The 69561-nt window shown below is 51.5% G+C and overlaps 2 protein-coding genes across 4 annotated transcripts; one reads left to right on the top strand and one right to left on the bottom strand.

Moving 5' to 3' along the window:
* Nucleotides 1-910: 910 nt before the first annotated feature.
* Nucleotides 911-31148, top strand: COL2A1 (collagen type II alpha 1 chain; the record flags this gene model as incomplete). 2 transcript variants are annotated; one of them, XM_084255917.1, is made up of 53 exons in its annotated part: nucleotides 911-995; nucleotides 5024-5233; nucleotides 6873-6922; nucleotides 7029-7061; nucleotides 7160-7213; nucleotides 7375-7476; nucleotides 8411-8488; nucleotides 9114-9158; nucleotides 9260-9313; nucleotides 9997-10050; nucleotides 10754-10807; nucleotides 11170-11223; nucleotides 11377-11430; nucleotides 11710-11754; nucleotides 12241-12294; nucleotides 14805-14849; nucleotides 15290-15343; nucleotides 17001-17099; nucleotides 17396-17440; nucleotides 17530-17628; nucleotides 17793-17846; nucleotides 18137-18244; nucleotides 18592-18645; nucleotides 18726-18824; nucleotides 18978-19031; nucleotides 19444-19542; nucleotides 19877-19930; nucleotides 20271-20324; nucleotides 20656-20709; nucleotides 20917-20970; nucleotides 21131-21175; nucleotides 21367-21465; nucleotides 21659-21766; nucleotides 22213-22266; nucleotides 22577-22630; nucleotides 22974-23027; nucleotides 23413-23466; nucleotides 23779-23886; nucleotides 24420-24473; nucleotides 24921-24974; nucleotides 25643-25804; nucleotides 26016-26123; nucleotides 26367-26474; nucleotides 26801-26854; nucleotides 27009-27116; nucleotides 27617-27670; nucleotides 27822-27929; nucleotides 28207-28260; nucleotides 28634-28741; nucleotides 29099-29387; nucleotides 29792-29979; nucleotides 30284-30526; nucleotides 31002-31148. In XM_084255917.1, 53 exons carry the CDS (start codon nucleotides 911-913, stop codon nucleotides 31146-31148), a joined length of 4467 nt encoding a protein of 1488 aa, XP_084112043.1. The 2 variants fall into 2 exon arrangements, with proteins under 2 accessions (XP_084112043.1, XP_084112044.1); XM_084255918.1 differs by lacking the exon at nucleotides 5024-5233.
* A 4899-nt stretch (nucleotides 31149-36047) lies between these two features.
* Nucleotides 36048-39970, bottom strand: TMEM106C (transmembrane protein 106C; the record flags this gene model as incomplete). Of its 2 annotated transcripts, none has more annotated exons than XM_084256278.1 (7): nucleotides 36048-36144; nucleotides 36955-37008; nucleotides 37471-37520; nucleotides 38037-38120; nucleotides 38205-38364; nucleotides 38834-38897; nucleotides 39784-39970. In XM_084256278.1, the coding sequence occupies 7 exons, from the start codon at nucleotides 39968-39970 to the stop codon at nucleotides 36048-36050; spliced, it is 696 nt and encodes a 231-aa protein (XP_084112404.1). The 2 variants fall into 2 exon arrangements, with proteins under 2 accessions (XP_084112404.1, XP_084112403.1); XM_084256277.1 differs by having other exon boundaries at nucleotides 37980-38120.
* Between the last annotated feature and the right edge of the window lie 29591 nt (nucleotides 39971-69561).

Below are 69561 nucleotides of genomic sequence, written 5' to 3' on the forward strand. Positions count from 1 at the left end.
TATCTGTGCAGCACCACCCTGCTCCTTGTCGTGGCTTTAGGCTCAGGTCAAGGACTGTCTGGGCTCCAGAGGACCCTCTTTCACCGCCTAGCTGAGTGGGGGAGGGTTGGGAGGCTGTCATTCCGAACTTCCAGGTGGGAACTCAGGCGCCAGGTACTCTGGGAAGGGACTAGATGATGGGTCTAGCGGCAAACCAGGTCCTGCTTGCCAGTCTCCAAGATTTGGGGACTCCAGGTACCTTAGTGGACTGCCCTTTAGTCCCCCACCGGCACGCACACAAGGTCCCAAGGCAGGGACCCTTCTCCCAACGCTTTGCTTTTCCTTTCTCAAGCTTTCCCTCTTCCCTCTCAAGTCTTTTCCGTCCACGGTCTAGGGCTCGCGTCCTGCGCCTAGGCAAACACCCCCGCCTCTCCAGCCCCGGCAAAACTCCGGAGGGGAGGGGCCATAGGCCCCCCCCTTCCCGCTGTGGTCGGAGGGGGCAGCGCCGCATCCCCGAGTGGGGGAGGCCAGGGGCCGTCTCTGCGCCCCGCCCGATCAGACCACTTGGCACTCTAGGAGGGGGGGCGGGACGCCCGGCTAGCCGAGAGGGGGGTTCGGCCCAGGCAGGTGCGGGCTCCAGCGGAGCCCGGGCGAGCTCCGGGGGCGGGGTCTCAGGTTACAGCCCGGCTGGGGGCCAGCGGCGGCCGGCGGTTTGGGAGAGTTCGCCAGCCTCGAGAGGGGCCGGGCGCATATAACGGGCGCCGCGGCCGGGAGAAGACGCAGAGAGTTGCTGGGTTGCCGGGTCTCCTGCCTGCTCCTCTTGCTGCAAGAGCCTCCTGCATGAGGACGCGGTAGAGACCCGAACCCACGCAGTGCTCCTGCCGCCTCGCTGCGCTCCGCCGCCCGGCTCTGCCCGGCCCCGCGGTGAGCCATGATCCGCCTCGGGGCTCCCCAGACGCTGGTGCTGCTGACGTTGCTGGTCGCTGCTGTCCTCCGGTGTCAGGGCCAGGATGTCCGTAAGTAGCCGGCCGCCCCTGCCTACCGCCCGCCTCGCCCTGCCTCCGCGCCCCCCTCCCGGCCTTCTCCCCCTCTGGAGCAGGCGGGCTGGGGTTCGAGCGGCTCCCCGGGTGATAGCACGCCGAGACTTGGGTGCAGGAGGTGCGGGAGCGCACCTAGTCGAGTTCTGCAAGTCAAGTGTTCTGCTCGAGAGTCTTCTGGCCCGGTCAGTGTTGGAGGCATTTGCGACCCCTCACTTGTCGCAGAAATATTTACTACGCAAAGGGTCGTGCAGGAATGGTTTGCATGCAGATTTAGGAGTGCTCTTCCCACTAGGTTGGGGACTTAGGCGCGCACACACCCAACTCGCTGGCCGGAGCACTCGGCGTTCAGCAAGGCAGGTCGTGGCGCATAGATCCTAGAAGGAGGAAAGAGAAGGCGAGAGGAGAGAGCAAACGCCTGGGTCTTGACCTCGCGGGGGTATCATCTGGGGAGGGTTGGTGGCGGGGATGGGGGGGCGGTGGAAAGGAGTTTGAGGGGGAGGGAGGTGAAAGGGGAATAACACAAAAGAGATGCTACGAAATGGTGGGCTAAAATCCGAGGTCACAAAGAAAGGCTTCGGAAAGGTACCGAGGCTTCAGCGTCCCTGGTGGGTTCCCTCACCCTCCGAGCCAGATGCAACCTTGCACTTTCGCAGCTCGGCACTCCCCCTGCCTCCAAAGCGCACAGAAACGTCCCTTGGAGAGGCCATCTAAGAGGCGATAACATTCCAGCCAGACCATGCTTTTTTCAAACGCCCTGGAAAATAGCGCCCTCTCCCTGGCGTCCTACCCCCTAAACCTCCTGGCTATTACAATGACATACTCTTCTAAATTTCTGAAACTCAGTCGGTGGCGGGGCTGCGTGTGTGTGTGTGTGTGTGTGTGTGTGTGTGTGCGCGCGCGCGCGGAGCGGCGTGGGGTACGGAGGGCCGCACGGTTGATGGCTATAACTATTGCAACCAAGTATCGAGATGACAGTTTCACAGTCTGGTCCAAAGGCGGTTCGGACCGCACCTTTCCATCGTCTCCTTTGGTACAGTCCTACTGTCTGGGATTATATTCAGGGCAAACGAAGCCTGGAAAGTGTATTAGGTAGAGAGGATTTTTTTCCACGAGTTTGGGCACGTTTCCGATGGCTGGGATTCCAGCCCTGTCTTTGTATGGTACAGATTGTAAATCAATCGCAGGGGAAACTGTGGTGGTGATGGTGTGGGGAAAAAGGGAGGGAGCGGGAATCGGAGTCCCTCTGCCAAGGGGTTTCTGTGCGCTCTCGTCTGCCACCCGGCTATCTCCAGAGACAGCTTGGCTGACTGAGCTCCGAGAGGACTTTGCGTTCTTGAGAGCGGCTGACTCTGGCCGGGCCAGGGGTGAGGGCCCGGAGCGCCGGGCCGGAGAGTCTGGCTGGGTTGCGGGACGGTGAGCTAAGCTGGCGGTCCGCTCCCGGACACTTGGAAAACGGTGTGTTTGTGTGTGTGTTGGCTCAAACCGACTTTTATTTTTGTCCCAAATTTGTATGGACACACCCACAAAGCTGTTCTCTTGATAGGCATCTGCCTTAGTGAGCAATGGAATTAGGTGTCTAAAATCATTCCCCAATTCTCCATCTGGTATTAGAAAAGCTCACTTAAGTGGCAGAGCGCTTTTGCCTTCTTAGCTTTCCTGGGAGGGAGTGAATTCCACAATTTTTTGGGCTCAAACCTCCCAGTCGCTCCTCCTTTGCCCAGCGGGACGCCTCCGAGCCGCTGACTTTGCGCCCCGGAGTGTCCTAGCTCGGTAACCCCCTCCCCCGGGTCAGCGGACCCAAAGACGTGACATGGGGAAAGAGGCCGCCTGCGTGGACCTCAGGAATGTCAGAAACCTGGAGCTCGGGCACGCCCCTCCTCCCCATCTTTCCAAGAGTTTGAAAAACGTTTTGGCGGCGCCGTCTTTGACCCACATCTGCATTTCACAGCCCTTGCTTCCGTAGGTGCCCCCGGCTCCGGGGAGAGACCTGAATCCTCCTTTGTGAGGCTTGTTTGCGTTGGGAGATTGGCAGCGATGGTTTCCAGATGGGGCTGAAAAGCTGCCCGTATTTATTTAAACTGTTTCCTTGCGGAGACCCGTGAATCGTGCTCTGTGTGCGCACGAGAAAAACCCCATTCATGAGCGGCGAGGTCCGGTGGGTCCCCCGACTCCCCGACCCCTCTCCCACAATGCCCCCCCTGTGCCAGTCCGCCTCCAGCGGGCCCCACCCCTGCGCGGAGCGGCGGCGAGGCACAACAGTTCCCCGAAAGAGGTAACTTTTAATTGGTCTGCCACAAAGAATCACTTATGCCGCGCGGCGGTAATGAGCGGAACCCGACCCCGCGCGCCGGGACGCTATCGGCGGCCGTCACGAGCTGCAATTATGGTGGTGTCGGGCTCCTCGGTCCACACCTCGGGGATCCGGTTACGGGGCTGGCTCCTTTCTGGGGCAGTCATTCAATCCCGCTTTTCACCTTCCCGGGTCCGCGGGCCAGCCCCGTCCAGGGCCTCGGCGCCTCCCGCGCGCAGCGTGGCGGGGCCCCGCCCCTGCGCCCCCGCGTCCTGCCGCCGCCCTGCCCCGGGCAACCAGATCCACTTTCGGGGTACGCCCCTGTCGTTCCACCGTGGGGCCCACTGGCATGAGGGTGGGCTCTTCCCTAGTCTGGGCGGCAGGCCGTTGACCTCGCCTTCCCTTCCCCCCGCTGCTGCCCGCGGCACCAGGTGGGCAGCGGGGGGTGGGACCCCGCAGCTTCTGCGTAAAACTGTCCCCCCACCCCCCACCCCCACCCCGTCATTCTGGGGATAAGACTGATTGCCTAAAGACGGAGCGAATCTCTTGTAGTGCAAAAGGAGAAGGAGGGGGGTGTTTATGTTTTCAGTCTCCTTAAAGAGAGCACGGGGCAAGCCCCATTCTTTTCCCGCCCACCTGGTCTGGGAGTTTTGTTGCCGCAGCCATTGCTTTGGGGATCCTGATGAGAAAAACAGCGCCCGGCACTCCGAAGCATGTGGTGCGTGGTCTTCAGCCCCTGCAGCCGCGAGCAGCGTCCGTGCTCGCAGTTCCCGTTTGCGGGGTGAATTCCAGATGACTGGACGCTGGTGAAGAGAGATCAGCCGCTGTCGTTCTTGGTTTGCATTCTTGGAGTCCAGACCGGACTAGCTAATCTTAGCAAAGCCCAGGCGTTCAAAGCCTCCTCCCTCCCACCCCTCAAAGTTGGGATGCGGTCATCTGATGGATCAGAAATAGCCTAAGGAGGGCTACAGTGGAGGTCAACATTGGAGTCCATTTGCCGCTCCTTGAGCCCCAAGGCACATTAATAGCAGGCTTGGGTTCCAAGTGTATTGTCTGAATGGATTTATCCTCCCGTCCCAGATTGGTGCTAATCCTAACATGTTTTAAAGAATGGAAGGAGATCCTAATTCTAATTCTTCCTCCTTTTGCTCCTCCCCCACAGCTGCATTTTGGGAGCCTTGCTGTTTGTAGATTGTAATTTATGTGGGTAGAATTTTCTGCATATTTCCTGGATTTTAGCCATTAGCTGTATTTAACAAATCCCAGGACTCCTAGAGGAAGGCAGAAAAAAGACCTCTGTTCCCTTTGCTGGAGGGAGACCCTCCTAGTCCTCACCCCTCTGTCTTTACAGACCTGGAATTTCACTGCTTCCTATTCCCACTCCAATGTGCCCCATTCCCCATCAACAGGACTTCACTTTCCTAGATAAGTGAAAAAAATATAGTGTTGTAGCTTGCCCCCACCTTCATTGCTGGGTCAGGGTTTCCACCAGGGAACAGACAGCACAGTGCAAGGCACGCGGTTGGTGTTGAGTACATGGACTAATGAATGATGTTTTAGAAAATAATTTTTAAGTTCTCTATGTTCAGTCATCGGAGCCCATATTCTTCAGCATTTGAATGATGTCAAGTTGACTGCCACCTCTTTCTCTCTTTTCTTGCTCCCTACCCGCTCCCTCACTGCGCCCTCTGCTTCTGCCCTGCCCTGGGCCCAGAGGAGGCTGGCAGCTGCGAGCAGCATGGGCGCAGGTATAATGATAAGGATGTGTGGAAACCCGAGCCCTGCCGGATCTGTGTCTGTGACACTGGGACTGTCCTCTGCGACGACATAATCTGTGAAGACACGAAAGACTGCCTCAGCCCCGAGATCCCCTTCGGAGAGTGCTGCCCCATCTGCCCAACTGACCTCTCCACTGCCAGTGGTCGTAATTTATTTATTTCCTGTTCCACATAAATAAATTACTTGCAGGTGCGGCGAATGCCATCTCATGGATGCTGGTCACCGCTGCAAAGTGGAGGGGCTGGCTATCCATGAGACCCTTGCAGCTGAGGGAAAGGAAAGGCCACTTCTCGATTATGGGTTGAAACTGCCTGAACCTGAGATATTAGAGGGTTCTTTCTCACCTCCAAATAAATAAATAAACAAAATGCTTCCAAGGCATATGGAAGGACAGCTGTGATTCCATGAAAGTACCCTCTTTGGAATCCTCCTTGCCAGTGACTGCAGCCTCAGTGGAGATCAGATGCTCTGTCTGGCCAAACCACAGGTTAATTCCTCTTGTGTTACCCACACCTTGTCTTTTGTGTAGAGGAACTCCAACTATGTGGCCATCAGTCATCAGTGTAGTGAAATCTCTGCCCAACAGCAGCCAGGAAGAGAGCAGGCTTCTTGTTTGAGATGTGGGACAGAAGTGGCAGTTTTTTTTGTCCTTACCTCTGTTGGAGTTGACTGCCAATGAAGAAGCCAGTAACCTGGAGAAGGGGGAGCAGGTGCTGGGAGTTCTAATGGTGAAGGGTGGAGATGGCACTGGCACAGAGCACTGTGCCTGCACTCTGAGGGGAGGAGGGGTTACTATTAATTCCCAGCTAGAACCAGGCTGGTGGGTGATATGTATGCAGGTGACATCTCCCCAGCACTCAGACACTGGCCCTGTCTTCCAAAGAGTGGGCGCTAGTGCTTGTCAGGGCCTCTTGGGTGGCCCTCACTATTCCCTCGTGCTCAGCAGAGGACAGATGAAAGGGAAACGAGAAGTTGCCTTTCCTTAACACTTCACCAAAACAGAAGCTGCTTTGGGAAGCTGCTTTTATGGTCCAAATTCCCAGATCATTTCTGAGGGGGCCTACGTGAGTGAAGTGTTGATTACCTTTATGATTTTGCTGCCACAGAGGGGGGAGGGGTTACTGATTTGGGATGGCACTGACTGCAATGCCCTCTGTAACTCCTGTGCCCTGCTGTGGTCTTTTGTTTTCTCTTTTGTGCTTACTTCAAGGAGAGCCAGCTCAAACGTAAGATCTTTCTAACTAACTCTTCTTCTGGGAGGGCTTGGGATGTGGGAAGGTCTTCCTATCTAGCGGGGGAAAGAAGAGACAGAAACTTCTTTCTGTCAACTTGCTCCTTTTTTCTTGTTGACTGATTCAATCTTGGGCTCTTCATTTTCTCTTCGCACCACCCTGCTCCGTTCTTTTGCATGCCAGCTGCCTTTGGAATAGTAAAGGCCGGGTCAGCTCCATTTCTCATGGGACCTCAGCAACCCCAGGACCCCAGTAACCCTAACACCCCAACAGATGTTCAGTGGAGTAATAGGAAGCTGCCTTCTTCCTTGGCTGTGTCCCTTTCTTTGTTTGATCCTTTAAACAATGTTTGAGTGACAAGAGTACATTCTTATCCACCACATGAATCTTACATTCTCTGTTTTTTATCTATTTTCAGGGCAACCAGGACCAAAGGTGAGGGGCTTTTTGGTTTGTTGCTTTTGCTTTTATATTCCCTTTTTTAGAGCAGGGCTGTGCTTCAGAGGGCACCTGCATGCTGGGACCTGGTGTACTGCTGGGCTCAATCTTGAGAATATCTTATGTTTCAGGGACAGAAAGGAGAACCTGGAGACATCAAGGATGTAAGTACAAGTCCTCACGTCGCATCTGCCCCTCTAACTGGGTTGTTTTCTTGGATTCCCCTCTGAGTTGCCAACCTGTGGATTCCTCTCTTCCTTTCTCTTGCAGATTGTAGGACCCAAAGGACCCCCTGGGCCACAGGTAAGAAAGAGAGCGTGCCATCCCTTCATCCCTTTCTTGAAGTACTGATGCGCAGACCCTGGGCTTTGCTGTCATCTCAACATTTTCTTCACCTTCAGGGACCTGCAGGTGAACAAGGACCCAGAGGTGACCGTGGTGATAAGGGTGAAAAAGTGAGTAGAGAAACAGTGCTTTCTGGCTCTTGGGGACTCTTAGGTTGTCAACCCCGACCCCTCCCCAGTGCATGTGACCATCTCCTCAAGGGCAACCTACGGACAAATGGTTTTTGCATAAACACTGCTTCACATCAGTGCCTTTTCCCCTTTTTGCCCAGGGTGCCCCTGGACCTCGTGGCAGAGATGGAGAGCCTGGGACCCCTGGAAATCCTGGCCCTCCTGGTCCTCCTGGTCCTCCCGGTCCCCCTGGTCTCGGTGGAGTAAGTATCCTTATGTCCCCTTCTTTCGGGCTGTCCCCGGGATTGTGGCTTCTAAATTGCTATTCACACCACCTGGCTGGAGTCCACAGCCTCCTGCGGTGTGTACACAGGCTGTCCATGGGCTTCTCCGCCGGGCCTGTAATTTAGTGGAATCACATACTAGCATGAGGCTATGTAAAGAAGGTCTTCAGTTACCTGGCTCCCTGGCGTCTGTACTGTGTGGTTGGTTCTTGGGAGTGGGCGTGGGGGTGGGGGAGAGGATGACTGGGCATTTGTAGTTCTCTGGAAGGAGAGTGACCACTGTCCTTGGGAAGACATTTCTTCTCGGTCCTTGCCAAGTACATTCCGAGCAACTATTCATTCCCATGAAAGAGTCCCACTGAGTGAAGGTGTGTGGCTGGAGTTGTTTTTTGGACTCCAACCAATCAGAAAATTATATTATTGCTGTGTTTTCACAGGTTTGCCATTTTGATGTGTGCTCTGTTTCAAATTTTTAAACTTAAATGGCTCACAGATGCCCAATACATCCCTCGCTAAAATATTTCAAGACTGTTGATTTTAATCTTTAGCTAGGTATTAAGTTTTAGAAAATAAAAGAAAGTCACCTTTAAAAAGTGGTATTTTAGTTGTACTTATCAATATATGTTACAGGTATTTAATCCTTTAGAATTAAAAACCAGATGAAAAGCGAGTAAATGATACTCCTCCAAATAACACTTCATCCTCCAGGGAAATGATTGTGCCTCTGTTCACCCAGTAACATATTTCTAAATATATTTTTCAGGTATCGTTGGTAACTCTGATTAGTGCTTGGTTAATTTCCAGCAGTTAGAGCTTAACTAAATTGAGTTTTTAATCCAGATATAGTTTCCCTAACCAAGTAGGCAGAACCTTGGACCTCTCAAACTCCTAATGTCGTTGGGCTTGTTTGCAGAACTTTGCTGCCCAGATGGCTGGAGGATTTGATGAGAAGGCTGGTGGTGCCCAGATGGGAGTAATGCAAGGACCCATGGTAAGAAAAGACCAGTTCTTCGCAGCCAGAATGGCAGGAATGGCCTTTAGTGGAGCCAGCTAGTCTGACAGCCTCACTCTATAGATAATTACTTAAAGCAGTTTTTCGCCATTGGTGCGTAGTCTCCCATTTAGTTTGCCCAGATCATTTGGCTTTGCAGGGCAATGGATGCCAGTGTTAATGATGCATAGGAGTTACTAAGAAGAATGGGAGTGGAAAGATGCATCTAGGCTCGTCTATTGGAAGGCCAGTTGTTATTGCTCTTGGAATGAGAACTGAAGAATGCAGACAGCAGTCACTGTTCTCCAGCATCCACAAAACTTCCAGCAGGAAACCTCAGCCCTGTAGCCCCAACTTGGCACATGCTAAATGAAATTCAGACTTTAGTAAACATGGCTGCTGGCCAGGAGAAAGCCAGGCCAGCTTCTCTGTCCAAATGGTGTCTATAAATAAAAATAGATTATTGTATGGGGAGTGGGCAGTGAGAGGGAGCAGCCTCAGTAGGCCCCCTACCCACAGTCCCTCCTTGACCTTTGTCTGGCTTTTAGCTGGAGAAGGTGGCTTATTGGAGGCTGTGGGTGTAGCATTTCCAGTCAACCCTTTTTCCTTTTCTGTTCCAATGCAGGGCCCCATGGGACCCCGAGGACCTCCAGGCCCTGCTGGTGCTCCCGTAAGTACTGGCTCTGTCCTCTTGGTGGTAGTACAGATGTACCCAAGCTCTCTGATGTCAGCTCGTGGGGGTCAACCTGGTGTCCTTGCTTTACTTTTTAGGGACCTCAAGGATTTCAAGGCAACCCTGGTGAACCAGGGGAACCCGGTGTCTCTGTGAGTATCCTGAGGGCTTTGCCCTCCACCTGGGGTACCTTCATTGATGTGCCACTCACACCCTAGTACTGTCGCCTTCCTGCTTCTCCCCAGTACTATCCTGTGGTGGAGGGCCCAAAGCAAATCAGGATGTCACCTGACTGAGAAGCAGATATGGCAAGGAGGCCAGGAACCCTGTTGTAGCAGTTCTCTTTCTGGGTCCCCCTGGCTGTGCTATCTCTGCCTCCACTATGATCTGCTCATACCTTTGTTCTCTCACCTCAAAGTGGGTCTTTCCAGTCTTTCTTCTTTACATGGAGCACTCTTCTAAAAACTACACTTCCAAAGTTTTATCCACTGATTTGGTGTCCTTATTAGCCTCCAACAATCTCTTAAACTCTCTCTCTCTCTCTTTTTAAAAAGATTTATTTATTTATGCACACAAGAACTGGGGTATAGGCCAGAGGTGAGGGGGGTGAGAGGAGTCACCAGAGACAGAGTGGGGAACAGAACAGGCAGACTGACTGAAATCCACTGCTGAGGGGAGCAGCGGGTGAGTCAGGAGAGTTCTGCTGTGCCATGTGGGTAGCTCCCTGGGCGGGGATTGAACTTGTGCTGCAGTGGCTGCAGATAGTTTTATAGGTTGTGTCTTAACCCCTTGCACCACCAGGAAGCCCTCTTAAACTCTCTTACTTTGTCTGTAGGGTCCCATGGGTCCCCGTGGTCCTCCTGGCCCCCCTGGAAAACCTGGTGATGATGTGAGTATATATGAGTGGTCAAGTGAGTGGCCACCCATTTGAAATGGCCTGGAGAGGGTGCATGCTGGGAGATGCTGGGGGTTCTGGGGGCTGCCAGGGAGGGGTAAGCTTAGGCAGGCAGGCACAGACTGTCTACCAGTTATGTTCCCACTTGCAGTTTAGCTCATAACTGCTCTGGGAACTGATTTGAACCTAGTGGGAAAGAAAATAATTAAAATATCATTAGCTCCAGGAAGGGAAGTTGAAAAATGAGAGAAGGGAGAAGGAAAACACAGGGGGAAAGATGTAGAGAAGGAAAAACAAGGAAACACGCAGCAGCCCAACAGTATCTTAATTTCAAATGACTTGGGAAGCTTAGCCTGAGTCAGGATGTGTACAAGGATGAGGCAGAGTTGGCTCTTGAATTATCCTTGTGAATCACATTAGATGCTAAGGACTTTTGAGATTAGCGTGCTCGCCCAGGCAGCAGAGGCTAAGAGAGGGAGAGCAGGCCCAGCAGGAAGGCTGGAGGCAGCTGGGGAAAGAGAACTTGCAAATGCAACTGTGGTGACTCAGGGAAGTCTGGCATCTGAAGGAGAGGAGGTGGGTGGGTAGGCAGGTGGGCAAAGGCCTGGAGGTCTGCAAGGAGAGATGCTTTTCTGCAGTGTGCCACCCATGCTAACATGTCTTCTGAGGCAGCTGAAGTACATATTTCGCCCTTCAGGGTGAAGCTGGAAAACCTGGAAAGTCTGGTGAAAGAGGCCCTCCCGGCCCTCAGGTAAAGCCCACTATAGAGGTGCCCTCCTGGAGTCAAGGCAGCCGCTTCACAGCCAGCCCGTCCAGTTCTTAGCTCGCTCCTGAAACAAAATCCCAGCAGTCCTACAGATATCACACCTTGTCATGTTTGTGACCCTAGCACCTACCTCCGGGGAGACTGGCCATCATTACTTATGTCCACCTTGCTTAGGATGGGCCTGGCACAGTGGGGCACCTGGGAATTACTGACTGAGCTGGCCACAGGCTGGGCTTCCCGCTGAGGCCCTGGGACACTGGCTCCGAGGGCTCTGAGGGCTCCGAGCAGCCCAGGGCTGCCTTTGCCCACTTCTGCTCTGTGCCCTGAACCTCATCTTTGGATTTCAGGGTGCTCGAGGCTTCCCAGGAACTCCAGGTCTTCCTGGTGTCAAAGGTCACAGAGTAAGTACTACGGGTAAGGGCTTGGGTCTGGGGGGGAAGAATTGCCAGGGACTGGAGGGAGGAGGGTGGGGAGTAAAGCATTTTGGGACATGTATGTTCCTTCTTGTTCTGGCTCCCTGGAAGTGTGATTGAGTGTTTTCTCTTGTCCCCTAGGGTTACCCAGGCCTAGATGGCGCTAAGGGAGAAGCTGGTGCTCCGGGAGTGAAGGTGAGACCCTGGAAGCGAGGGAGGACCTCTTCTTTCCAGTCAGGGAGATGCTGTTGATCTTAGTAGAGTGAGGACATGAGAATGACCCTGGCTGGGAGCCCTGGGAAGACAGGCTGCCATCAGATGGGTGAAGGGAGATGGGGGAACTTCCCCTCACAGAACTGACATTTGGGGGTGTCAGTGCTAGTTAAGATGACCAGAACTTCAACTTCTTCCTTTGGAGTTTTCTGGGGTCTGGCAGTAGGGTGCCAGGCCCTGACCCTGTGCTCCTTTTTCCAGGGCGAGAGTGGTGCTCCTGGTGAGAATGGTGCTCCGGGCCCCATGGTGAGTATGGACACACCCCCATGCACCTCCAGAAACCCTTCAGACTTCTAAATCCTAATAGATGATTCTGATACAAAAGCAAGTAGCTCTTCACTGTTGTAGCTTTCATCTGTTATGAGCAAAAAGGAAAATTATTAAATATATGATTTGTTTGAGATTTTTACCAGCACTTCCTTGAAATAGACCTGTTGATACACTTAAAGTGTGCTTCCATTGAGAAAAATTCTATTGATTTTGGGGAGCTCATCTATGACAAGAAATAAAACATGCCTGTGGCAAAACCCCTGAGAGGTAGCACCAGGAGCATCTGTATGTTTCTGGACACAGAAACCTCTGGTGTGATATGAGGAGGCCTGGAAGGAGGGGCACCCCACCCATGCCTCCTGGGAGTGTGCAGGTCCCCTCCTCTCCATGTCTACGAGGAGAAGAGATGAATGGAATGGAGTGTCTTTAAGTCAACTCATTCCTGTGTTTTCTGGTGAACAGGGTCCCCGTGGCCTGCCTGGTGAGAGAGGACGGACTGGCCCTGCTGGTGCTGCAGTGAGTAATTGACAAGGCCAAAGGTCACCATTTGCCCAGCACTTTAGACTTCACAAGACACTTTCATGTTGAATTATTTTGCTTGACCCTCAAAACAGCCCCACAAGGGGTAGACCATCCCCTCAGGATTCATTCTGAGTGTGTCTGTCACAACTTCCCAGGAGTCTGCACTGTCCAAGAAGTGACAGGGAGGGTGGGCTAGTGAAGGCAGGACTCTAAACCAGGACAGATTATTCAGTTCACCCCCTCAATAACCCGCTCCTCAGTCAATCCAGTTTCATCTTATGGCCAGACTTGAATTGGCTGTCGTTCTGCACTGCTTTCTGGTCTTTCTGGTTTCTCAGATGAAGCCCTAGAAAAGTGTGAAACAGTCTAGCATTAACATGCAGAGCCTTTGTACTGACTCTGCTGCTGCTTCCAATGCTGGCAGCCCTTCCTGTGTTTAGTACCTTCCTGTGTTTAGTACCTTCAATGCTTGTCTCGTATTCCTCAAGTACTGTGAGGCAGATTCCATCATTCTCTCCATTTTAGAGAAGAAGAAACTGAGGCACAGAAAGGTTAACTAGCTTAAGACAGACAATGCTTTTGCAGCCTCACACTCAGGTAGCCTCTTATTCAAGTGGGAAATGAAGTACAGGAATTTGCAGCTGGTGTTCAGTTCCCATCCCTCTGCCATGGTGCCCAGGTAGAGCTTGGTCAGTGAGGGCAGTGGTGGTGCCGTGTATAAAAAGATGCTTTCTGTTGACCTTACACTCTAGCCAGGGGTACCCAAGCTAGCTCTGGGCCCTCTTCACAGGACCTTGCAGGGCTGGCCAAAGTGAATCGGCTTCACTAGTAACTGCTGTCAGATAATGTGTTTTTTTGGTAGAAATCTCCCTCAAAAACAGATCAGTGAAACCATAAGCAGGCTTGACCCCCATTTGTCAGCCAGAGCTGAAGTGGCTTTTCCCTGGATTTCTTTGTGTGAGTGGACTAGAGTGAGCCAGGCCCTCCAGGAACCCCCTACTTCTGCAGATTAGCAGGACCCTGGCCTGTGGCTGGGTGCCAGGGTGGCTGCACCCCATGAGGAGCAAAGATGAGCTGCATCCCCTGTCTGGTTCACCTTCCCACCTGGGCACAGCAGGCCCTGCGTCTTGCTTCCTTGTTTGTTCCTGCCCTCACGGCAGTCAGGCTGGCAGGGAGTTCATAGAATTGGCGTAGATGGTTGACAACGCCTCACAGTTCCCGGTATGGGCCTGGTGTCAAGGCTGGGCCAGGACGGGCCTGGCTGGCCTCTGCCTGCTGCAGTCACATGCCCCTTATGCAGACTGTGTCCCCTCCCCAGCCTTGCTGCAGGGAGAGCCTCCATGCCAGCCCAGCCCAGCCTCTCTGAGCATCACTGTCCCCTGTGATTAGCCTGGCCTCAGGCCTTTCCTCTGGCCAGTTCTGGTCGTAGGGTGCTCCAAAGCTACTAGAAGTTGCCAGGCCAGCCCAGAGGGGCTCTGGCCAGTGTTGAGGCTTTGTCTCATCTCTGACAATTTTTTTCTGTTTAAGTCTTCTTTTACTTTCCCTTTTAATGCCAATCTGAACAGTCTTCATCAGGAGAAATAGACCATAGGCAGAAAGAAAATTGGAATTTTACTTAAAACACAAACCCCCTGAAAGTGTCTCTCTTCTTCAGCTTCTGAGAGGCGGAGGCAGAGATGGGCAGGCAGGCTGGGCTCAGCTGGGGGAGGTCCCTTTTGGCTGCTCTGGTCCCTTGCCAAGGATCAGGTGCCAGGACCAGCTCCGCCTAGCTCAGTGGTGCCCAGTGTTTGGGTAAAAGTTCCCTGGGCCTTAATAGGCCTTGAGAGAGAAACAGGGTAATCCTCACCACAAACTCAAGGGGAAAAAATCCCTCGAGGAGCAAGTCCCGTAGATAATGAGGTGGCAGCCTGGCCTTCCTGTGTGAAGGAGTCCTAGGCACTCATGCTCAGACGTGGTCCTCAGGCGTGCCTAGTGCCCTGTCCCCATCAGAGTCCTTCCTAGGCCAGCAGTGAACATCCTGTGGGAATATTTGTTTTTCTTAGGTCTGGTTGTCCAGGGGTGGGGAGCTAGAGCACAGAGGCAGCCTGGACTTAAACAAGGGGTGGCCACCCAACCCATACTGAAGAGTAACCAGGTCTCGGGAGCCATCACTAAGCCGTGAGAGCTCCCCTCACCTGAGCAGGCAGGGAGAACTGAGTCAGGGTTGCTGCTTGATAATTTCATTTTCCTTTGTCCCAATTCGCTAAGTCTTTAAATGATAACTCAGCCTTGCAGTTGGGCATGTTTGAGATTTACTAAAACTGTTTAAGCCAAGAACAAGCCCACTGCCATACTTAGCCCTGTTCCTGCAGCCACTGTGGAGGGGCTCTGAGGCCACTCCCCCAGCCCCCGGGGCTGCCCCACAGCTCACCCCTCACCAGCCTCGTGCTCAGGTCCAGGGCATGTGGGCAGGTAGGGACTGAATTTGTGGGCACCTTAATAAAGCAGCTCGTTTCTCCTTACAGGGTGCCCGGGGCAATGACGGTCAACCAGGCCCTGCAGGGCCTCCGGTAAGTTCCTTCGCGCCCTGGCAGACTGTCTTTGAATCCCACTCGCAGGCAGCTCTGCAGTGGAACCTCAGCAGCACCGTGGCTTCTGCTGCAAATGAAGAATAATTCCTCTCACTTGAGCATGTTGATATCAAGTTTTGAAGCTAAAGCTCATTTTTCCCACTCGCCTTTTTGGCAGTATTTTTCAGGAGGGATGTGTAGGGAGGGAGGGTAAGGGTCCTCTGCTGTCACCATGAGTCGTGTCCCAAACTCACTCTGCTTATGAAGTTAGACCTGGGGACGCGGGCGACAAGTTCCATCCAGGGACTGACAGCCACAGTGGATGTGAGCAAAGTCAGTACTGATGTGGGAAGGAGTGTGAGGTGTTGGGGTGACTCTGGGTGCTAGAGAAATCGGTGCCCAGAAATGGCACTCACCTCTCCATCCCTTTCTTCCTCCAGGGTCCTGTTGGTCCTGCTGGGGGACCTGGCTTCCCTGGAGCTCCTGGTGCCAAGGTGCGTGCCCCGATGGGTCAGGTTGGGGGCTCTTTCCTATAATCCTAGCTGATTGCCCCCTGACCACCTTGCCCTTTGGAGTGTCTCCTACCCCCTCCACCCTGCCCCCTCCCACCCACTGGTGCTTTCCATGGAGGCAAAGGAAAAAAAAAGTTAGGCTTTTCACAAAGTCATCACCAGCAGGAAGGAAAATTAAGATGGTGTGGTAAAAAGCTGGAGGTCCAGTTACAATTTCAGAGTGGGGAAAGGCAGAAAAAATGAAGAGACACAGGACTGCAGGGAGGGACCAGAACATCAGGATGGAAGGGAAGAAAGCCAAGCTAAGAAGGCTCTAGACTCTGAAGCCTGTTGGAAGGAAGCAGGCATGGGCTAGGAGGAGGTTCCTTGCTTCCCTCTTGCACCCTCAATTTCTGCTGTATGAGGGGGTTGGCTCTTCCAGGCCACGTTAATTGAGTTCTTCCAAGGATTAATAATAGAGGCCAGTGGGAGGCCAGCCAGCTCAGGGAAAGGCCCCCCTCTGCCCAGTGCGCATGTCCCTGGGAATTCTCTCCAGGGCAGCCAGGAGATGAATGCAGAGGCCTCTGGCATCAGGTTGCTTTTCCCTTCCTGGGGGTTTCCATGGCAACCAGACAGTGTCTGAGGCCCCAGAGTTGGTGAAGGAGACCATTGTGAAGAGGGACAGCGGAAGGTGAGGGGGCTTGACCTTTAGAAAATAATAATTACCAAAGTGAAGCAAGAATGTTCTGAGAAGAAACCCGAGGCGGCTCTGCCCTCTCTCCAGGTCAGCAGCCCTCCCCAGGGACTCTGCTGTCCATGGAGCCTAGATGGAAGCCAGTTGTAGCTTTCAGGAAAATGAAAGTAAACGCCGAGGCCGTGGGGGTGGGGTGGGGGGCGCTGCCAGACACTGAGGAGAATCAGGCTGCTGTCTGAGAAGGAAAGGTGGAGTCAGGGCACGGGTCCCAGCTCGCACACCCTGGCTTTCTGGCTAACTTCACATGGCCCAGGCCGGAGCTGGATGGTGTCCGTCCATCTAGCCGGCTGCTGGTGCCCTGGGCTAAGATGCCGGAGGGCCTCCATTTTCTCAATAAAAGGAAAAAATAGGTGGAGATGGGAAGATAGAGGTGCCTGCCCATCTCAGCTGGGCAACCATCCTCATCCCACGAGGGTGGGCTGGCAGGGTCTCTCTGCACAGACTTTGTGATCGGTGCTGACAGGACCAGCCTATGGCTTGTCCCTGTGGATTTGCTTGAGGTGATTTTTTTTTTTAAGATTTATGCATACAAGAACTGGGGTACAGGCCAGAGGTGCAGGGGGTAAGAGGATTCACCAGAGACAGAGTGGGGAGCAGAACAGGCAGATTGACAGAAATACACCGTTGAGGGGAGCAGCAGGTGAGCCAGGAGAGGTCTGCTGTGCCACGTGGGTAGCTCCCTGGCCGGGGATCGAACTCATGATGCAGAGGCTGTGGATAGTCTCACAGTGCTGTGCTTAATCCCGTCAGGTAGGGGGCCGCAGGTGGTCAAGGGACCCCATGGGGAGATTGGTGATCACCTGCAGGGTGGGTGTGTAAGCCTGCATGGGCCCTGCTGTGCGGACCTGTGAGAGGTTCACATTCCATGTTCTTCTCACTCCATCCTCGTTGCATGTCTCTGCCTAGGGTGAAGCTGGCCCTACCGGTGCTCGTGGTCCTGAAGGTGCTCAAGGTCCCCGGGGTGAACCTGGAACTCCTGGATCCCCTGGGCCAGCCGGTGCCTCTGTAAGTGCAGCTTTGCTCTTCCCGAGGGTCTGTGGTCTCTGGCCCTGGCAATTTGCTGCGTGCTTAACTATGAGGGATGTGGAGCCCCGTCACCAAATCTTCATGCCATCTTTCACCCCACCCCTGCACTGACCATTAGAGGCAGCTCTCCCTTTGTCCTCTCCTTGCATCGCAGCAGGGCTGTGCCCAGAATATGGACAGTGGCTGCCCCTGGAGCTGGGGCACAGGAACACTGGGAGGTGGCCAGGTTTTGTTCTTTGCTGCTTATTTTATGATGACTCCATTCTTGTTTTTAGGGTAACCCTGGAGCTGACGGAATTCCTGGAGCCAAAGGATCTGCTGTGAGTATTGCCTCTGGACTTGCTCCTTTAGGTGAGGTCAGTCCTTCCTCACCCTCTGCTGATATGTCTACCTCTGCTCACTCTGACAGGGTGCTCCTGGCATCGCTGGTGCACCTGGCTTCCCCGGACCCCGTGGTCCCCCTGGTCCTCAAGGAGCAACTGGTCCTCTGGGCCCGAAAGGTCAGACGGTAAGAGCCCAGAGTTAACTGCAAGACCCACTGGCTCTCCTGGAGTCAACCCCCACGTCTTGCCTTCACTCACACCAGTCTCCTCCACTGGCACTGGGTGGAGGAGGTGGGGGCAGGGTGTGTGGAGAGAACCCAGTGTGAGGACCTGCCTCTCTTTTGTTAAGGGCGAGCCTGGTATTGCTGGCTTCAAAGGTGAACAAGGACCCAAGGGAGAACCTGTGAGTATCTCTCCTTCAGCCCTTGTCTTTCTCTGCTGCTACTTGTGCATCTCCTCCGCAGTCCCACCCCCTAATCCGGGGCCTGTCAGGTTATGGCCAGAGAAGGGGACAAAATGGGGGAGGACCCTCCTTTCTTTGTGTTAACCAGTTTAAACATTACCCTTTCTCTCTTCCTGCTGGGCCACTTCTGCTCTCCCCAAGTGCCCCAGTCCTGAAAGTTAAGGCCACTTTCTGCTCAAGTTCTAAGACCAGGTGAATACACACTTTTTCTCTTTTGTACTGGGTTTCAGGGCGCTGCAGGCCCCCAAGGAGCCCCTGGTCCTGCTGGCGAAGAAGGCAAAAGAGGTGCTCGTGGTGAGCCTGGCGGTGCTGGACCTATTGGTCCCCCCGGAGAGAGAGTAAGTGTGTAGCGGGGGCCCCTCACCTCAATGTGCAAGTCAAGTCCTGAGGCTCTGTGTCTCACCATGTCCTGTGGCCTTCTTGGAGTTCATACTCCTCCTTTCTCCACTCACTGCCTTAGAGATAGGATCCCTTCTTATTTGTCTCCCCATCTCCAGGATGACATAAAATAGTTTGAGCTCCTTCCCAGAAAGATCCTCAGAGTTAATATCTCAGGTTGTTGCAGGCCCAATCTATTGCTGCACAGAAATTGTGGTTATGGGGAAAACATCTGGCTGGGATCCCTGCAGCCATGGTGGGGTCAGGGACTATTCTAATGCCCTGCTTCTTCCCCACTTCTCCTTAGGGTGCTCCTGGCAACCGGGGTTTCCCAGGCCAAGATGGTCTGGCAGGTCCCAAGGTGAGTAGGGAAGGGGCTGGGTCCCTTCCTATATTCCTCATCAAATGGCTCCCACTGACTCCCTGTCTTCTCTTGTGTAGGGAGCCCCTGGAGAACGTGGGCCCAGCGGCCTTGCTGGCCCCAAGGGAGCTAATGGCGACCCTGGTCGTCCCGGAGAGCCTGGCCTTCCTGGAGCCCGGGTGAGTAGTGCAGCCACCTTTGTCCTGGGTTTCAGACTCTAAGCAGACAGACCCCTCAGACCCTTCCCTGTCTGTCCCCTCCAACCCTGTGCTGCCAGGGTTGGGCTCCTGGGGCTGCTCTGATAACCATCTTCCTCTCTCTTCTGAACAAAGGGTCTCACTGGGCGCCCTGGTGATGCTGGTCCTCAAGGCAAAGTTGGTCCTTCTGTAAGTCCAATATCTGGGGTTGTTGGGAGGGATGGGGGATTCCCTTCGAGGGGAGGGGAGAAGAGGAGTTGGGGGATAAGCTTGTGAATTTTGGGAACTGGGGAGAAGGATAGATGGTGGGTATCAGGGCACAGGTGTGGTCTGTGCAGGGCCTATGAACTCTGAAATGTCACCTGCCTTTTACATTTGGGTCCTTCCTTGGGGGAAGACAGAGCCTAGAATCACTTTCAGGGGCAAAACTTCTAACTTTGTCGTTGATGGGTTCAGTGTGTGACATGGCTGCTGGTGTCACCTAGGCCAGTCTCCGGCCTGCACCCTGTCCTGCCTTGTCACACGGGAGGCACACGGTGGCTGCTTGATGATGGATGTGGTCCCTGTGTCCATGTTCTGAGAATAGCGTCCTCTCTTCTAGGGAGCCCCTGGTGAAGATGGGCGCCCTGGACCTCCAGGCCCTCAGGGGGCTCGTGGGCAGCCTGGTGTCATGGGTTTCCCTGGTCCCAAAGGTGCCAATGTAAGTAATTAGCTGCCCCTCCATTTCCTTCCACAGGGTGCTGCCTGCCTCCCTGGCCCCTGGGGAGAGGGCTGGCCCTCCCGAGGGCAGTGATGAGCAGGAGGCCAGTCTCCGTGGCAGGAGAGCTCCTGACCTGGGGAAGCCCAGGCTCCTTACAGCCCTGGCATGGTTCCTGGGGCAGTCCTGTCAGTTCACATCTCTGAGTGTAAGAGAGGTGCTGACACTGGCTGTAGTTTTTGCTGCCGGTCAGGCCATGGCCCCAAACCCAGTCTGCTAGGACGGAATTTCCAGCCAGACCCTCCACCTCATGATCTTGCTGCACTTTTTCCTCCAGGGTGAGCCTGGCAAAGCTGGTGAGAAGGGACTGGCCGGTGCTCCTGGCCTGAGAGTAAGTACCCTTCCCACCGCCCGCACCTGGGTGTCGGCTGTGCGCCTGTCGGGGGTGGGGGCTGTCTCCATGGCATGACCCTGGGGTTCCCAGTCAGTGGTGAGGGGTCTTGTGCCTGCTCTGGACCCCTCAGGAGTTGCTATTAGCAGCAACTAATGGGGAAGGCTCCCTCACTGAGAAAGACTGAGGGAAAAGGAGGGGGCCAGGAAAGAAAGGAAGGGAGAAAACTGGAGTTCAGGCGGGGGATTGTGGCAGTCTGGGCCACAACGAATGCCTGCCCAGCCGGGGACTCGGTGAATAGAAGAAAAGTCATCATAGCACATTTCTCTCTCTCCTCTAGGGTCTTCCTGGCAAAGATGGTGAGACTGGTGCTGCCGGACCTCCTGGGCCCGCTGTAAGTACCAACAGCCTCTTCAGGTAGTCCTGTGGGCAGAGGCTCAAGAGGCGGAGGCAGGGGGACCTCAGGGCCACGCAATGATGGGTGTGGATCTGGACTGACCCATGACACCAGGCCCACCCTGAGCCAAGGGAGGGGTCCCAGGAGGCGGTGTGGACCCCAGATTTGGTGGTCAGGGGTGCAGCATTGGTGCATGAAAAGCAAGGTGTGCATGCACCTGGATTGGACAATGCAGGCAGGTATCCGGCCCACTCTCCCTCTGGGTCCCTCCAGCTAGGCCCTCAGGTTCCCTGGAGCACTGGCTCACCTGCCTTATTTTCCTCCACAGGGACCTGCTGGCGAACGAGGCGAGCAGGGTGCTCCTGGACCATCTGGGTTCCAGGTAGGTGGCTGGACCTCAGTCCCTGCCCACCCCAGGGCTCTCTGGGGCAGCAGCAGGTGCTTGAGCGAAGGGCCCATTTTAACATGGGCCAGGGAAATGGGGTTTCCCAGCACCCCTGGTGTTCTTTGTTGCTGCCTTTTGCGTCTGCCCTCTGCCAGGCGGCAGCAGACTCACTCTCTGGCTAACACACGTTACTTTGGCTTCTAGGGACTTCCTGGCCCTCCTGGTCCCCCAGGTGAAGGTGGAAAACCAGGTGACCAGGTGAGTACAGGGCTCTCTGAACTTGCGCAGGAAGGTCTCCGATGCACAAGGAGTTCTCCATGGATGGAACCTGATTCAGCCCCCAGTGGGAGGGGCATGTATCCGGGGGTCCTGGACATCAGAGCCTCTGCTCTCTCTCACTGTCTTCTTTGCTCCCCAGGGTGTTCCTGGCGAAGCTGGAGCACCTGGCCTTGTTGGTCCCAGGGTGAGTATCCTGTGGGTCACATCTGGGAGGTCTCCTTGGCCTGCTCCCCTGTGCAGTTCTGCCAACGCCTCCCAGCAGTGCAGCTGCCCTGGATGCTGGAGCTCCCCTCTGTCCCCCACCCCCTGATTCTCCTTGGGTTCCCAGGATTCTCCCGTCTCTCTGGCCTGATTGCTCCTTGGTGTCTGTTACAGGGTGAACGTGGTTTCCCAGGTGAACGTGGCTCTCCTGGTGCCCAGGGCCTCCAGGGTTCCCGTGGCCTCCCTGGCACTCCTGGAACTGATGGTCCCAAAGTAAGTGAGGCTGGACCTGCTGGCAGGACTCCTCGGCACAGTCCTGGGAAGCCCTGCTGGGCAGGGAGGAGGCCCAGGAGGAGTGAAGACTAGAAGGAGGGAGGAATGGAAGATGAGACAGAAGGAAAGGGGCTTTGGGGGACCAGGATCCCTTCAGGGTGCTGTCACCATAGACTCCCACTCTCCCTCCCAGGGTGCATCTGGTCCAGCTGGGCCCCCTGGGGCTCAGGGCCCTCCAGGTCTGCAGGGGATGCCCGGCGAAAGGGGAGCAGCTGGTATCGCTGGACCCAAAGGAGACAGGGTAAGTATAAGGTGGAAGGTGCCTCTTGGCTTAACTGCATTAATCAGTTTTCTCCACCCCACTGCCCCCCACAGTGCTGGAGGTGAGGTTCCCAGTTACCCTTTCCTTGAGGGACTTGGAGACTCCTTTCTAGAGCTCTCTTTTTCCCCTTCATTTAATTATGTATTATGTTGTATTGGGGTGAGGTTAGTTTGCAGTGTGGTATATGATCAGAGGCACAGGTGCCCTCCTCAGGCTGTCGGTCAGTGACACACTCTCGCTGCTTGCCCTTGTCATGCTCCCCTTAGGCCTGACCACTCAGCCTTTGAGCACAGAGATCCCTCTTGGAAGGGTGTGGGCTCCCCTCGAGAACTCCCTGAGTTCTCACCCAGCCAGGGGTCAGCTGCATTGGCAAAGGGGGTCTTTGAGCGCCCCCCTGAAATAACCTGCTTTACTTCACCCCACAGGGCGATGTTGGTGAGAAAGGCCCCGAGGGAGCCCCCGGAAAGGATGGTGGACGAGTAAGTGGAGGCTGGTTGCAGGTCCCTGGGCACTGAGGCGGGGACAGAGGCAGGGGACTCTATCAGCCTCCAGCCCTGCGCTCTGGGAGAGGGGCAGTATCTAGGAGTGGTCCCTGGTCCTGTCTCAGTTGTGTGGACTGGACAACTGCAGGGACTTTCCTGTCAAACTGAGGCCCCCTGGTGAGAGGGGTCCTGGGGAGCCATGGGAGGATGCTCGAAGGTTCATTGGGTGTGGGCCCTCAGAGTTCTTGCTGGGCTCCACGGTCCCTGGTGTGACTCTGCGCCTCACTTTGCACTCCTCTCTCTTTAGGGTCTGACTGGTCCCATTGGCCCCCCTGGCCCAGCCGGTGCCAATGGAGAGAAGGTGAGTCTTGGCTCCTCCTCTTTCTCTCTGTCTCTCCTCCCCCACTGAGCCGCCTCCTCCTTTTTTGCCAAAGACTGCTATTTCTTCTCCACACCACTTCACCCTCCTGCCTACCAGGGGCTCGCAGGGTAAGGGTGGGGGTCTTCTTGGCCCCATGAGTAGAGCCATTGGGCTGACCTTCCAGCAAAGGCCTGATGCGGGTGCACGTGTGGGCTGAGCCACAAGGAACGAACAAGCTATGGAAAGAGATGGGATACAGAGCCCCCAGCCATTGCTCTTGAGGGGCCCCACTCTGACCCTGCCTCCCTCATTCATGGCTCTTGTCCCTCCTCCCCCCCCTTAGGGAGAAGTCGGACCTCCTGGTCCTGCAGGAACAGCTGGAGCTCGTGGCGCCCCGGTGAGTGTCTGCTTCCTGAGCCTGCTTCTGTCCCCGGGCCCCTGGGGGCCTTCTTGGCCTGACCCTGCTGGCACTGACACTGGCCCCTCCCTGTCTCTGGGTCTGGGTTGGGGAGAGAGATGAGAAAGAAAAGGGGAGGCATGCCACCCCAATAATAGGGTTGGAATGGAGGTCTTTTGGGTCGCCAGATTCTCTGACCAAGAGGGGCTTTCTGGCCTGGCCACCTTTAGGCAAGACTGAGCTTCTCAAAGGCTACCCTTGGAAACCTTCTCTCAGGGTCACCATGCAGGGGGCTGGCCGGGCCAGCAGGGCTCTGGGCTCGCAGGAGGGAGCCGTAGCACGCAAGAGCAGGGCCTGACCTCTCTCGGGCTCCCTTATCTCACAGGGTGAGCGTGGAGAGACTGGACCCCCCGGACCTGCTGGATTTGCTGGTCCCCCCGTAAGTATCTCTGTATCCCCCACTCCCACCTCTGCACTCAGGCCAGCCTCTCACCTGGCACCCAAGGGCACCTTGCAGCCTGTTGGGGAGTGAGCAACAAGATTTAAAGAGAAGGGACATAGTTTCTCCTCTCCTCCTTCCACACCTTCACAGCAGGGTGACAAACCTTTCTTATGTCTAGCTTCCTCTCTCATGTGAGGCCCAGGGTGGATGCGTACCATACATGCTCACACAGACTTAGACATACGCACACTCACAGCCTCCGGCCCCGCTGGAGCCTCGGACTCATCCATTTCCTCCTTCTTGGGACAGGGAGCTGACGGCCAACCTGGTGCCAAGGGCGAGCAAGGCGAGGCAGGCCAGAAAGGCGATGCTGGTGCCCCAGGTCCTCAGGGTCCCTCCGGAGCTCCTGGGCCTCAGGTGAGGAGAGCTGAGCTGAGGATGAGGGCCCTGTGGACTGGACAGTTTGAAAATGGCTCAGAAGCTTGGGGACACGCCCCTGGGTTTAGGGCCCTCCATCTAGCAGTCCAGAGCCTGCAACTGTAGCTGCCACAGCGGGAGAGACTGCAGGAAAGAGAAATTTAGTTAAATTGGCTTTTGTTATCGTGTGTGTGTGTGTGGCGGGGGTCAGGGGTTGGAGGCAAGGGGGCAAAAACAGTGTCTCAAGGACGGACAGCCAGGACAAAGTAGCCTGTGCCTTGGCCAGGCTGGGCCTGGGGGGCAGGACACAGGAGCCCTGCCTGTCTGCTCTGCGTGTGCTGAGGGGCTTCTCTTCCCAAGATCGCCTAGAATTCTCTCCTAGAACACAGGTCTCCTGTTGGCTATGGTGATGGACCTGCCTCTCCAAGATGAGATTTTAGTGCCAAGAAACTCATCTTGGTAGCTCTCAGGAGCGCACTGTGGGGTTACACAGGCCTTCCTCTGGACTCACTGTCTTCCTCTTTCCTCCCCAGGGTCCCACTGGTGTGACTGGGCCTAAGGGAGCCCGAGGTGCTCAGGGTCCCCCGGTAAGTAAGGCGTGTTCTCATGGCTACCCATGTGGGGTGCAGGGGGCTTGAGGGCCACAACTTCTCCCCTGAGCCCCTGCCTCACGATGAAGACCTGGCCACAGACTCAGCCACGTGCCGGGATTTATCCCACCTCCTTTCTCAGTCCTGCTTTGGCCCCAGCCCGAGCCCATCAGGGCAGATGGCGAGGGCTTCAGGGCTCCAGCCGGCGCAGCCCCTTCCTCAGCTCCCCAGAGCACGGGTGCCCCAGCCAGCACCCCTGGTGGGAATGGGAAGCAGAGGAGCAGCTGCCCAACCCCTAACCACACCCAGCTCCACCCTTTGTCCCTCTTCAGCAACCCTCAGCCCTTCACCCCTTTCCACACCAGCGTGAGCCCCCCCCCCACATTTGATTCTTGGGGCTCCTGAGGGCCTGAGGTATTCAGGGCCTCTTCTCTTCTCACACAGGGAGCCACTGGATTCCCTGGAGCTGCCGGCCGCGTTGGACCACCAGGGTCTAATGTAAGTGACACTCCTGACTTGGCTTGTTCCTGCTTTACTCCTGGCCTGGGAGGTGCAGGCAGAGGCGGGAGAGGATGCACCAGTCTCCACAATAGAGCTCCAGCCCTCTCCCACCCCTTTTACCTCTTCTCACTCCTGGGAGGGCTTGTCCCCCTGTGGACAGCTGGGGACCAGGACTGTGACCCGCTGCTGGCCATGGTCCGCCTCCCGTGCTGACTCCCAGCTCCGCGGCGAGCATGGGGCTACACCGTTGCCTTCATCATGGACACACATTTATTGAGCACATTGTGTGTTCCTGGCCCACTTGCTGGACACCTTGCCCTCAGGGAGTTTGCTGTGGAGGGAACAGAGCTGATGAGGCTGCTGGCCACTCACCTGGCCACCTGCAAAGAGCCAGTCAGAGTAGCACGGTTCTAGCTGTTCCAGGAGGCAGGAGGGATCCCAAGTAGGTCAGAAAGAGCAAAGCATGTGGGGTTGTAGAAGCCAGTGCTGGCTGCCCAGGGTGATGATATGGGAGGAAAGATGGGGGTAAAGCTACCCTCATTGTGGAGGGTATAGGTAGTAGCCCCTAGGGGGGAGCCACTGTCCCTGTGGCCCGACAGCTTTAGCAGCCTGGATGGATGGGGAAGGAGAGGTGAGTTCTCACTTCCTACATTTGCTCCTTTTAGGGCAACCCTGGCCCCCCTGGCCCACCTGGTCCTTCTGGAAAAGATGGCCCCAAAGGTGCTCGAGGAGACAGTGGACCCCCTGGCCGAGCTGGTGACCCTGGCCTCCAAGGTCCTGCTGGAGCCCCTGGCGAGAAGGGAGAGCCTGGAGATGACGGTCCCTCAGTAAGTCTCTCATCAGGCCCTGGCCAGCTCAGGGTCAAGGTGGCTTCTGAGCTCACTGGGCAGAGTGGGAGGGAGCAAGGCTGTGGGCATTCAGGGAGGGGGGCCGGTGCAGAGGGAAGTACACTCCGAGGGCACTGACTCCCCGGAGTCCAGCTGGCCTCAGGCCGGCCACCCGTGTCCGTCCTCATTCCCCCCATCTCTCCTCTGCTAGGGTCCTGATGGTCCTCCAGGTCCCCAGGGTCTGGCTGGGCAGAGGGGCATCGTTGGGCTGCCTGGGCAGCGTGGTGAGAGAGGATTCCCCGGATTGCCAGGCCCCTCGGTGAGTGATGGGGGCCTCCTCCTCTAGGTGATCCCGGCCCAGCCTGGGTTTGGCAGAGCTCTTCCCTCTTCACTTTTGGGGCACTTGCCCGCCTTCTGCAGAAGCTGCACCATACCCCAAGGCTTCTCTCCACTTGGTACCCTCAGAACCAACCCATCACCAGCTTTTCCCTGGAAGGGCTGAGTGGAACCTGGGCAGGGGTACTTGGGGTGCACATTCACTGACCTTGTCATTATCCCTCAGGGCGAGCCTGGTAAACAGGGGGCTCCTGGTTCATCTGGAGACCGAGGTCCCCCTGGCCCCGTGGGTCCTCCTGGCCTGACTGGTCCTGCCGGTGAACCTGGACGAGAGGTGAGCAGTGGCCCCACCATGGAGTGGCCCTTCCTGGGGAGGGGAGCCCTTGATCTCTGTGCCAGCAGTCAGGCCACATCCTGGTTCTCTGGAGAAGGGAATGACAGGGTGGGTCGGTAGGCCCATCTGCCTGGGTGCAATGGGAGAGCCGCAATGGGCAAAATAGGGGCATAGACACTACGACCTGGTGAATGGGGAGGGAGTCGGAGGAAGCTCCATGAGAAAATTTTGACTCCAAAGCTGTTGGATGAAAGGGAGCCAACCTAGGACTTCTGAGGCAGGAGATGGGTGGGTCAGTCCTCATTGTGTCTTGTTTCCTTGCACAGGGAAGCCCTGGCGCTGATGGCCCCCCTGGAAGAGACGGTGCAGCTGGAGTGAAGGTGAATATCTGGGGTCTTTGTGTGTGGTGGGGCAGAGAGGATACCCCCTAAGGTCTGCAGGTTGGGGGCAGAGGCTTATCTCACTTTGGAAGGACCTTCTCACCATGCCTCTGACAGAACACTCTTTCTGAGCCTGAGACCTCTTCCCTGACAGGGTGATCGTGGTGAGACTGGTCCCCTGGGTGCTCCTGGAGCTCCTGGGCCCCCTGGCTCTCCTGGCCCCGCTGGCCCAACTGGCAAGCAGGGAGACCGAGGAGAAGCTGTGAGTATCCTTTTTTTTTTTCCTTTATAGATTTATTTATTTACGCATAGAAGAACTGGGATAGCAGAACTGGGGTACAGGCCAGAGGTGTAGGGGGTGAGAGGATTCACCAGAGACAGAGTGGGGAACAGAACAGGCAGACTGACTGAAATCCACTGCTGAGGGGAGCAGTGGGCAAGACAGGAGAGGTCTGCTGCGCCATGTGGGTAGCTCCTTGGCTGGCTGGGGATCGAACTCATGCTGCAGTTGCTGCAGATAGCTTCACAGTGCTGTGTTTAACCCCACTGTGCTTAACTCCCACTAGGGAGGCTCATGTGAGTATCCTTAATTCAGTAAAAACTGGAAGTGAGGAGAGCTGCCAAGCAAGCTAGGAGTCTTCCCCCTTGTGCCTCTTGCCTGGAGGTGCTCCTGGTCCAGGCAGTGCCCTGCTCAGAGCAGGTGCCCGAGGGCCCTCTCTGCCCCTGCTCTTTTCTGACACAGCTTGCTCTCTCTCCTCATAGGGCGCACAAGGCCCCATGGGACCCTCCGGACCCGCTGGAGCCCGGGGCATCCCGGTAAGTATCTGAGTGTCCTGTGCTGGGTCCTCACGCGCAAGCAGGGGGGCAGACACACTGTGGGAGCTGACTCCTGGCTCGGGTGAGACCAGCAGGGGATGCCTGCTGTGGGCAGAGCTGCCCAACCCATGTCTGTCTGTCTCGTTCCCAGGGTCCTCAAGGTCCCCGAGGTGACAAAGGAGAAGCTGGAGAGGCCGGCGAGAGGGGACTGAAGGGACACCGTGGTTTCACGGGTCTGCAGGGTCTGCCTGGTCCCCCTGTGAGTGTTGCTGCCTGTGCTGCTGCAGGAGTCCCCCTGCCCAGAGCCCACCTGAGTTTCCTCTGCTGCTAAGATATCTTGGCATCACCCTAAAAAATTTCTGGGACTTTGTCAGGGTTGGAGGGAGGAGTAAATGGAAAGGAAACGAAAGTGGCACATGCATCTGCTCCCCCACCTCCCAAGATGTAGAATATACATATTTAAGAAAGCCCCCCACTTCCTGGAGATGGAGCCTGTTCTGTGCCGAGCTCCGACCTTTGCTCTTCCTTCTACGCAGGGTCCCTCTGGAGATCAAGGTGCTTCTGGTCCCGCTGGTCCTTCTGGCCCTAGAGTAAGTGGGTGTGAGTGGGATGGAGACAGGGTGCTTACCAGGTGCTCTGACAGTGGGGAGACATCGCTGCTTGTGGGAAGCCCTGGACTTGGGCACCTCCCTCAGCAGCAGAGGTGGGCCCGGCCTGGTGTGACCATGGCCAGAAAAGTGCCCGGGATCACAGGGGAGGAACATGAAAGCAGCCCTTGGCTGCCAGCAGACTCCCCAGAAATGGTGTTTGCCAGGAGAGCTTGGGGGCCTGGTTCCCTGAGAAATGTGAGGAGTGGGGGGCAGGGGACTAGTGTTGTCAGGGCGGCCAGCTGCCCAGCCCAGCTCCTCACTGACCTCCCCAGTGTTGACGGCTCTTTTCTCACCACCTCTCTCCTGTCTACAGGGTCCTCCCGGCCCCGTTGGGCCCTCTGGCAAAGATGGTGCTAATGGAATCCCTGGCCCCATTGGCCCTCCTGGCCCCCGTGGACGTTCAGGCGAAACTGGCCCCGCTGTAAGTGTCCTGGTTCCTTCCCTGCTGTTGGGATGTCCATAGCATCTGGGATACTTGAGCCTCCTGGTGCTGGGGTCCTCGATCAGGGCATCAGCCTGCGGTTCATGATTATACTATCCTTTATCCTGGGGTTCCCCTGGGCTTTGGAGGCCCCATGACTGTCGTTGGGAAACAGAAGAGAGGGGCTGATGAAGGAGGGGGAAGGTGCTTGGGTTTTCTCTGTCTGGGCTGCTGCACCCCCTCCCACCCACACAGGACCAGGGAGAAGACCTGCTAGTGCATTTGAGCAGATGGGGGTGGACGCAGGAGGGACATCTCTCCACAGTTCCCACCTGATTTCTCTGTTTCCTGTCATAGGGTCCTCCTGGAAATCCTGGACCCCCTGGCCCTCCAGGTCCCCCTGGCCCTGGCATCGACATGTCTGCCTTTGCTGGCTTGGGCCAGAGGGAGAAGGGCCCCGACCCGCTGCAGTATATGCGGGCAGACCAGGCAGGCGGCACCCTGAGGCAGCACGATGCCGAGGTAGACGCCACGCTCAAGTCCCTCAATAACCAGATCGAGAGCATCCGCAGCCCTGAGGGCTCCCGCAAGAACCCTGCTCGCACCTGCCGGGACCTGCAGCTCTGTCACCCTGAATGGAAGAGCGGTGAGCTTGGGGGCCAGGATTCCCCACCCCAGCCTTTCAGACCTCAGTAGCAGACAGGGCAGAGCCAGCCCCAGAAGCTTCTAGCGGCTCCTCAATGTCCCAACAAAGACGTCGCTGCCCCGGCTCCCATCCTGCCGTGGCGATGGGTCAGAGCCGACTGCAGGATGGAGAGCCACCCACCAGGCAGGCCCTGCCCCTGCCCTTTTCCTTTGTGCCCCTGCCCAGCACGTGGCGTGGCCCATCCAGGTCTCCTCCTCCTGGGCCCCTCACCCTCCCTATCATGAGGCCACTGTGGCTGCAGGCCTGCCCTGCACCTCCTGGCGTCTATCTTTCCCAGGGAGGCCTGTCCCACTAGGGAGTCTATGCCCAACTGACTCTGCGGGGCGTGGCCTCTCCCCCTGCAGGAGACTACTGGATTGACCCCAACCAGGGCTGCACATTGGACGCCATGAAGGTTTTTTGCAACATGGAGACTGGTGAGACCTGCGTCTACCCCAACCCGGCTAGTGTTCCCAAGAAGAACTGGTGGAACAGCAAGAGCAAAGACAGGAAACATATCTGGTTTGGAGAAACCATCAATGGTGGCTTCCACGTGAGTATTGGTCGCACTAAGCCAGGGGTAGCTCCCGAAATCTTCCTCTTCTTTCTCTCTGGAAATTTTCAGTGTCTTGCCCACATTCTCGCCAGTTTTCTCTGGGACTTAAGAGGATCGCAAGAGGAAGAATAGTATTTTTTTTTCCCCCATTTAGAGATGGAGGAAGAGGTCTTTCCTTCCCTAGAAGGGAAAATGCCCCCCAGCTCCCTGCTCCCCTCTGCGCTCTGGACACTCGCAGCCCCTGTAGCCCTCCCACCAAGCGCCCCCCTGGGCCTCATGCCTACGCTCTCTGCCCTGACAGTTTAGCTATGGGGATGACAACCTGGCTCCCAACACTGCCAACGTCCAGATGACCTTCCTGCGACTTCTGTCCACGGAGGGCTCCCAGAACATCACCTACCACTGCAAGAACAGCATTGCCTACATGGACGAGGCAGCTGGCAACCTCAAGAAGGCCCTGCTCATCCAGGGCTCTAATGACGTAGAGATCCGGGCCGAGGGCAACAGCAGGTTCACGTATACTGTCCTGAGGGATGGCTGCACGGTGAGTTGGGCTGACTCAGGAAATGAGCTCAGTAAATGAGAGGCCTGGAGCTCAGGCAGGCATTTTAGTGATGGTGTCATCAGAGGTGTTTGAGGGGTGATAAGACAGAGAGAGTGACAGGTGACAGACAGGTGCATGCTGTTCTCCACTCCCTGGAGGAGGGGAAATTAAGAACTTGCCCAGCCTGTCTAGTGACTCTTGTGGGAGAGTTCACTTAATGCATATGGCTTACAGGATGGTCACGGGTGGGGGCTCACTGTGGGCACTCACTGTGGGGTGGGGGAAGGAGGGAAAAGGGAGAGTGTAGGAGGACAGGAGTTGAAGTGGAGAGGGCTTTGGCAAGTCAAGAGGTCGTCGAGGGAGCCCCAAGTATGTTTTGCACTTTACGATGTTGTAAAGTTGTTTGGGGTCCTGGGCAGCTAGCCCTGGGGGGCCAGGAACCCACTGAATGGTGACTCCTTTGTTTCTCCTCTAGAAACACACCGGTAAGTGGGGCAAGACTATCATCGAGTACCGGTCACAGAAGACCTCGCGCCTCCCCATCATTGACATTGCACCCATGGACATCGGAGGGCCTGAGCAGGAATTTGGTGTGGACATAGGGCCTGTCTGCTTCTTGTAAAAACCTGAACCCAGAAACATCACAATCCATTGCAAACCCAAAGGACCCAAGTACTTTCCGATCCCAGTCACTCTAGGACTCTGCACTGAATGGCTGACCTGACCTGATGTCCATTCACCCCCCTCTCAGTTTGGACTTTTCTCCCCTCTGTCTCTAAGAGACCTGAACTGGGCAGACTGCAAAATAAAATCTCGGTGTTCTATTTATTTATTGTCTTCCTGTAAGACCTTTGGGTCAAGGCAGAGGCAGGAAACTAACTGGTACAAGTCAAATGCCCTCTGAGTGACTGCCCTCCAGCCCAGGCAAGAAAACCCCCTTCAGGTGCTGGGCGTAGGAACTGTGTGTCCTACACAATGGTGCTATTCTGTGTCAAACACCTCTGTATTTTTTAAAACATCAATTGATATTAAAAACAAAAAAATTCTTGGAAAGTATATATTGTCTTGTGCTTTGTTCTTTCTTTTCCATGAGTCCTTGATTCCATAGACATGACCACATGGCATCCTAAAACCTCTGTTAACTTTTCAGCCAAGAGGGAGGGCACTGAAGCCTCACACCTGCCTCTTTGTTGTAAACTGTGGCACTGTGTGAAAATGAGGGCTCAACTGGGCCCATAGACCCAGATTTGGGAAGGAAGTCACAAAAGAGGTGTGGCTGTTCTCCAGAGTAAACAGAACACAGCTCTGGGGCAGGCTAGTGCAAGAGAAGTGACGTGCTCTGAGCTCAGGGGCTGGGACACAGTGTGGGGCATCCTGCTTGATAAAGAGATAGGACTGTTGCGGGGGCAGTGGGGGGGGGAATAGGGGGGAATGGGGTGGATGGGGAGAGGGAGCAGCCATCCTACAGGCCTATGGTAAGTGCACACAGTTACAGCCTTGGTGATCTGCAAGACTTGTCAAGGAGAGGTGGAAATGATAGACACTCAGCCTCCCCCTCCCACATCTCTCCTTCCTGCCCCCTCCCCTCTAGCTCCCCCCCCCCCCACACACTTGCTGGGCCTGCACATAAAGCTTTCTGGGCTTCATCTGAGCACCAGGCTTATGAATGGATAGCCTCCCATTCCCCCTACCATCAGGGTCCCCTGCTTTCCAGTGTGTGGCAAAAATGAGCTATACATCTCCTTCTGCCCTGGTGAGGGGCTGAGATGCTTATGAAAACATTTTCTTAGACAATAGGTGGAGCCAAAGAATTTTGTAGTGCTTATAAAAACCTGAGCCCAGAAACATCACAGTCCATTGCAAACACAAAGGACCCAAGTACTTTCCTATCCCAGTCACTCTAGGACTCTGCACTGAACGGCTGACCTGACCTGATGTCCATTCACCCCCCTTCTCAGTTTGGACTTTTCTCCCCTCTCTAAGTGACCTGAACTGGGCAGATTACAAAATAAAATCGCAGTGTGTGAGTTTGGTTCCCACCTGTCAGCCACACTCAAGGAGCACAGGGCCCCTACCGCTCCCAGCTCACTACCCCTCCCACGGTAGCGCAGAGCTGTGGAGTCTGGCACATTGTAGATTATGATCTTCGGTTCAGGTTTTTGTAAGGGAATTTCCATTTGTACCAGAATATTAAGGTGATCCTCACGGTCCACCCACTCTGGGGACCTGGTAAACCTAGAAGTAATGGCAGCTGTGCCTTAGGTAACAGACTTCTCTGTTAGAAAAAAAGAGCTCAAGGGAAGACAAGGGATGGAGCAGGAAGCCCCATGCCTGGGGCACCTGGCCACAGCCTTGTGTGCGTGGAGCTACTCCCTGGTTCTCCCTGGCCCAGAGGGGACTGTGGGGATGATGAGGTTCATTATTAACTGCTGCGACCACTGATGCCCCAGGAAAGGTAGAAGTCCACCAGTGAGAATATCCTTAGATAAAATCCTGACCTCAGCAGGACCCAGTGGCTCACTACCTGAGGTCTCCCTTGGGGCCCTTTTCCTCTGGAGCTTCATCTCAATGGCAGTGACCAGCATCCATGACGAGGAAGGAATCTGAGCTCCCACTAAGACTTGCTCAACTGCCTTGGACTCTGGGTAAATCACAGAACAACTTCTGGCAGTTTCCCCATCTGAACAAGCAAAGGAAGAGAGTGCTGTGGAAACGATGAAAGTGCTTTACTTATAAAGGCAAAAGATAAGGATTGTTTCGTCCAGAGAAAATACTTGGGACCCTTAAAGTCAGAGTTTACAAATAGGCAGACACCTTTTATAGTTTCACACCTGGGTCGAAGAATCCCTGTGAGAGCTGACCCAGGACCCCAGACATCCTGCTTTGAAGTGAGGAAGGACAGGCCTCCCAGGAGGTTGCCAAGAGGAATTCTCAAGACATGTCACCTTGGCAAGTGGATTATTTTGAGGTGAGGTCAACTGAGATCTGGAGGAGGAAGAACGACAATTGGGGGTATTACTCAGAACTAGGGTTTTACCAGAACTAACTTCCCTCTAAGAGAAACATCTAAATGGTAGGACATGTGATTACAGAGCATATGCTGCCATGAATTCCTCTCCTCTATTCCCAAAGTCCCATGTCCCTACTCCCATTCCTTAGCTCAGACTATATATCCTTATTTCTCCTCACGGACCTCAGAACTCACTTCTATAGATTCCCCATTCATGTAATTTTTTTTTCCCTATAAATCTGATATTTTGGTTATTTGACCAGCCCTCAAAGAACCCAGAGGGATAAGAGGTAATTTCCTCTCCTCCCTATAACATAGCAGAATGTATGGTGGAAGTAATTTGTGGCCTATATGGGGCCTAGTAATAATCAAAGGGTTATGATGGTGTTATAAACTTCTAGTTTTGACACTGGACAAAACACAACAGAAAATGCAATCCTTGGCATACAGCAGGCACTCAATAAACTTTTTTTGGAATGAGTAAATGAGCAAATCAAAGATTTCTGTAGCTGAAGCATGACTTCTATAGTATGAAGCACCTCTTTAAGCAGGTTACCCAAGCAGTCTAACTGCCTTAAGGACAAGAGAGAGGTCAGAGTACAGACTAAGCCAGAAGCCATAGTGGAGAGACCTCTAGCGAGGTTCCACCTTCAAGAAACACACTCATTCCCTATCTCAATTCACTAGAAATACAACAGTGATGGCAATGACCCCTGAGTCGACCCCTCCCTCTTTCTATTTTGGTGTTGTTGAAAGCAAATTCTAGGGAGTTGTTCAAGAATTGACAGATCACATGATAAAACTATGAAGTGCAGTTTGGGATGCTAAGGATATAAACAAGAACGATGATTCACTGCATTATAAGAGCAAGCTTATTGTATGTTTAATAAATAGAAGAATTGTCCTCTGAATATCATAGGTGGATTTTAAGGTCATCTTGAGAAGAAATGTCACTGAGGCAAATGTCACAAAATGATTTAAAAATGAAGAATATAAGTAACTTTTTCAAAAATACATAGAAACTATGTTAGAAATTACTTGGAGAGTGGGAAAACTAAAGAGAAAATAGAGCAGTGTGGACATGAATTTAGGGGGTCTTGTTTACGGCAATATTCTCAGAAACGGTCCACATTTGCTTTAGCTCAGTGCCGATGTCCTGCTCTCCACACACAGAACAGGCATCACTGTCAGGAACACGCTGTTCTGAAGTGTCACACTGAAGCTCAGTTTTTAATCCTCAGCTTTCGGGTTACTCAATCACGGCAATATCAGTCAGTCATGAAATTTAACCTTTGTTTGAAGATTTAGAGTGCAAAAATTAAGCAGATATTAAAAATGCAGATCAAAACTAATACACATCTCCTGCCACCATCTGTTGCTCTGGTAGAGCTTTCTGAAGACCCAGTGCTGGGGAAGAAGCTGGAGCCCAGCTCAGGTACAAGTTCCCAATAAGATCCTCCACCAGCATAGGGCTGGAGTCTATTTGTTGGTGGGTGAGAGGGTAGAGAGTTCAAGAAACTTTCAAACTCAAACCAGGTCCTCTTAATCAGGACTACAGCCTGTTGGTGGGGGCAGTCACTCCTCTCAGACAAACACTGCCTCCCCCTCACAGGCATCTCCGCCCCACCTCTCCCAACCTCCAGGGGGCATTAGTACTCCGTTCTGGAAGAGCAATAGGGCAGCCAGCTGCCAGGAGAGGCGATGGGGAACTGTGAGGCTGCCTTGGCAGGAGGCTGTTTCCTGGGAGGGGAGCTCACCGGGCAGTACCACCCGGGCTCCGTTACACCCTGTCCTAGCCTGTGTCGACCCATTTAGCACGTGACTAATCCACAGTCCCCAGAGGTGCCTAAGACATCTAGCCAGTCAATGGAGACAGAGATAAATCAAAAGCAGGGTTTATTTTTCTACCAAATCCCCAATCCATGTTTCAGCCAATGGATAAAGGGTTAATCAAGCCCCACAGAGACTCCTGTTGGTAAAAGCAGTTGTTAATTTTCTACAGGAGAAAAAAAGTATTTTTTTTTAATTCCAAGGTGTTTGGGTGTGGGAGCATGTTAAAAAATACATATATTTGTGCTTTCTTCTTTGTGTATTCAAATGTTCCCTCCCTGATGCTGCTTCTGTGGAGATGAGGCCCCAATAACAGTTCTGTTGCCACCTTAACGTCTAATCTCCAAGTCACCCTATGTCAGATAACCTGAACCATGGAATGGTTTTCATTTAGAATACCCCAAGAAAACAGCTAAATTAAGTTCTTCAAACCTTCTCTGAATGCCTATTTACTGGAAATACACCAAGCACAGGGCAGTGATTCCGCTGGTTCTGAGGAACACAAACGGTGAAGCAGAGATGAACTCTCCTCTCAAGTTGACAGGAGGATGTTCGTTGGGGACTAAGAGAACCAATTTCTCCTCTACTTGTACCACCTGCGGCAGGTAGGAAACTCAGGTCCTAGGAGTGGGTGCTGGGTCTCTCCTGACAGGCGCTGCTGTGGGAGAACCAAGAGAGTTTCTAAATAGTTGTGGAATTTGCGCCACAATCCACATATTGATATGTTTCCAAGGAGCTCTGGGTCACACGGCCAATGTATGAAATCTTCACTGAAGTTCTAGGGAAAAGAAACCAAGAAGAATTAACTCTGGTTTTGATGAAATAAGCAAGAACAATACCCAAATGATTTCTTGCTCAGGCAACAATATCCACACATCTCAGATGAGCCCTTCATGGTTACATAACCAGGAGGCCAGAGGTTCTTCCCATATCCACAGAGATACTGAGACGTGAGGTGACCTTGTAAGTCAGTGGTTCTCAACTAAGGAGGACTTGACTCCTCTGGAGACACTTTAGGTTGTTACAATGAGGGGATGAAGAGGTGAAGAGTGTTGCGGGCATCTAGTGGACAAGGATGCTGCTAAACATTCCAGTGCACAGGGCAAACCCCACAACAGAGCACTATCTGGCCCAAATGTCAATAGTACCGAGGCTGAGAAATCTCTAGACTGTCAGAGTTCAAATGTCTGCAGCAGGTCCTCATCACCTGCAACTGTAAGAGTCACGATTCCAGGAGGCGCCCTAAAGACCCACAGCATGTGGTGATTTGTGTGGCTTGAGTTAATTCTGGCCAAATGCACAGCATTGACACCTCAAGAAGGTTTTTTCTGTTCTCTATTGATCTTATTAGGATTTTAAAGGGACTATAATGCATTTAAACTAGATTTCATTTCATGGATAAGACTGAATCTGGTGACCTGTAAATTGTGCAAATACATGTAAAGGACAGCAAATCTCTACCACATCTGAGACTAGAAGCTCTCAGGTGTCCCCTCTTTGGCTAGGGGTCCCTGCCAAAGGATGCCCGAGCAAAGGCAGCGAGCCTACATGGCTGACAGCTGTGGGAGCAGGGAGAGGAGCAACATACCGCATGAAGATCACTATGTTGTGCACCAGGATGTCGGGTAACGTGCAGAAGAAGCTACCAAACAGCAAATACAGAAACAGTCAGTTTGATTTGAGAAAAAGGAGAATTAGTAGCAGAGCACTGCATTACACCTCAAAACTACAAAGCAGTCAGCCCTGCTGGGGTGACCCCTGCCCCCCCCATCACCCTTGTGACCAGAATGCTGTGTAGGTTAACAAGTTCTGCTCCCTGACAAGTGTCCTTCCATCCTCCCACATCATACTTGTCATCTTTTCAAACCGTCATACAAAGCTGGAGTCTCATAATGTTCCTAGTGGTTTAGGGTCTGATGCCCCAGCAGTCAGCTTCAGAGTATCAAATGACATGTTCCACCAATAAAGGTCCAAACAAGCAAAGCTAAAGGACCCACAGGCCAAAGGCAGGGACGTACAGCAAGAAAAGCCCCCACTGGGTGAGTACAATTTGGAATCCCTTTTACCCAATCCCTTTTACACACATAGCGAACACTGTACTTACTACACATAGGAATACAGTCCTCCCATCTCAGCCTTTGTGGTAAAATTCACCTGCAAATAAGATGACAGAGTCAGTCTGTGGCCAAGCAGGCTGTACAAGGCAGTACTTTATTAGCAATCCAGAGACCAGGGAGACTTCTGCCATCCCATACAACATATTTCCCCAAGCCTGCTCCTGATATACTCTAGACATCTAACAAATGCTTCCAACCTCTTGCTGTTAGAAGGCCAACATGTTGGCCTCACACTGTCATACCACCTCTTCTCCTCTTCTTGATATGCAGCAAATCTTTCTCTTATGAAATTTTCTGTTCCCCTAATACTTAAATGTTAGCTGACATCCCCCTAATTTTTCAAAATTACAAATGCTGTCAGGTGTTCCTCATCAAACGCTTCTTATAAGTGGAAATGAAGAAAGGAAAAAGAAAGTAATGAGGCTGCAGCATTCGCAGAGCCCCTAACTCTTGGGTCTGTGGGACAAGTATCCTAAAAAAAAAAAAAAAAGCATACCAGTTGTTCGCTCCGAGGTGGAATGAGGGAGATGTTAGTTGTCACATATGTGCCAACCACTGTGTTCATGAACTGAATCTGGCTGGACAGGCTGGTCACTGCCACAGAGTAGAAGTTGGAGTTCCTGATTTTCAGGGTGGCCTGCATCAGAGCAGGTGAGGAAACAAGAATAAGTGGCCTAGGCCTGCAGATGCACACCCCTGGACTTGAGGTCCCCAGTCTTACCGTGATGGCCAGGATGACAAGGGAGTCCTGCTTGTTAAACGTGACTTTCTCCACTTTGATGCCGCCATTATCCACAAGCACTGAGTGTGGAAACATGAAGAAAACCACCAAACCAGAAGCCAGGAGACAGAGCAGGATGGAGAGGAGGACATACTGTTTACTGCAAATGACACAGCACATGACCAATCCAGGCAGTCAGATATCAAGATCCAAAAGTCCAGATTAAATGCAAAACTGGGCAAAGGCCAGAGGGCAAGGAAAGTATTAAGAGCCAGGAACCACAAGCCAGACAAGAATGAGTGCAGTGAGAGAAGCCTTTTTAGACCCATTTGAATCCAGCTAACAATCTGGGAAGAAGCTGAAGAGATGTGCTGTGCGGAGAGAAACATTTCCTCGCCTTCCAGAAAACCACTCTTCTCCATTCCTCCCAATTTAATTCCTTCACTTGCACCTCAGAATGTTTCTAGTTCCAAGTTTCCTCCCCCAGATTGTGACAGGGCAGAGATGTCTTGCTTGAGCAAAGACATCTGTAAGAACTGATAGTTTTCAAAAAACTAAGTGGCATTCACACATATAAAAGGGCTGAGGCACTGAAGGAGGTGTTAACAAAAGAGAGGCAGGTAACTCACGTTCTCCGAGGTCGCAATCTCTGATCACTGTGTGGGATCAAAGCCACCAACTCATTTACTTGCTCTAGAAAAGAACCAAACAATTACTGTAGTAGGCTGAATCTCGGGTTGGGAGCACTTTTCCTTTATACCCCATAACAGGTCACCACAACATATTTTGTCTGGAATTAGACATTTTCAAGACACTAGTTTCACATTTTGAGTGTAATAAATAAGAAACAAAATGAATCTACAAAGTGTGTCACAAATCATAAAGCATTTATTAGAGCTGCCAGAGCAATGATATGGAAGTTGAGAAATCTAGCCTCTTGCTCTTGCTTTACTGCATGGCCTTGGGGAGTCATGACCTCTCAAGGCTACTTTCTCCTATCTGTATTATGAAACCTTTGGAATAGATTTCTAAACCTCTGGAACTGGTTTCTAAACTTCTGAGCGGCTCTAAATTTCTGTGATTCTCCATCTAAATTTAAAGACTTTCTGTGTGTTAACAGATGACCCTACAACTAATCAAGCATTTGTTTTTCTCTCCCCTCTTGATATATTTTTCAGACCTTAGGGTGTTAATAATTCACTATCTGCTTCCTGGAAAAGAAGATTCCAAGACAGTTTCACCACAAAGCCATGCCAGGTCTAATGAGTGAGAGCAATAAAGAATAGGGCATGTCAACAAATCCCACCCACCATGCTGAGCAAACCGGATGTCCCAAACCAAGGAAAACAAAGAACAAAAGTGTAGAAATGAAGAAAAGGAAGGTTTTAAATATAAGGAGACCAAGATATGTTGTGGAACCTGCCCAAGTTTATCAAGTCATTGAGCTGGTCCTGTTGACGACACTATGACTATGGCATCAGCGCCTAGAACAAAAGCTCTGTCTGAGAGACACGCCTGTGGGTGCCTAGGGATTCTCTGTAGGGAAGTCAGCCCTCCCCTAATGACCCAAAATCCTTACCTGTTGGAATGTAGCCTGTCCCCTGGCATGTGAGACAGGTGATGCTATCTCGACCCGTAAACTCCACATATGGGAACTGGGCAATGGCTTCTTCCTGCTCTCGCTCAGCCAGCAAATTCTCCCTGTTATCTTCTTTCTTTCGAATGCAGAAAGGGGGATGAGCAGAAGCAGAGTGATGGGACCCCATGGCCGGGATGTGCCTCTTGTGTCATGTCCTAGATGCAGAGGCAAGTGAGGGCATGTTGGTGGTGACACTGCGCCAGGAGAAAAAGTAAAAACAGAAAAATGACAAAACTGCCACCTTGAATGGATCCCAAATTCCTGCGCAATTTCTGCCAGGAGCCCATCTGGTGCAGCTCCTTACCCTCCACATACAGCTGAAGGCACAGGGCTGCCCGGGCCGCCTACCTAGTTCCTCGCCCCCCTGGGACTAGGGGCAGCCCAATCCCCACCTGCTCTGGCCTCGCCCCTTCCCATGCACTATTTGCAAACTTTGTAATTTCGAGAAAACCTTCCTGGATAAACAATAGGCACCAAATCAATAACAGGCCTGAAAGATCCCCCCCCCCCTCGCCGCCCCCAGTCCCGAGAGGAGGGGCAGGCTTAGGTGCAGCGCCATGGCAGAGAGCGACGCTCTCAAACCCACCACGCAGGAACCAACGCGAGCGTCCCCGGACCTGCCCGGCGAGAACTTCCGGCAGCTCCTCTCCCGCCTCGCCCCCTCCCCCACCTGCTCGCCTCGGGGTTTACCTGCCTCAGTCCTCCGAGCTGCACACACTCAATGCGCACGCGCTGAATGGCAAGCAGGCGGGGGGAGGGGGAGAAAGGTGAACACCGGCTGCTTTCGCGCGTGCGCTCTTCGCTGTCCGCGTCGGTAGAGGGCAGCAGAGACCCTGAGGAGCAGCGCCCCCCAGCGGTGTGGAGGAGGGAACTGGGGGCGGGAGAGGGATCTCGGTGCCCTTCTCAAATGCTGAGGAAGACTCCAGTTAAATTTGCAGAGCGGAGTGTCTCATTGGCTGGTAGGAGGGAGGGCCCGTGGCAGCCAAAGCCATGCTGTAGTATTTTTTTTAAGATTTATTTATTTATGCATACATAAAAGAGCTGGGGTACAGGCCAGAGATGCGGGGGGGGGGGGGGATGAGAGGACTCACCAGAGACAAGGTGGGGAGCAGAACAGGTAGATGGACCGAAAAACACTGCTGAGGGGAGCAGCGGGGAAGTCAGGAGAGGTCTGCTGCGCCATGTGGGTAGCTCCCTGGCCGGCCAGGGATGGAACTCGTGTTACCAAGGCTGTGGATAGCTTCATAGTGTGGTGTTTAACCCCTTGCGCCACCAGGGAGGCCCGCTCTAGTATTTTTTGAGCACAGATCCATGTAGATGCTGAGGTACAAAGACACATAACCGTTTCCTACACACACATGCATACTCGTAGACACAGCAGTGTGTGCTTAAAGTGTTAAACACTTCCTTTTATTATTTATTTATTTATTTTAATTGCAATATAGCATTATTAAATTTTAGTTTACATCATTGAGAATCGACATTGATATAGAGAACACTTTTTTAAAAACTGGGTTTCTCTGTGCTTAACTGCCAGGTTGAGCTGTGGCCTACAGCAGAAGGAAGTAAAGGCAGATATTAAATATGTGCAGTTAATAAAGATGATATTGGAGGAAAAGAGATCTTCTGAACAGGTGAATGAAGGGCCTGGTTGGCAATGGGAAAGGAAGCTGGAGACTTCTGAAGTCTTGCAACCTCATGTCTTCTCATTCTCCTGTGGGGAAGATTGATTGCCCTGTAGCTGTGTAACCACCTGCCAAGCTTAGTCTTCACTATCAACCACTGAGTCTTTAAGAGGAAAAAACAAATCAATGACTCTTGTTGAAGACAATAAGGCAGACTTTATTCACGGGGTCTATGGCAGTAGGTGTGGAGACACTGAAATGGGGCTTGCAGTAGGGAAAGCTGGACTCAACTCTTAATATAGCATGGGCAAGTAGGGGTTATAGTCAAAGAGCAGATGGTGGTCAGCAGGCAGAAAATTACCAAAAGGAAACTTTAGGGGTAAGGAGAAATCTGGCTAAACTGACCAAACAGAACTCTTTCTGGAGACAGTCCAGAGTGATAAAATATCACTTGGAAGATGGTGGAGGATGAGAAAACCAGTGAGACATGGAAGGTGATATCAAAGGTCAGGGCTCTTGCTAAGCAGACTCAGCAGCGTTCTTGCTAAAACAGGATTTAACAAGAAAGTACACAAGGGAGCCCAGAAGAGAATTTGAGAACCCAACTAAAGTTTGGTCAAGCACAGAACCTTTAACAGAGCAACAAAGAGTGATTGGCTCCTTTTTTTCCACATCTAGTCCCAAACCTGTCCTCCCTCAAATATTTTTCACCTCTCTCCTTGCAAGTTCTATACCAGTTTATATTCCGTATTTATACAAGTCTGATTTTCTTGGAGGCAGCAACATGGTTAATTAGAAACATTTCTCAGTGTTTCTTGCCATGTGACACATTTTCAATGAGATATTAGCAGAAGTTGTGTGGGGCTTCCAAGAAAGCTCCTTAAAAGGGAGAGTGACTCAACTGGTCCTTTGACTTAAATCTTCCTGCTAGAATTTGAACTGGTTGGCAATAGGGCAGCCATTTTGTGACCATGAGGCAAGTACACACTAAGGAAGGTTGGGGAGAAGGACAGAAGGAGTCTGAATCTTTGATGGCATTTGGAACCACATTCAAGCCTTGGACTACCTGTCTTCCAATTTCTCATTGCATCTGGGAAAATACCACTCATCCAATTTATGTTTTTTGGGGTATCTCTTATGGTGAGACACAATTTAAAAAGCGCAGACATACTACATAGTAAAAGGGAAGGACTGAACTTTAACATAAGCAGTCTGGCTGCTTCAGCAACACACCATGTGGGCCACACTTAAGTTTTTACCTTCTTCCAACATCTGCACTCAGGACATATGCCCTTAAAGAGAGCAAGGCCCTTGTCTGAGGCCTGACCTCCAAGTTCAGCTTTCCTCTTTGAGGATGAACATAGGAGAGTAAATTCACCTTGGAGTCTGGGGAATGAGCCTTCCTGTAGTCATAGGGGTGTTACCTTGCCTCACACTGTGGCCTCTGCTGGACCCCTGCCAGGGACAGGAAACAATGAGCCTGATCCTGGTTCTGCAGAGGGACACTGTAGAAGGTGTCCAGGCTATTATGGAAGCAGAGAAGGTGAGGAGGCAATAGTCTGATTGATGCCAGCTTAACAGTCAGAGGGGTCCGAGGAAGACCGAGGACTGTGAATGCTTTAAAAAAGAAGGGCGGCAGGCTAAGCACTTGGGCCTGTGGTGTGGGCTGCATAGGGGGCCTGGGCCTAACCAGCAGAACTTTCAGGCTTTCTGACTATCTGCTTCCAAATGTGTGTCTGGGATGGAGACTACCCTCCAGTGTGACTCTTATTTTCCAGCTCCTGGTGCACAGTAGGCCCTCTGTAAATGCTTGCCCACTAACTCAGCCTGGAGGCTAGCCATCAGTGCCCAGAGGAGTAGGCCCGGCATCCGCTGGAGCCATCCAGGGAGGTAGTTTTAATTGGGCAGCACATTCCTGAGGAGACGCCCATCACTTCTCACCTGCACCTGGCTTCCAGGTTGATCTCACCATCGTGGTGATGAGCAGTAAGGTTCCTGCAGACATGAGCTCACTGGGCTCTCCGGGTGGGCTAGGGCAGAGTGAGGCCAACTGGGGATCCCTGTAGTCCTCGCCTCCTCAGTTTCTCCAAGTGCATTATGTCCTCTTGGCACCCCAGGGCAAGGGAAGCAGAAGCTGCAAAGGGCTGCTGCCCTGAAGGGCCCCCTCTCCTCAGCCTTGCAGACTCTCCCCTCATGCATGGGGACAGGACTGTGCAGGGCTGTGTGTGAATGTGTTAATCTTCTGCCTTGATAGGAAAACTGAAGGTTTTAAATTGGAAGTGCTCTTTTAGGCCTTCATTCTGCCTCCTTTATTAATTTAACTGTTGAGAAAACTTAAGGGGTTAAATGACACAGCAAGTGAGTGAAGTGGGGCCAGAAGCAAACCTACCCTTCCTTTCTTTGGCATTTTGGGTACTTTCCAGAGAGCGGGAGGTTGCAGGAGCTTGGAGCGTAAGGGGCGGAGCCAGCTCTTAGCCCCAGTGCTGCACGCTGAGGCACAGACAGATTGTATTCAGTGAACTCTGCATTTATTCTAGTGCAAATCTGGGATGTCAGTGTGCAAAGCTCTGGCTCACTCTGTGTTGTCCAAATAAAGGGAGAAAATGGTCTGACCCTCTGAGTTCCAGGTTCATTCTCCAAAGGAAAGTCTAAAGGGAGAAGAGAAGAAAGTTCTCACATTTAAGAACCTCACAGAGGAGATCATCTCCCTACCAAGCGGCTCCTTGGGGTGTGAAGGCTACTCCCCCCACTACGGAGACCCAGGAAGCCAAGTGCCCCTAGCCAGAGCCAGCACGTCAGAGCTGGAGAGTGGTTTTCTGCTCTGTCCTGTGCCTTTTTATTTTACAGGGCTATTTCCTATGAAGAATGGGTGTGGGAAGAACATAGAACAACCTGAGATAGAGAAGGGGCTTATACACAAGAGAGGGCCAGGTGGGGAGGGGGTCTGCCCTGTGTGCTGCACCACAGCTGTGGAGGTGGGGCCTCTGGTCAGGAGGCGGCTGGGGTGGGTGACCCCACAGGGGGTGCAGGAGCTTGTGTTTAAGGAACTGACAATCCATCACAGCTGGTAAAGGGGACCCCTGAAATCACAACCATTCAGGGTGTCCACACAGCCAGGGGGTCCTAGCTCTTTCCCTGAGGGGCACAGAGGGAGGCAACCATAGGCCTCACATGCACCTGACTCCAGGAACACCCCATAATGTGTTCCAAGTGCTAGCTGCAGTAAGAGGTAGGAATCTTCCATAAACTCAGGAGGACAAAAGATGTCCCAATTTAAAAAATGGAAAGGAACCTAAATCCAACTCAGCCTGTCCCTAATTTCTCCTTCTTGTCAAGGCCGCATTCTCCATCCTAAGAACCTGAAGAGTCCTAGAGACTTGCTTCTTCGGGCCCAGGACAGGGGGTAGACAGGTCTCACACTCAACCCGCTTGTCCTGCTCCCCACAGGTCTCTCATTTGGATGGTGTTACTTCTTCTTTGGGGTCCAAGAATCCTGGTCCAGGTGGGCAGAGCTGGTGCCAGGGTCAAGCATACTCAGGCACAAGCTGCCACCCTCCTTGAAGACTCCAGGTCCAGGACAAGGGTCTTGAAACCCCGCCAGTAGGCTCACCAGTAGGAGGCGCTTCCACCTGGCATACACTCCATCTCTCCCCAGACTTCTTTCCTGTGCCTCCTCCAGGGTGCCTCAGAATGCCTGGCAGCACAACTCTAATGAGCTGAGCCATGAATGGAAGACAGCTCAGGGTTGCCTTTTGTCTTAAAGCAATCATTGAAGAAATACTTCTACCCCATAGCAATGGAAGAAACCCCAGTAGCTCCTTGGGAGGGTGGCCACAAGTACAGGGAAAACTGAAGCACAAACTGCATCTTAAACGAACACCTGAACCAGACTCTCATAGGGGGACTTGCAGAGCAAAGAGATGCATGCCTGGGCCCCGCACACTATGAACAACTTTCCCCAGGGTCAGGGACATTGAGGGGGTGCCAGTGCTCTGTGATGGCTGTGAGGGCCCTGGTTCTTATAATTGCCAAAGTCCCCCATGGTTGGCAGCCCCACATGAATGCACACTCATGGCACCAGTGCACAGCTGTCTTTTGTAGGGCCACTGTGTGGCCTTCCTGGCCCTCTCAGAATTGCCACCCCTAAGCAGCTGCCTACAGTCCCAGACCACTCTGAATGGGCCTGGTGCAAGGACCTGGCATCTGTAGACAGGTTCAGGAAGACGGTGGCCTGGGCTGGGAAATCTGGGGGAGCTGTGCCTGGAGAGTAGGCCAGGGGCGGGCTTGCTGGAGTTGGACTCCATAGTGAATGAGTGGTGAGACCCAGGCAGTAGCCAGCCAGTCTTCCTGGTTGACCCCCTCAGCCCCATCTTTTTTATCCCCTGTGCCAGCTTCAGGGACAGACCCAGTAACCAAAGAGACCCACCACTGACCGCCACCCAGAACCACCATTAAACTCCTGTCTGTGTCTGCTCCCACTCTGGGCTTCATCCTGGGGCTCAGCAGGGATGGGCAGGCTTTGCCCCCAGCAGCCTCTGCCTGAGACCTGCCAGACAAATGGAAACCGCACAAACACTGAGCACTCTCAGAGCTGCCTGAGAGTGTGGGAGGGTGACGAGGGAAGAGAGAACCAGGGGCAAAGCCAGAGGACAGAAGGCAGAGATGAACTCCAGGAGGTTTTCAGAAAACAAAGTCCGTGCCAACCCCATCCCGAAAGTCAACCATCTGAAATAGCTCTTGGAGCCTTCTCCTCTCCATCTTCAGTTTGAGGTAGCAGTTGAACTCAGGTTAGAAATACAGGCCTTGGGCCTCCCCAGTGGCACAGCGGTTGAGCGCTGGGTTGTGAAGCTCCCCGTGGCCTCTGCGGCACTGGTTCGATCCCCGGCTGTTCCCCTGCCACCAGAGGAGGGTCTCACATGGCGCACAGACCTCTCCTGCCACCCGCTGCTCCCCTCAGCAGTGTACTTCGGTCCTTCTGCCTGCTCTGCTCCCTGCTCTGGCTCTGGTGAATTCTCTCACCCTCCCGTGCTTCTGACTGTACCCAGTGCATGTATAAACAAACAAATAAACAAATAAATAAATAAATAAAAATACATGCCTCTTTAAAAAAAAGAAATACTTGGGCCTCCCCGGTGGCACAGCGGTTGGGCGCTGGGTTGCGAAGCTGCCTGCAGCCTCTGCAGCCGGTTCGATCCCCGGCTGCTCCCCGGCCACCGGAGGAGGGTCCCACATGGCGAGCAGACCTCTCCTGCCGCCCGCTGCTCCCCTCAGCAGTGTACTTCGGTCCTTCTGCCTGCTCTGCTCCCCGCTCTGGCTCTGGTGAATTCTCTCACCCTCCCGCGCTTCTGACTGTACCCAGTGCATGTATAAACCAAACAAACAAACAAATAATAAATAAATAAATAAGACATGCCTCTAGAAAATAAAAAAAAAAAAAAAAAAGAAATACAGGCCTGCACGTTATTGGCCGGGCCTATATTTACTTTCTGCACATCCTCTCATTTAGTCTTCTAACAATTCTGCAGGCTGGGCATCCTCACCCACTTTGATGGTTAAGACTCTGCAGACCAGAGAAGTGAAGTGGGCTATAAGGGCCACTTGCCTTTCTGCCTCTCCCTCCACACACCACTGTTCTAGTCCAGTGGTCCTTTTCTATTTTTTAATTTTTTAAAAAAGATTTATTTATTTATGCATAAAAGAACTGGGATACAGGCCAAAGGTGGGTGGGGGGTGGGTGGCAAGAGGATTCACCAGAGACAGAGTGGGGAGCAGAACAGGCAGACTGACTGAAATACACTGCTGAGGGGAGCAGCAGTCCAGACAGAAGAGATCTGCTGTGCCATGTGGGTAGCTCCTGGCTGGCCGGGGATCGAACTCATGCTGCAGAGGCTGCAGATAGTGTCACAGTGCTGTGCTTACCCCCTTGCGCCACCCAGAGGCCCTAGTGGTCCTTTTCTAAAATGGATATGGGGTCATTTGTTTCTGAAAACCTTCAGTGGTTCCTCGGGATGTAGGGTAAGACCTAACCCGCTTCCAGCTTACAACCCCTTCCCAATCTCCCGCTGCTCTTCTCCCCAACTGCACTCTGACCACAGACTGTAGCTTCCGGAGCCTGGAGGCATGTCCATCCCGTGCTTCTCCTGATGTCCTCTCTATGCAGGATTTTCCTCCTCCCTGCCCAACCCCTCCAGCCCTATCCTACTCCCAGCACATCCTGCCCAACCATCTAAGACCAGCCCAGGGGTCACTCTGACGTGTCTGCAAACTCTTCCCCGGCCCCACCCCGCGGGCTGCTGGTTGTAGGTGTGGTGTCATCTGTCTCATCCTTGAACTAGCACCTGCGCTTTCACCATTGTTTGTGGCTGTCTGTGACCTGGGCTGACCTCCTGTTGGACTGTAAACTCTCTGAGGGCAGGGATGGTGTCCCTGGAGCCTAGAGGAGATACTGGCAGTGTAGGAGTGCCATAACTATTTGTTGTACGAGTAGAGAGTGCCTAGGGTCAGGGACAGTGTGAGAGTCACTTCTATATCCCTCTCATGGTGTGTGCCTGGAACCCAGTAGACACACCGTGGAGGGAGAATGAATAGAGGTGAGAGGAGAAACGTGGACAAAGAGAAGGCCAAGGACAGTGAGGGGCAGGGCAGGGAGGTTGGACAAAGGTGGCAGTCTGGGCCTGGGCACAGCTCCCTTTCTTCCACCAGGGGGCGTGGGAGGCCCAGGAGCCAGGGTCTCTACATTGGTTCTCTTCCTGGAGACTCAGCCTTGGTGGCGCAAGGGGTTAAGACAACCTATGAAGCTATTCGCAGCCACTGCAGTACGAGTTTGATCCCTGGCTGGCCAGGGAGCTACCCACATGGTGCAGCAGATGGCTCCTGACTCGCCCGCTGCTCCCCTCAGCAGTGTATCTCAGTCAATCTGCCTGTTCTGTTCCCCACTCTGTCTCTGGTGAATCCTCTCACCCGCCCCCCCTGGCCTGTACCCCAGTTCTTGTATGCATAAATAAATTTAAAAAAAAAACCTACAGAGGTTTGGGTGGTGCCCTTATGGAAGGTTCAGGTCGCAGCTAGGATCTGAGGCACAGAGCCCCTCTAGAGCTCCGCTACCACAGCTGCAGGTCCCGGACTGTCCTGGCTGGCTCTGTCCTTGCCTGGCGGGATTTGGATGCACCCAGGCAAGACCCACTTTGGGACAGGTAGACACTTGACCCCTAGAGACTGAGGCTGAATTTGTGGTGGTCTGGAGCTGGGGGAGGGCTCAGACCCCTTCACATCATGGGCCTGGGGTTATAATTTGCACAAATTCCAGAATACTAGCAATTCCTGGGAACTACAGCTTGTCTCCCTGACCCCCCTTTCCACCTGCCTTCCCCCATGCCAATCAAGTTCAATCTTGGCAGAGGAGTCTTCCAGCAAGCTGGAAGAGAGGCAAAGACAGCAGGACATGTTCCTGTCCTCAAGTCCTCCACCTGACGGAAGCCCTACACCGGCCTCATTCCAGGAGTCACTGGGACCAGCTGCTGCTTGGGCATCCTGGCTCAGCCTTTTACTAGATATGGCCTTACCCACAGCTCTTAACCTTGCCTGTGCCTCAGTTTCCTCAAATGTAACATAGTGTATAAAACAATATTGTAGATTATCCCATGAAAGCTGTGAGATAGTAAACTTCCAATAAATGGCAGCTGTTCTTGATGCTGATTCTCAGCCAGGGGATCCCAGAAGCTTGCGGCCGTCACTATGACGGAGACCAACCTGGCCTGTCCTGGCAATATTGTCCCTGTCATTGGATTAGTCTTGAGCATCCATCCAGCTAATCACCCTGCACCTGACCATTCCTTAGTAAGGAAAAGAGGACTGTGCTCTGGGCCTGGGCTTCTGGACCTGAAAGGTAGCACACCAAACAGATTCAGAGAGCGAAGGCCCAGAGATGCCAGACGACCCACATAAGGGTCACGGAGACAAGTCGAGGGAGGCTGGGAGAAGAGTTTGGCCACTGACTGCCACTCTGTCTCTTGGCATCTTGGGGCCACATGGTCGAGTGGGTCCCCGACGCGTCCATCCCTCCTCAGGTCCATTGGGGATTTTCATCTACATAAGATGTCTCCAAATATTTGAATTATAAAGAGTTTTTAGATTATCATGGCTTTGGCCTCAGATCCTTCCTTATAAGCAGGTTTGCACAAGCACCAGTACAAATGGTAGGAATGAGAATTGAGCGGGGGTGGGGGGCGGGCGTTGGGGGGCTAGGGGGCTGTCAGAGGTGAGGAAGTCCAGGGTGCTAGAGAGATAGCTCGTGAACCTGAATCACTGTCCACACTGCTGGGTCTGGCCTGGCTGTTATACCTTGCTCTAGCCACTGTCCCTCTGGGCCCTGGCTTCTGTGAGGACAGCCTCTTGAATGGTGGGGACCAGTGGCTGGGAGCTGGGTCTCTTGCGTCCTGTTGCTATTTCCATTTTCTCTGCCATATACCTTCTGTTCCTGCTATTGAGCATAAGCACTATCCCCACTGTCCTGTCAGAAGCAGGGCATGCTCCTTCCTCCATGAAGCGCTCTGTGATCCTGATCCTCTGCCAGGGACCATCTCTCCCTTCTTTGAATTCTCATGTTAATTTTCTTATCCTTCTCCTATGGGCTTTTCCCTTCTGCTTTGCACTATGGTACAGAGGCTGTGTAGCCCAATGGTTGAGAACTCGGATTCTGGACACAATTCGTGTGATAGGTGAGTTTCTCAACTTCCGTGTGACTCAGTTTCCTCCTCTGTGAAATGGGCTTTACATGTAGAGTGCTTAGGCCAGGACCCTGGCGGATGCTCTGAGTGTCTCCTGTTGTTCCTGGGCATTTGTGTCTGCGGTAGCTCATGTGAGGACAGAGTCGGTCCTTTTCACTTAACTCGATTTGTGTCCCCCCGAGGTCCCAGCCCAGGGCCTGACCACCACGGGTCCTCACTGCTGACCGTGCCCTGGTGGTGGGGTCCGTGTGACCTCTCCCGCGTCGCTGCCCTCCAGCTGGCTCCTGCAGAGGGGGCTGGCCGTGGCTGTGGCCCTTCCTCCTGCAGCCCTGCCTGAGCTCCAGCAATTTCCCCTGGCAGCTCCCACAGTGTGGACTAACTTTAGAGTTGGTTTCCAGCTGTGGTTGGATTTTTCTGTTTGAAAATATTTTAAGCAGCTGGTGGGCAAGGGATGGAGAGGTGGGGAAAAAAATAATAATTATGCTTGTGAAAGGAAGATTGTCTAGATGACTTGGAGCTGCCCTACCTACAGCTTGGACTCAGGGCTGTGCCAGCCACTGGCAGCTCCCAGATGGTTGGGGTAAGGAGAGGACACCCTGGTGGCTTCACAGGCCAAGGAGAAAGACCGTTTGCTGCTTACAAGCACCTCTTGTGCTTGTGTTCCCTTTATGCCCATATGACTCCTGAGGACACAGGAAATACACAGATGGGCAAGAGCTAGCTTTGCAGCAGGCTGAATGGAGGTTAGACACAACAAAGCACTTAATAGCAGAACCTATCCCAGAAACCGCCTCCCTTTTGTTTCACCCAAGACCCTGTTTTTTCCCCAGAACTTGACCTCCTCCTTAGCACTTATTACATGATACCAGACAACCCTCACCCCACTTGCTCTTTATTCCCCTAACACCATTCCCATGCTCCCCAACTCTCCTTTACCTTTCCACTCCTCCCTCTGTCTGCAGCCCAGGTTTCACCTGCTTCCTCTTACTTGCAGCTCTGCTCTGCCATTGAGGCCCTTGGGCTATTTTCAGAAATCTTCACCTTGGTCACCTCCCTGGGTGGGGGTAGGGCTGGAGGTGGGAGGCTACACAGTAGGCAGTGGCCCAGCACCCCTACATGGGTGGAAGTTTCCTGCTGCCCCTGAGCGGACTGGAGAGGATTGTGGGGCCAGAGACCCACATAAAATCAAAGATGGGAGAGAAACTAAATCACAGAGTTGAACAGAAGCTGTTCAACTTCCTGCTCGCAGCAAGGGAGAGATGTGGGGGAGGGAGCTGATGGTCAACAGGCAGGGCCCTGGCCAGGCCCACATGGAAATTCCTGTGGCCTCTGATGGCAGGGTGGGCTCAGTTCTGAGGGCTGCCTGGTGCCAGCAGTGCTGGGGCCCAGCATGGGGTCTTGGGCCTGGTAGGCAGGGAACTTTGCCCTCCGTGCCCCTTCTCCTGAGGGCTCCCTCCACTAGAGACTGAGCCAGGAAAGGGTGCCATGCCCTTGTGGAGAGCCAGCTCTGGAGCATTGAGGGTGGCAGAGAGAACCTGGCTATCTGGGAAGACAGCAGCAGGGGCAGAAAAGAGGGGGAAGTGAGGAGCTGGCCTTCCAGGTGCAAGGTGGGTGCCAGTAAAGTAGGAAAGTGCTGGGCCTGAGGACCAAGGAAGGGGCCTATTGAGTAAGGGGTGTGGGTGAATGTGGAAAGAAGGTCCTTAAGGGCTCAGGGAGCTCTACAGGGTCCAGGATGACTCAAGCCAGGAAGACTGAGAGGGAAAATGTACCTGTAGTTGTCAGTGGGGAGGGGCTGTAGAGCTCAGTTTTGGGTGGACTGAGAGGTCTTTAAGGCCTCCCCCAAAGTGACTCTAAACACTGCCATCCTTCTAGGCCGCCCCCAGCAAAGAAGGCAATATGGATCTAAATTTATAACTGAAATCTCTACTTATTAGTAGGTCCCTTCCACCCAGCTAACTTGGACCTCAGCAAAATTTAGAGCTTAGAGTCTTCCCAGAGGGCATGAGAGTGAGAAGTTGTCCTTCCTAATACTGTTTTACATTTATGGTGCGCATGGAAATTTCTAAAACATTTTTCTTGTTATAAAACATAACATACAGGGCCTCCCCTGGTGGCGCAGGCAGTTGAGCGCCGCGCTGTGAAGCCTCTGCAGTGCTGGTTCGATCCTGGCAGGCTAGCAAGACACCCACATGGTGTGGCAGACCTCTCCTGTCACGCCCGCTGCTCCCCTTGGCAGTGTATTTCAAATCAGTCTGCCTGTTCTGTTTCCGGCTCTGTCTCTGGTGAGTCCTCTCACCTCCTGTGCATCTGGCCTATGCCCCGGTTCTTGCATGCACGAATAAATAAATCTTTAAAAAAAAATAACATACATAAATTATGGATATATAGTTTAATAAATAATTATAAATCAAAAATCCATGTTCTACTGTCCAGGTCAAGAAGGCATTTAGTCTCTTAGATATCATCTTTGAATTTCATGACATTTTATTCTTCCCATTTTACAGGTGAGGAAAGGAAAGTGTGACTCAGGAAGCTTAAGTAACTAGCCTGAGGCCACCCGCCAATTAAACAGCAGAATCAGGATCCTATTTGGATTGACTGAGCTCCTGGGGCAATTTCTTAGTCAAACCAAAGCCCAAAGGAAACAGTGGGACAGCCCCAATTTTGGAAATAGATACCCTAATATCTAGAGAAAGGGGAGGTCACCTTTACAGCCAGACCCCCAGCCTGGATTTGTGTGATTGGCAGGAAGTGATGAAAACCTAGGGGGAGAAAGAGGAGCCTGGGAAAGCAAGAGGAGCTGAAAGCTCATCTGGGATGAGACTGATAGCTAGAAAGAGCATCAGGCTCTCAGCCTAACACACACAAGGGAACCTGGGACTGTGGAGATGTGCTGCACCAGGTGTGTGCCCAAGTTTTGCCAGATCTACCAGGTGTGCACTCCTTAGTGGGCCATGTGTGCATGGTGTGAGCATGTGCATACACAGGCAGCCGGTACACACCCAGCTCTGTCTATGCACTTGGATTGCTCTGAGCCTTCTCCCCGCTGCTCATCGTTTTCTCTTAATTATAAAATTATACAAGCTTATTATAAAATATTCAGAAATAAAAATTTATCCTTTTGTAATTCTTATCCAAATTATCCCAGATGTAACTTTTTTTCACAATACATCATTTATCCTCCCATACTTATTTCCAAGCACATTCAAACATATACTTAAATATACACACCCAAATGCAGTTTTAGGTATAATTGTTAACCAAATGGTATCCAAATCGACTTCTTATTTTTTCACCTTTTTTTTTTTTTTTTGAGTTATTGTTCCTAGGTCATCTTTCCTGCCAGTGTGGGTAGATTTATTTCCCACCACCACTTTTTTTTCTTTAAGCAGCTGAAGAGTACTCCATTACATAAATGTACCAATATGTGTTTAATTGGGTGGACCTTGTGTGTCCCAGCTCAGCTCTCCCAGTAAAGGCCGAGAGAGAAGGGTGCAGGAGACTGGGCCAACGGGGAGACTGGCCCCACCCAGGGAGTCGGCCAGCCCCAGCTGCCCTTTGCCTGCCTGCAAATGGATTCCCCCACAACCCCACCCACCCAAAGTCCATACCTCCTTCTGGTCTCCTCTCCCCTTCACCTTCTAAAAAAACCTGTTGACCCTTGACATCTGTGCAGTGTTGCAGATTTGTGGGTTGCTGGGTGAACTCCCTTCTTCAGATGCTGGTCTCTGTGCAGTCTGATCTCAGAGAGCTGGGAGGAGTTGGGGTTTGGGGGACACAGAGTTCAGGACATGCTGCATAGGCAGCTTGGTGGCCATGAGCTCACCACCTGCCAAGGTCACCCCAGGAGAGGGCGCCATGCTGATGTGGAGGCTGGCAATGCCCGTGCCCAGATGGCAGCTTCCTGCTTCCCAGCGGGCCTGGGTGGAGGAGCTGTGCCAGATAGGCATGGTGCCCCCGCCCCTGCACCAGTGTCATGGAAAATCTGAAGCCTTGATCTTTGTTCTTGATTGTTCCTCCCAGATTTTTACAACTGGAAACTTGCGCGGCCTCTTTGTTCCCATCTGCTTGGGGGGGAGGTGTAGAGAGTGGGGGTGGGGGGGATTGAGCCAGCAGCTGGAGGTACAGGCCTTGGAGCTTTGAGGACCAGGCAGGACCCCCTCTCTCACACTCCTCACACCCTTTACCTTAAACAGACCTCACTCCTGTGCTGAGAGGCAGGGGAGCGGGCACTGGCCAAACTTTCTCCTCCTTCCTGGTAAACCATGTCCCCGGCGTAGGATCAACCCAAACGTCCATGGTAGAAGGGGCTCCCAGCCCTTCTCACCTCAGGCAGGTCCAGCATGTCTGTTTACCCCGGGATCCAATTACAAGTTTATGGTACTAGAACTGTTTTGTGAGGTCGCTGCCCTCCCCCTCATCCTGCCCAGCTCCTGTACCCCGACCCCTCCCTCTTCCTCATGGCCAGAGTTCATGGAAACTTCTCAGGTCAGTGATTCTCACCTTCCTTTCCTCCTTGGGAGAGGGGCCCAACCTCCTTCTCTGGAGCCCGGCTACTGCTTTCCTGAAGACCTTGCACGGCTCTGGCCACGGTGTGTCTGGGGTTGGTGTGGGACAGGAGATGCAGACTCCAGGGCCGAACCCTGAAGAGCATTGCTCCTGTTCTCACCTGGTCTCCTGGCACAGTCTGTTGGATGAGCCCACGAGCCTCTTGCTGCCTGTGATCTTAGAGTTGAGCCTGGGAAGCCAGAGGAGAAGCAGAGATGCAGATCCCTGGCCCAGGTGAGGAAGCACAACCATGCTGCAGTGCAAACAGGAGGTCGCCCAGCCCCTCCTTCAGCAGCTTTCCACTTCAATACCAGCCCATCACCCTACCCTACTGATAGAACTGATCTATCAGTTCCTAGATGCTGATAGATCAGCATCCTCTGAGGACCCTACTACAAAGGTGTGTGGAGGTGTGTGTAGGGAGAACTGAACAGCACAGGTTTTTGGATATCAGAGGAGGGAGATCCCATAGGGGATGGCACGGCCAGGTCTGCTTCCTGGGGGCTGGGAGGGAAGCTGGAGTGTTTGGTGAGGCAGTGATGGTGGGGGGCAGGAAGCAGAGCTGCCTATCTGGAATGCTCTGCCAGGCCTTCCCTGTGTGGCTGGGACTTGGTGGGGCTCTGCTCTGCCTGTCTGCTTGCTTCTCAGGGCAGTGGGTTTGCCCGCCGAGAGCCAGCGAGGCCGTGGGAGGATCTGGTGCTGAGTGTATGACCTTTACTTGATGATGGTGAGTCTCGGGAGCTGTGCTCAGGGCGGGGTCAGAACAAGATGGAGAAAAGCAGTGCTCACCCCTGCAGGCCAGGGAGGGGTGCTGAGGGAGGGGCACTGCAGGTGAGCCCCCCTCCCCCACCAAGTTCTCTCCACCTCACTGCCCAAGCAAGACAGATTATTTTTGCTCTGTCTGACTCTGCCAATGCCTTTGCCCCTCTGCAGGAGTTACTCAGTGACCAGCTCCTGCTTTCTATTTCTAGCAGGCAGGCCCTCCCCTCTTGGCTTCCTCTGTCCAAGCCTCCAAGTTTCCCCTCCATCCAACCCAGGGCGGGGCAGGTGACTGGGTCCAGATCCAAGGCCAGGTCTCCCTCATCTCCACTGGAGAAGGCAAAGGTGTCTATTAAGAGGGGTACCTGTTTCCTCACCCCTTCACTTTCCTGCGTCCTCCTAGATCACTGTCTCTGTCTTAAAAAATGTCTCCTCAGAGACCTGCACCCTCTTCACAGCCCCTCTGGGTCACCCTCCTCACAAGAGGGGCCATCTCTTACTGCTATTTCTTCCTCCCCAGCCATTCTCTCTTTAACCCAACCAGCCCTGCTCCTGCCCCCCACCGACTCCACCCCATCCTTCAGGCTTCACCAAGCCCACGGCTACTTCCCAGCCTCATTTGACCACTCTCAGCAGCTTTGGCTGACTGAGACCCTCTCCTTCCTCTTGATTTCCCAACATGGCTCCCCCTGCCTCACTGCTAACTTTTTTCTCAGGATTCTTGGAAACTTCCTCTTCAAAGTGACTCTAATGCCAGTGCCCGTGAACTTGACTCTCCGCAATTCTGTGTGGCAGACACCCCCATGGTGGCAACCCCACCAGCCCTGTCCTCCTTGAGCACTCATTTCAAGAAGCAGCCCCCACTTGGCATTTCTATTGGCGGTCTCCCAGACATTCAGGATTAACCTGTCCAACTAGAACTCCTGATTCTCACCCCATGGCCCCCTAGTCTAGTCCATATCACTTCCACCTTCCACTTGCTAAAGACTGTGGTCCTCAATTCCTCCTTCCCTGGCACATCCAATTTACACCAAATGCAGTAAATTCTACCTTTGAGGTGTACTTCCAACTCCACCATGTCTCTCAATTGCCACCATCACCCCATGTCTCCCCCTGAACTCTTTTGCATAGACTTACTGGTGGCTTTGCCACTGGCCTCCCTGCTCCCCAACTTGAGGGTCCTACATATCCTTCCCCATGAAGCATTAAGAATTATCGCTTTGGGCCTCCCTGGTGGTGCAAGGGGTTGGGCACAGAGCTGTGGAGCTGTCTGCAGCCTCTGCAGCACGAGTTTGATGCCTGGCCTCCCAGGAAACTGCCCACATTATGCAGCAGACCTCTCCTGTCTCACCCGCTGCTCCCCTCAGCAGTGTATTTCAGTCAGTCTGCCTGTTCTGTTCCCTGCTCTGTCTCTAGTGAATCCTCTCCCTCCTCCCCGACCCCCGCATCTCTGGCCTGTCCCCCAGTTCTTATATGCATGAATGGATAGATCTTTAAAAAAAAAAAAAAAGAATCACTTTAAATGGCACTTAGCCTATCAATGTGCTTCTCTGAGTGTTCAGAATGTTCCTCTAGCCTGTAAGTCGTTGAGTGATTCTAGACTTTTTCCCTGTTTCATCTCATGTCCTCCCCACCGGCCAGGTGCTCGGTCTTCTTTCTTTTCCTAATGGCCAAAATTCTGTTCCAGCCTCAGCATTAGAATTCCTTCCCCACATAGCCAGCTCTCTTCTCATCCTTTGGGTTGGCCTGAGTCTCATCTCATGAAAGTTTGCCCGGACATTCTCTCCAAACTAGTCCTCCTACTTTAAAGCATAGTTCACACCTCGAGTTTATTTTTATAATAGCACTTAATACATTTATAATCATTTTATTTACTTGCCTACTTGCTTTTACTGTCATGACTCACCCTAATGAGGGCAGGGACAATGACATCCTCAACATTGTACCCCCAGTGCTTAGAGGACTTGGTACTTGGTCGAAATGCAATAAAAAATTGTTGAATGAATAAAGGAATAAATGACTGAATGACCTTAGCTGCTATAGGTAGGTTCTGGTGGGTCTGGAAGAAAGAGATGTAGGAAGGGAGAATTCTGGCTGGTGGAAAGTACTCCCTAGGCAGCGTTGCGGGTTTAGCAAATAAAAAAAATAAAGGATGCCCAGTTAAATTTGAATGTCAGGTAAACAACTTTTGGCATGTTTGAAATTAAATTGTAATTGGGTTTCCTGTATTTTATCTGACAACTGGATGGGAGTGGGGGTAGGAGCCTGATGGTGCAATGGGCCATGGTGGTATGTAGAGCTGTGGAGCCAGTGGGAGCTGTTGTGACTAACTGGGTAGGAGCAAGGTGGGTCAACAGTGCATCAGCATGCAGTGCCCTCCAGTGAGGTGAAGAGGAAGCTCCCTGAGACATTCACTGGGATCTGGGTGGGGGCTGCGGGGGGTGGAGCATCCTTGCCCTTCTAAAGTTCCAAGCAGAACCTGTGGGACCCTTCCTTTTCTATGACCTTCTGATTTGTCAAATTTCGTTCGTTACTATATACCCTGGAGCATACAGAGTGTCAGGTGTTGAAGGCGCAAAGATGAGTAAGACTTGACCCCTGAGCTCCAGGGCTGGATCTGGCTCCGGGAGGAAGCCATCACCAGTATCCCCTGCCCCCAGAACACCTCCCATGCTTTGTCTTATTTAATCTTCCAAATAACCCCATAAGGTAAGGTCTGTTGCTGCCATTTCATAAACATGGAAACAGATCTCAGGTGATTCTGTAACTTTGCAAGTTCACACAGGCAGCAGGCGATGGAAGTGAATCCAAACTTGGTTTTCTGGTCCTGGGAGAAGAATTCTTCCCTGGTGGAGCATTTCAGCTATCAGAGCCAGGTCAGAAGCTGGAGGGGGATGGCGGAGGCCAGTGGAGGGAGGACTCTCCTGGACAAACCAATGTTGCCCTGCAACAAGGGGCAGAGTCCACATTTCCTGAAAGCTCCTTTGCATATAGGCCCAGCAGAGCTGTCTTGACATATGGCAGGGCCATAGGGCAGGCCGTCAGCCAGGTCGGCTGACATCCCGGGCTCCCAGGATCTCCCAGTGATCTTACAATATTGCTTGGTGGCCCCAGTCCTCCAGAGCTTTCTGAGCCCAGGGCATACAAGCAGTATGGGAAAGGGACTGCTGAAATGCTAACCCCATTGTGACCCCCTCCCACCTCCAAGAGTCCTGACAACTCTAAATCTGAGGCTGCAGTTGGGCTCATATTCCTTTGTATGGATATCCCATGTCTCGCAGACTCTTGGGCTCCCTGAGGGAAATCTTACCCTCCTTCTCCCTCCAGGATGGTCAGGCCCTCCCCCTACTTTGACAGATGGACTTCTGTGGCATCAGAGATCCCTGGGGAAGGAGAGGCCTCACAGTTCATCTTGCTCATTTCCCTCCTCTCCCAGGGTTTACGATGCCCAAGAATAGAAACTTCTACCCAAATTTGTGCCTCAGTAGCATTTGTGGTGAGTGATGCAAGTCTCTGAGAACCAAGATCTATGAACTTCCTGTTCAACTGATTCACTTTCTGTTTTTCCAACTCCCCATGGCTTTGACTGTTTACATTTGTGTCTCTATATTGCTTCACAATTAATTGATTAATTTTTAAGGGGATGTAGCTTAGGTGTGGGGCATTTCCATCTTGAGTTCTTCATGAGAAGGACCCATGGAATTTCTCAGCATTAGATCAATACCTAAAAAATGAGACTGGACACACATTGCACATTTTCCTAATCATGTTTGGTCTAATTCCTCCATCTGCCCCTACACTTATGTGCCTCACACAGTAATAGATAGGCACACTTGCACATACATATTCTTTCATCCATGCTTGCATACATTCGCACACACACACCTGCACCTGGATGCCGTCCTTCTTTCAGTTTGGCAACAGAAGCATCACATTGTCACTGATGGTCTGTGGGAGAACTCGCCTTCAAGTGCTATGTTGAACAAATAGTCTGATAGGCCATTTGGGTTGTGGAAAAAGTCCTTGAATGGGATGGCTTGGACTGAGACAAATAATCTGCACAGGAATTTACAAATAAGGGCTGCTTAGCTTGGAAGGAGCTTAGATGAGGAAGGAGTCCACCACATGATAGGATGCTTGAGCCCAAACAGAAGACAATTCCCATGGATTTGAAAGACAATTAAGGACAAAGATTCCAGTAATCAATCTTATAAGCTATTCTACCATGCAGCAATAACTGGTCCTCAATTCCTTCCCTTTCTGCAGGAGAGTCTCCTGCATCCTCTGAACAAATGAGTGATGTTTTAGGAAAGTCAAGGAAAATGTAATGAAAGAGCTGTTTGAATCAATGAAGGTGGAAAGTGGAAATGTCCACAGGTCAGACACGAGAGAGAAAATTCTACAGAAGTGACTGGGCAGGGTGTTGGCATAAGGCCAACACCATTCCCACCCTAACCTTTCCTAGAGATTGGGGGAGGGACCCTAGATTTCCCATCACCTGTGAGATATTTGAGTTGATGTTATCTCAAAGAACAAAATGATCCCAGCTGAGTTACCTGCAAAGGCACACACTAAAACACAAGAGTGTTAGCATTCACATGAGCATTTCTTTCCCCTTGATGGAGCACAAATAAGACAGAGATTTGACAAGTATCAGATTAGCTTGATAAATGAAGATAGCTAAACCAAACTACTTAAGTTAAAAAATCTCTCACTGGTTTGAATTATCTATTTTGGCCATCTAGGTTTAGCAAATTAACCAGCAAATTGCTGAAGTTTTGCAATTGTGCTGGTCGGATAAATTTTAGGGTGGCCTGCATCCTTGCAGATACGTGGATTTCTCTCCACACGTTATTAAGTATATCTCTCCACGTTATTACATCTAATATATATTTGTAACTAACTTCATGATTGTCCCACATTACTAAGGGCCAATCTTTCATAATAGAATAGTTTCCAACAGCTCCCTGTCATGTGACTGAACCATAGATGTAAAACACTGAAAAAGTGGGATGAGTTAGAGAAAAAGTCATTGTTGCTTCTCTACTTATTGCTTTCGTTCTCTATTGAGTGTTCTCAGAAAATGTTAAGAAGTTTGCTATTAGGCTAAATTGCACGTAACTGGCAAAGAAAGCCTATTTAAAAAACTGAACCCCAAATAAATAGCACTAAATAGGAAGGTAAAAATAAAGCAATAAGAAGAGGGAAGGTGGAACACTAACCCTAGGATTCAAAAGAGGAGATGTGGGATTTCACCTCAGTGCCACTGGGTAATTGCTTTGAAAAATGTCAGTGTTACCACATGCACCTGGATGGAACTGGTTTCAATGCTTTTGAGAAGTTCCTAAATATGAGGCTGCCCAAGAGTGAGCAACTTAAAGCAAATCATCAGGTATTCTGAGGAGTGGTCTGACATGGTGGACACTGTGCTTCTCGGGCTTTGGACGTGAAACGTGACTTGCCTGGGCATCTAGTTAAAACACAGTTTTTCTTCACTAGGTCTGGTTTGAGGTTCCTCATTTATAAGAACCTCCAAGAGTAGGCCAATGCTGCCGGTCCAAGGAACACACTTAGAGAAGCAAAGGCACAGATAACACTAGGTCTGGAGCGAGAAGTCCCAGATCTGCCCCTAGTTCCTTATCTTTGCTGAGTCTGTTTCCTGTCTTAAGTACATAGTCCCAGAGGATGATGTGTGCCCCAGAGGAGGTCACGTATTTGAAAGCCCTTGCATAGCGAAGTGCTTTAAAAGTGTCTGTTATTATTGTTTTGGAGTTGCCCAGCTTTACCTTCAAAGACTCCTGAGCGCTGCTGACAGAGCAGAAGACTGATGGAGAGATAGCAGTACGGCCTGCATCAGCTCCATGGCACTCACGTGAAGCTGCTTCCTTGGAGGCTGCTGTTTGCAGAGCCAGGAGCTCTGTGTGTTTCCCCCACTCTCTGATTCCTGGTTTTCTTGGACTTGTGGCTGGCGACCCAAGGAGAAGGCATAGCTTCTGGCTGTGCGGGGACATTTTGAAGCACTCCTCTCTCAGTTGGACTCTCCCTTTTGCTCAGCTTGGCACGCCACCAGGGCTGACCCTGCAGAGCTTTGCACCAGGCAGGCAGTTTTTCTCGTTTCCCTCAGGCCACGAATGCCCTCATGCCCTCACACCATCATACCCTCCCCCATCACATCCCCACATCAGCAAGGATCTGAGACTCAAATTCAGAGCTAGCACTGATAAGGCTGAGGGTGACCTCTCCTTAGTGGATAATGCCGGGATGGCATTTAGAACCACAAGGGAAAGGGGCAGGAGGCCTCTGGAGTACCTCTGAAAGTGTAAACTTCAGTGTCAGATTTGTTAAATGCCTTGTCATTTGCCATTTTCAGCCAGAAATATTCCAACCTTGCCATGTTACTGATCTTGCTCTTAACCTACTTGGTGTTTGAGAAAACTAAGACCAACTCCTTTGGTTTCAAAGATAGATGTGAAAATCTGACTGCTAAAGGTTCGTTGGCCATGGAGAAGCCTGGGCACAGCAATCATTATCAACAAGTATCACCCTATTCCCCCTGGAAAACCTTGGCTTTTGATGCTCACAAGCGAGAGTCTCCTCCAAGAGCCCTGGGCAACGAATACCACCCCCACCCTTCACCCCTGCCCCTGCTCTAACGCTTCCCTTTCCTCCCTCATTTAGGCAAATCTCGTCGAAGCCAGCAAAAATAGATTATAAGCACAGCCTTGAGTCTCTCTGGTTATTATTTTCTAGAGTATAGTGTTCCTAAATCCCATTGCTTCATTTAACATTAAGAACAAATAGGGACATATGATGTGCTATTGGGAACTCTGCCCATGGACCTTATTTGCACCAATGTTGAGGCCATGGATTGTCTGCTCAAGAAGGGAATTTGGGGCCTCCCCCGGTGGCACAGGCAGTTGAGCGCAGCACTGTGAAGCTGTCTGCAGCCTCTGCAGTGCTGGTTCAATCCCGGCCGGCAGGTGAGAATCCCACATGGTGCAGCAGACCTCTCCTGTCTCGCACGCTGGTCCCCGCAGCAGTGTATTTTGTCAGTCTGCCTGTTCTGCTCCCTGCTCTGGTGAATCCTCTCACCCTCCCATGAATCTGGCCTATACCCCGGTTCTTGTATAAATAAATAAATCTTTAAAAAAATAGAAGGGAATTTGATTCTATATAATAAACTCGTTGAATATCTCTTATGTTCCAGGCTGCCTGTCTTTGAAGATACAATGATGAAGAGGCCTTGGGTACTATGTAGCCAGCTAGAAAGGGGGATGGTTTCTCCCCTGAAGACATGATATTCAACCCAAGTTGCATGGTGCCTTCACCTTCATGGCGCTGCTTTCCGTCTGTGCTCTTCCTCCATCAGACTTGCTGTTCTATTTTTCTTTAAGTTTCAGGTTTAATCATTTCAGTAATTAGCTTTTGAGATTGTCAGTTAATTGTCTTCAGATTCACTATTTATGCTTTTATTTTTGTTTCTACTTTGAATGTCCTCTTGGTTTTTTAAATTGATAATGTAGTTCATTAACATTCAATTTTATTTTCTCATCAATGTATTTTAAACCATATGTTTTCCATAAAGACTGTTCAGAAACAGTCTTCGATGTGTATTGTTTTCATTATTATTTGTCAACTTTCATAACTATACTTACTTTTCTTTGACCTAGTTAGGAGAACACTTGATGTTTGCCAAATGAAAGTTTTACTGATCATTTAGAAATTGAATTTTCATTAAAAGGAACTCCCCTACATTGCTGGTGGAAGTGCAAACTGGTCCAACCACTATGGAAAGCTGTATGGAGTTTCCTCAGTCTACTAAAAATGGAGCTACCATATGACCCGGCAATTCCACTCCTAGGGATCTGTCCAAAGGACACAAAAACATTGATTCAAAAGAACACCTGTACCCCTATGTTTACTGCAGCACTATTTACAATAGGTAAAACCTGGAAACAACCCAAGTGCCCAAAAATAGATGACTGGATCAAGAAGATGTGGTATAGGGCCTCCCCATTGGCGCAGTGGTTGAGCGCTGGGTTGCGAAGTTTCCCGCGGCCTCTGCAGTGCTGGTTCCATCCCCAGCTGCTCCCCAGCCACCGGAGGAGGGTCCCACATGGTGCACAGACCTCTCCTGCCGCCCGCTGCTCCCCTCAGCAGTGTACTTCGGTCCTTCTGCCTGCTCTGCTCCCCACTCTGGCTCTGGTGAATTCTCTCACCCTCCTGCGCTTCTAACTGTACCCAGTGCTTGTATAAATAGATAAATAAATCTTTTTTTAAAAAAAAAAGATGTGGTATATATACACAATGGAATATTATTCAGCAATCAAAAAAGATAAACTCATGCCATTTGCAGCAATGTGGATGGAGCTAGAAGGAATTATACTCAGTGAGATAAGCCAGAAGGAAAAAGAAAAATATCAGATGGTTTCACTTATAGCAGGAATATAGGGGACCCAAATAAAACATCAGTGTAAAAAAATAATAACAGTACAAAACACAACAAAGCAAAAACAGAAAATTATAAATCTGAGACATACTGCGGGGAAAGAGGAGGGAGCGGGATCAGAGGGAGGGAGGGAAGGAGGAGAACATGGGACTAAAGTGATGGTGCACAGTTTCACTGGTGAAGGAAATTCTATGGGCACTACACCTGAGGGGATGGGGAGAAGCAATTATTCTTTAAAATTGAACAATGATGTACAAAATAAAAATAAAATTTAAAAATAATTTTTATATATTTTTTATTTTGTACATCATTGTTCATTTTTAAACATATTTGCAAAAAAAATTAAAGTATAAAAAATTGAATTTTCATTTTGCCTCATTGTAGTAAAAGCACATATAAAAATTATTCATTTTTTATACTTGCTTTATGGTCTACTTTTGTAAATATTTTTGAAAGAATGTGTATTCTTTAGTTTTGGGATGCAAAATTTTATGTCTCTCAGGGCAAGATGTAATAAGTTCTATTAAAATGCTTATATTCTCAGCCAAAGCTCTCCTGAAAAAAAAAAAAAGAGAAGGGAATGGAGGCATCACACGCCCAGACTTCAAACTATACTACAAAGCCATAATCATCAAAACTGCATGTTATTAGAACAAGAAAAGACACACCAACCAATGGAAGCGAATAGAAAATACAGAAATAAACCCACGGATTTATGGTCAACTAATATTTGACAAAAGAGCAAAGAATATGCAATGGAGCAAAGAAACTTTGTTCAATAAATGGTGCTGGGAAAACTGGGTTGCTACGTGCAAAAGAATGAAGCTTGACTACTACCTCACACCATATACAAAAACCAACTCAAAATGGATTAAAGAATTAGACATAAGACCTGAAACCATAAAATACATAGAAGGAAATATAGGCAAAGCACTATATGACATGCACCTCAAAGACATCTTTACAGACACATCACCCAAAACAGTGATAGTGAAGGCAAAGATAAACAGCTGGACTACATCAAATTAAAGAGCTTCTGCACAGCAAAAGAGACAATAACAAAAACAAAGAGAAACCCCACCAACTGGGAGAACATTTTTGCACACAACACTAATGATGAAGGACTGATCACAAAAATCTACAAAGAGCTGATGAGACCAACAAAAACAAAGAAAATAAAAGGAACCCTCCTGCACTGCTGGTGGGAGTGCAAACTGGTCCAACCACTATGGAGAGCTTTGTGGAGATTTCTGGACCTACTAAACATAGAGCTTCCATATGATCCAGCAATTCCACTCCTAGGTATTTACCCAAAGGACACAGAAACATCAATTCCAAAGAACACCTGCACCCCTATGTTTATAGCAGCACTATTTACAATAGCTAAGCTTTGGAAACAGCCCAAATGCCCAAAAATAGATGACTGGATCAAGAAGATGTGGTACATATATACCATGGAATATTACTCAGCATTCAAAAAAGATAAACACATGCAATTTGCAGCAACATGGATGGAGCTAGAAGGGATCATGCTCAGCGAAATAAGCCAGAAAGAAAAAGAAAAATACCGGATGGTCTCACTCATAGCAGGAATCTAGAAAACTTAAATAAGGGACCAGGAAAATGAATAACTATAAGAAAGTAAAAATCAAAATCAACAAAAAACTATGAACCAGAGACACATTTTGGGGGGTGGGGGGCGGGAGGGGAGGGATTGGGGTCAAAATGGGGGGGTTGCAATTGTATGGGGAATATAAAAATAAAATTTATTATTAAAAAAAAAAAAGGGGCAGAAAAGAAACTTCTCCAAAGAGGAAATACAAATGGCCAACAGGCATATGAAAAAATGTTTAACATCACTTGTAATCAGGGAAATGCAAATCAAAACTATAATGAGATACCATCTCATACCAGGGAGAATGGCACATATTAAAAAAAAAAACTAGCACGAACAAATGTTGGTGAGGATCTGGAGAAAAAGGAACTCTCCTGCACTGCTGGTGGGAGTGCAAATTGGTCCAACCACTATGGAGAGCTGTGTGGAGATTTCTGGACCTACTAAAGATAGAGCTTCCATATGATCCAGCAATTCCACTCACAGGTATTTACCCAAATGACACAGAAACGTTAATTCCAAAGGGCACCTGCACCCCTATGTTTATAGCAGCACTATTTACAATAGCTAAGCTTTGGAAACAACCCAAATGCCCAAAAATAGATGACTGGATCAAGAAGATGTGGTACATATACACAATGGAATATTACTCAACAATCAAAAAAGATAAACACATGCAGTTTGTAGCAACATGGATGGAGCTAGAAGGGATCATGCTCAGCGAAATAAGTCAGATAGAAAAAGAAAAATATCAGATGGTCTCATTCATAGCAGAAATTTAGAAAACCTAAATAAGGGGCCAGGAAAAAGACTAATTAATACAAAGTAAAAATCAAAATCAACAAGCAACTATAAACCAGAGACACACCATAGGGGTGGGGGAAGGGCGGGGGGAGGGAAGGGGAGAGGAAGGACTAGGGTCAAAATAAGGGGGGGGGTGCAATTGTATGGGGAATACAACCAAAATGACAATGCATACATTGTGCAAAAATGAAAAATGATATAAGAATTATATAAAATAAAATATTAAAAAATAAAATAAAATGCTTATATTCTCATTCAATTTTTAAATTCATAAGCATCGAGTTTCTGAAAAAGATGACTGGAAATATGCTCTCACTGTGGATTTGTCAACTTCTCCTTGTAATCATGTCAATTTTCTTCATGTGTTTTAAGACTATATTGTTAAGTGTATGCAGATTTAGTTATTACTGTATTTTTCTGAAATAATGTCTTTAAATACTTATCCTCTTCATGTAATATTTTTTCTTGCTTTAAAGCCTATTTGATCTGATATTAATATTGCTATAACAACATTCCTTTCCTATCATTTCACTTTCAACATTTTTGTGTCATTATGAATTTTGAACAAAACATAGATTGATTTAAAAAAATCCAATCTGAGTCTCAGTCCTTTAGTAGATATATCATATCTATCAGAATTATACATGTTTACTGCTTTAGTATCCCTGGGTGTTTGAGCAGAAGGTATCCAGAGAGGGCCTCCCCGGTGGCGCAGCGGTTGAGCGCCGGGTTGCAAAGCTGCCGCAACTGGTTCGATCCCCGGCTGCTCCCTGGCCACTGGAGGAAGGTCCCATATGGCGCGCAGACCTCTCCTGCCTCCCGCTGCTCCCCCCAGCAGTGTACTTCGGTCCTTCTGCCTGTTCTGCTCCCTGCTCTGGCTCTGGTGAATTCTCTCACTCTCCCGCGCTTCTGACTGTACCCAGTGCTTGTGTAAATAAATAAATAAATAAATAAATAAATCTTTAAAAGAAAAAAAAAAAAAAGAAGGTATCCAGAGAAACTGAGGATGACATGACCGTTTCTCTCCTGAGTCTTGGCCTGGACATGACCTTATCCTCAATTTATTGCACCTTTATCTACATTTCAAGTATAGTCATCGTCACTCTCACTGAGCTTTGTCCTGCATCTGTCCTGTGTACCTTTGTCACCTACTGCTTGGTTCATACAAGGTGGGGTGGGGGGCAAGAAATGGAATGTCCATTTTTTCCAGCATGTCAGAGGAAGGTACAATGGGCTGATGAGTTCAAGAGTGAGCCCCATTGACATTGCAGGTCTGAGCCAAACCTTCTGTTCTCACAGGCTTTGCCCACCCAAATTGTCCTCTGTTCTCTCCATGTTGCTGGGCCTTCTTAGGCCAGTTCCCTCCATATCCCTCTGTTTTTGCATACGTTGCACACATGCACACACAAGCACACATGCCCAGATGCACACCAGCATAGACTCCCGTGCAGCTTCAGTGTACGCTGGCTGAGGACAGAGTTGCTCAGATGAGGCCCATGGTAGGAACAACTCTGTTTTTCTCTGATGTCAGCAAAGCAGATATTTTTGTCTAGGGGTCAGAGTGGGGCAAGGGAAGTATAGGTAGGGACTCTGATCTGGTTAGCAAATCGCAATGGTGGGAGGATTTAAGAAGCATCCTTTAACTCACTTGTGAGCCCCATGTTTCCTGTTCACAACCAGTTGAACTTGGAGTGTTCAGGCTCTCTCCCTATCAGTAGTGCCAGGAAGGCACAGAGCAGGATCTCTAGGATCCAGGCAGATGGGTAAAGGAGAGTCCTGGAGTTCTTGGTGGCTTTTCAGGCTTTTATTGGGCTTTTTAAAAGGCAGGGGGACTGGGGGGCCGGGAGGCTGGCAGGCTTCCCAGCCCCCGGCGAATCTTCACTCTTTCTGGGCTCTCTGGCATTCTCTTGTGGTCTCTGCTTCTCTGCTTCTCCTTCTCTGCTCTGCTGGTTCTGCTTCTCTTTCTGTTGCTCTCATTCTGTTGTTCTTTCTCATTTTCTGTTGATGTCCCCATGATGCCACCCTTATAAGCCCAGTCTCAGCCAACGTGTACCCACCTATGCATGCCCACACCCCACTCCAGGTGCCCACCATAAGGCATGCATGTAGGACTGCAGGGATCCATCATTAATGTTAATGGTGGGAGGGTGGAAAAGCCTGATAATTTTCACTTACCCTACACTATCCAACCTGAGGTTAGACATCTGTTTTGCAACCATCCCAGGCTGGGTAGATTCATCTTCAGTTCTTGCACACAAAAAGATAACTTTGGAGCTGTAATGGCAGGAATGACACGGAGCAGGATCTCTGTGACTGAGCAGATGGGGTAAAGGAGGAGATCTGGAGCCCTCAGTGGCTTTTGCAGGCTTTTATTGGGATTTACCCGGTACACGGCAGGCAGAGGTGCTGGGGGGCCGGGAGGCTGGCTGGCCTCCCAGCCTCCAGCAAGTCTTCACTCTTTCTGGGCTCTCTGGCGTTCTCTGGTGGTCTCTGCTTCTTTTCTCCTCGTGGTGCTGTTCTCTGCTGGCATCCCTGTGACGCTGCCCTTATAAGCCCACTTTTAGCCCAGGTGAATCTCATCTAGATATGCCCACACCCTACTCTAGGTGCCCGCCATCAGTCATGCATTCAGGACCTCAAGGATCCATCATCTATCCTAATGGTGGGAGGACAGAAAAGCCTGATACTTTCTATTTACCCTACAGGACACTTCAGTAGATTTTTACAGGCCTTTAATGCTGAATCAGGGGACAGAGCAGCTTCCTCCCTCAGCATTCCTCTGGCTGTCTCTAGTCTGTATTCAGAGTGGCACTGCCCTTTTATCTCCTGGCCCCACAGCACATGTGTCCCCATACATACATGTGTGTGCCCTGTGTTCTCTGGGCCCACGTGTCTATAATCTCAGGTGCTCTTGCAAAACTGCAGGTGCTGGTCAAGAGGCTAATGGTGGGAGCACATTAAAAAGCCTGATTTTTTTACTCATTTACCCTACAACACCAAAAGGCTGAGTTGAATTTGATTGGGGAGGTGGTATCATTTCTAAAACCCCCCCCCCAGTAGCTGGGGGACTGGAGTGTCTGGTCTGGGGAAAGCCCTGAAAGGACAGAAGCAAGGGCCTAGAGGTGTAGCCAGCACATCTGGATTCTATGAGGGCTACATTATGGGCTTGTCGAGGAAGGCCCAAAGAGCAAA

Source organism: Talpa europaea (genome assembly GCF_964194135.1).
Source record: "Talpa europaea genome assembly, chromosome: 15".
Taxonomy (NCBI): Eukaryota; Metazoa; Chordata; class Mammalia; order Eulipotyphla; family Talpidae; genus Talpa; species Talpa europaea.